This window comes from Panicum virgatum, chromosome 3N, assembly GCF_016808335.1.
Source record: "Panicum virgatum strain AP13 chromosome 3N, P.virgatum_v5, whole genome shotgun sequence".
NCBI lineage: Eukaryota > Viridiplantae > Streptophyta > Magnoliopsida > Poales > Poaceae > Panicum > Panicum virgatum.
Genome location: NC_053147.1, coordinates 22,846,651 through 22,897,716, shown reverse-complemented (window position 1 = coordinate 22,897,716; position 51,066 = coordinate 22,846,651). Strand labels below are relative to the sequence as shown.

Sequence of the window (51,066 nt, the reverse complement as noted above, 5' to 3'; positions counted from 1 at the left end):
GAAAGTGATCATGTGCTAGAAGTGATTAGGGAAAAGTTAGTTTTTTCCACCTCCGAGGCTCTTAATTCATTTGAGAGAACCAGACTTCATATAATCAATCTAGAACCACTTCTCCGTAAAATTTCATATAACTGATCTCCTCCTCGAATCAGCATAGGAGGTGCTCTAGGATCTCAGCCAAAGAGACCCCTACCGACGTTGATGCTCTACAGCTGTGGATTTCACCGCCTTGGCTTCAAACCTGTATTTCAGCTTATCTGTTTTCGACTTTGTCGCGGGCTTTTGAGGGTACCCACAGCCAGGTGGCGGAAAGCTCCCGCCTAATCCCAGAGAGAGAGAGAGTACTCGAGAAGCGCTAAGCGGTTAGGCTGATCTAGTTTGGGAGCAAGAACGCAAGAACACTCGGGTTTAGAGTGGTTCGGGCCGCCGGAGGCCTGGAGCGTAATACCCTACGTCCACTATGAGATGTATTGCACTTAGCAAGAATGAGTCTCTCCTCTGCCCAGCCGGGACTTGAATTGCCCCCTCCTCTAGCGAGCGTCTCCCTTTTATAGACCAAGAGGACACGTATACAGGCGTTCAGACCCCGACAAGTGGGTCTAACGTGGATGTATAGTATACTGCGCAGAAAGCTTCAATAGAGCTACAACGGTTGAGAATCTCTTCTTGGATACGCTTCATCATCCTGTAGACTCTCTGACCGAGGGGAGTCTTTATTTCTCCCATCGGTGAGGCGCCCGTTGGGGCAATGTAGCTTGCGGCGTAGTCTGTCGAGGCTACCATATAGGCGTCATAATGGGCGAAGCCGAGCAGTCGTATCCAACTGGCATAGTAGACTATCATACGCGGCGTGGGCGGCGCTAGCGACTGCACTGTGCGCCTTGGTAACACGCGACCAACAGTACAACCTAGCAAAAACCACCTCGGGCTCTGATGTGGCAGAGCGCACTTCCGCCTACTGCATTGAATGTGGTAGGTAGGCGAGTCTTCTAGTGGAAGCCACGTGGCCCCGCGCGCGTGCCTGCACCTGCGGGCACGTGGCGGCTTCGGACCAGCCCCAGGCGGGGTGTCGGTTCCACCCCAGCTGTTTTGGCTGAGGGCTGCCTCCTCCGGGACACGTGGCGTCACCGGACCTTCCCCAAGCGGGGAGCGGGTCCGAGGCCGTTTGCCGGGAGAGTAGACCTCCGGACCTCAGGGGTCCGGTTGCTCGGCCGTCAGGGCGTAGTTAAAAATAACTACAAGACTCTTATCTAGACACAGCAAGAGAGGCGGTACCCCAGAGTACCGACAGACTTGTTTTAACTTATTCTCTCTCACAAAATACTATTAAACTAGCCAAAAGCAGTCGGTTTTTTTCCGGCACCTTCTCCATCAGCGACGACATGCTGTGACCCTCATCATCATGGGTGTGACCTTTTGGCTTTCGCAATTTGCACCAATCCGAGTGCAATTGACCTAGTTATCTACGCGTCGAACTTGATGGCTCCACTTGAAATAAATTATTTTTTACAGCATCTGCATATATAAATATGTTGGTACGCGAGCACAAAGCAACAAGTAGCTCGTCGATCGCGTGTGATTTGTGAAATGCATGCGCTCAGAAATTCAGCATGCATGGAAGGCAGCTTTGTACATGTCACTTCATCCCTCGTTCTTTCCGTTGCAACCCTGATCATTGCGGTGCTTTGCAATCTCGTCAGGCATCGCAGCCCAAGCAAGTGGCCGGTGATTACCAAGGAGTCCGTTCTCCGCCTCCTGGGCATTCGACTAGGCGACATACCGACGACCGTCATCCTAGACAGCGCCGTCGCGGTGGACGCGCTCGTCCGCCGCGCCGACGCCTTCTCCGACCGCCCCGCCGGCGGCGGCGCCACCACCATCATTTCCAACGGCCGGCTGCAGATCATCACCACCGTGCCGTACGGGCCGCACTGGGTCGCGCTCCGCCGGAACCTCAGCTCCGAGGCGTTCCACCCCGTCCGAGGGCTCGCTCGCGCGGCGCCCCACCGCGCGCGGGCGCTCGCCGCGCTCGTCGATGACATCGCAGCGCGCTCCGCAGACGGCGGCGGCGCCGTGCCCGTCCGGGAGTGCCTGTACGCCGCGCTGTTCGCGCTGAACGCGGCCACGTGCTTCGGCGACGGCGTGGACGGCGAGCTCGTCGAGGCCATGCGCGCCGCGCAACAGGAGTTCCTCCGAATCCTCCCCAGCTTCCGCGTGTTCGCCACGTTCCGGAAGGTCTCTCGTCCAGTCCATGATTGCACGTCCACGTGGCTACATCTTGCCCGTCTAATTCTTCATATGCTTTAGCGCAGGTCGCGAGGCTGCTGTACCGCGATAGATGGAAACAGCTGGTCCACTCTCGCCGGAGGCAGGAAGAGATGTATCTCCCGTTGATCAGAGCACGCCAGGAGAGGCGAGGCACGACGACGACGTTGGCGTACGTGGACACTCTCCTGGACCTCGAGGTCCCCGACGAAGGCGACCCGCGCCGGCGGCGGAAGCTCTCCGACGGCGAGATGGTGGGGCTCGTGTCGGAGTACCTCGGCGCGGCGACGGGGACGGTCCTCGCCCTGCTGGAGTGGACGCTGGCGAACCTCGTGCTGCGGCCGGGCATCCAGAGCCGGCTGCGGCGCGAGGTCGAGGCGGCCGGCGGCGGGGCGTGCGCGTACCTGCGGGCGGTGGTGATGGAGTCGCTGCGGCGGCACCCGCCGGTGCCTTCGGTGCAGCGTCACATGAGCCGCGACGTGGTGGTCGGCGGCACGCCGGTCACGCGGGGCACCCTGGTCAACTTCTCCCTGGAGGAAATCGGCAGAGATGGCAAGGTACGAAAAAAATAGCGCCATCGCATGCAAAACATGCGTAAGCCCCCCAAAGTCAGCTATTTCGTTCCAGTTCGTAAAATGTAGTTTGCTGATGATGGGAGCAACTCTACGAAATCACATTTTAAATTTGTGAACCCCTTCTCTGAATAGGATCGAAGAACACCCTTCTTATTCGAGCATAAAAAATAACTAGGGTTTTAAGTTATTAAGTACATATCCCCACACATGTTTATTGGCAAATGGCAAGGTGGGCAGGTATAGGAATTTAATTACAGGTCAATAGTCCTCACTTAACATTATCATTGTCTGAAAGAACTGGTAACATAATCAAGCACCAGAGAGGCTCAGCCAACTACTACATAGTTTGAATGACTTGACATGGACTTCAGTTCAGAAACTCAATAGTCTGCCGTCTCCAACAAACCAAAGCCAACTGATCTTTAAAAATACTTAAAAACTTAAGTTAAAATTAAGATAAGATTAAAAGGTACTCAACAAAAATTATTTTGTTAGGGGGGGGGGTCCGCCACTGGAGGACAGAAACCAAAACACTTTACTGTATGGGTTTATAATGAGGTTTCATCTAATTAAATAATGAGTTGTAAAAAAATAGATATGGACGTCTCCTGAAGAGTTCATTCCGGACCGGTTCATGCCCGGCGGGGAAGGGGAAAGCGTGCGGCTGACCATCGGCGGGGGCAAGGAGGCAGCGAAGGTGATGATGATGCCGTTTGGGGCCGGCCGGAGGATATGCCCTGGGATGGGGTATGCGATGATCCATATAGAGTACTTCCTCGCCCATCTGATCACGGCCTTCGAATGGCATCCCGTCGATGGGGGAGCGGTCGATCTGATAGCGGACCATGGCTTCTTCACCACCATGCTCCGTCCGCTCCGTGCACGGGTAGTGCCAAGGGTTAAGCAAGCATGATGTCGCTTACTGTATTTTAATTAATTTTGTAATATCTTTGATAAGACTAGAGACAATACGTGTTTCTGTAGCTTTTGAATTGCTCGCGGTGCCATGACACCGCCATTCCGCCAAATACCCTGCAGGTTTATCCAGACAGACACCTCGCTGGTGGGGTGCGATTTGTCATCGCTTGAGGTGATGGTTGGTAACCCCCTCGGGCCGGACGGCGTTTTGGGCCGCATCTACATTACTACTAAATAACAGATGCATGCATGCATGTGAAGACAAATTGATAACATCATTCACATACAAAGATGAGTTCATACTAAAAATTCTATAAATCTTAAACCGTGTATCCAAATTAAATTTCACATTGCATCATCATCTTTCTTATTACAAGATTTGCAAAACAAGATCGCACGTACCTATGTTTGCACGATATTTTTATAAAAATTTTAATACTAAATAATATTTTAGATACTGGAAACAAATATTTTAATAACACAAACAAATGGTTATTTTCTACAAACAAAAAATAAATATGAAGAAATAATAATGTACTATAAACATAAACATCATGAACATTTGATTATATAGGATAAATAATAAGAAATACATATCGCTAACAAATGAGTCAGATCATCGAAACATTTAGTCTACAATGGGACAAATAATTTGGCATTATAAAAAAATTAGTTAATATTTTTAATTTTTCTATAATATTTTATTTTCTTCTAATCTTAAACTTCATTTTTCCCTTATAATTCTCCGTATCCATACACGAATAGACTATGGTTATTATTCCAAAATATAATTTCTAATTCTATCTAAAAAAATTATTATTTGGAATACTTTTCTCAAAATATTTTATTTTGATTTGATTTATTTGGGCGTGAATACATTTTGATCACTCTTATGGAATAATTATGTGTGATTAAAAACTTTTACTCCTGAAGCATATGCTCTACGTGAGTAAGCCGTGATGAAAAGAGTTGACTGATTTGTTTTTTCTTACTGACTCATTTGGTACGTGTATATGCTACATGGTTATGAAAATTGGCTGATATGATGGGGTTATGATGGAGAGAGAGAGAGCAGTTTTTTTTAGAGTTCAAGAGACCCAAAAGGGGCTCCCGTCTTACGTGGAAACGAACACAGAACGTTTACAGCATGGATCAAAGTTAAAGGCTGGGACCAACCTCGCCTGCACAAGTCTCAGGAGTACCTACCCCAAGCTAGAGCCCAACCAACTCCAAGAAAACAAATGGAAACAGGAAGCGAAAACAAGAAAGTTCCAACAAGCTTCAACAACAAAGGAAAGCGTCATGACTCCGCCGGAGAGGAGGTAGACACCCATCACAAACTTTCAGCATTTGAAACTTTCTTCCATCAGAGCCGAATCACCAAGGAGGAACCCTCTCTTGTCGAAACACCTTCGCAGCTCTTCAGTAGACTCTCAGCTCCAATTGTACTGTTGCCATAAGGCCACCAGAGTAGGAGGCATACCTTGTTTCATCCAGAAATTCTCCCAGGTCTTGTCGCGATCATTTTTAGATTGTTCAGCACACCACGCATCTTGTCCTTCTCTCCCCCTGGGCACAGAATTAGCCAATTCTATGCCATGATAGCAATTCTCATGAGGATCACTCTGATATCTCTCCAAGCAGCATTATGAAAACAAAGTTCATTTCGTAACTTCCACATACCCCACAAAGCAGCAGAAGTAATCATATTGTGAACCAAGAAACGTTTATTACTTAGCCACATAGTTCCAATGGAAGTAAAATTATCTCCTATAGCCACATAGTTCCAATGGAAGTAAAATTATCTCCTATAGCCACATAGTTCCAATGGAAGTAAAATTATCTCCTATACTAATATCTAGACATTCTGAGATTATAGCCCAAATCTGCTTAGAAACCACACAGTCAAAGAAAAGGTGATGGACAGATTCATCCTCAGTACAAAAAAGGCAGCTAACATCCTCCAACTTCTTCCTAACACTCAGGTTATCTCTAGTCAGCAGCTTATTCTTAACCAACAGCCACAAGAAGAAATCAACTCGAGGAGGAATTTTTAGAGACCAAACTGCAGAAACATGCATAGGGATAATACCTCTAAAATTGCTGATTCTATAAAGGGACTGAGAGTTGTATTTGCCATTAGAGGCAAAACACCAAATCATCTCATCTTCTTCAAAGGAGAGAGAAATGGCAGACGTCAGCTGGACTACTTCGCCCCAGTCATTCATTAGCTGGTCACTAACTGTTCTTCTAAAAGAGCACTTAAGGGTGAATCCATCCCACACCTCACTAACTGTGTAAGACTTTTCATTAACTATTTCATAAAGCTTCCAAAATTGTATAGCCAAACTTGATGTACCAAGCCAATTGTCTTCCCAAAACTTCACTTTCTGCCCATTACCAATTTTCCACATATAGCCCATTTTAGCCGCATTTGCAGCCCATAGGACTCCTTTTAAAAAATTAGAAGCTCCTCGACTGCTAGTATGAAAGATATTTGGGTCATTAGTGTTATATTTGAAATCTATAAACTGTCTCCACAGCTTCCTACCACCTTCTTGGTATCTTTTTAACCAAGACCCAAGAAGACAAATGTTCAAATCTCTTAGATTAGATATCCCTAAACCTCCAAAATCCTTACACATAGAAACTGTTTCCCAGTTCACTAGATGGAATATATGCTTATTAACACTATCATCCCATAGGCAGTTTGCCATATGAGTATTGATTAACTGAAGGGCCCATTTAGGGAACTTGATGAAGGAAAGTAAATAAATAGGGATACTTGCTAAACAAGTCTTTATAAGTAACACTCTAGCAGCAGAAGAAAGAAGCCTCCCTCTCCAACTAGCTATTTTCTTAAGGATTTTGTCTACCAAAGGCTGAACCTCTTCCCTGCTAAGTTTATCAAAATGGAGAGGAACTCCTAGGTATTTCATTGGGAAGGAACCTATAGGACAGCCAAATAAATGGGAGATCTCATGGGCCTCATCTACATCTAAGTTCATAGGAACTATCTCACTTTTATGAAAATTAATTCTCATACCAGAGATCTTCTCAAACAAACAGAGGCAGCTTTTCAAATTTCTAAGACAAGATTCCTCACAATCAGAGAACAAAATAGTATCATCAGCATATTGTAAAGACATCACCCCATTAGGGAGGAAATTTGTAAGCAGCCCTTTAACCAAGCCATTTTCAGCAGCTTTTTCAAGCATCCTAGACAAGACATCCACCACCAAATTAAAGAGAAGAGGGGAAATGGGATCCCCCTGTCTTAGCCCTTTCCCAGGGCTAAAGAAAGAACTCTCTTCCCCGTTAAGATTTACCCCTATAGAACCACCCTTCCCCAAGAGTTCCATCCAGTTTATCCAAATAGGACTAAACTGCCTAGTTCTTAGAACTTCAAACAGAAAATCCCAACTAACTCTGTCATAATCTTCTCATAATCCAACTTGAGAACCACCCTAGGTTTTTTAGAGGAGTGTAAACTATGGACAAGTTCATGGGCAACCACCACACTCTCTAAAATATATCACCCTTTAATAAAAGCACCCTGATTGGTATCCACCAGTCTAGAGCAAACTTTACTTAACCTTAAGGTGAGGACTTTAGAGAAAATTTTGAAGCTGCAATTAATTAGACTAATGGGCCTAAAATTTTTCATGTTGTTTGCATTCTCTACTTTGGGAATCAGAGTCAGCATGGCGAAATTTTGTCTACGAAGACTTAGTTCTCCCTTATGAAAGTCATGGAACATATTCACAATGTCATCTTTAATCAAGTCCCAAAACTTTTAGTAAAACAGGAAAGGTAACCCATTAGACCCAGGTGCCCCCTCGGCATACCAACTAAAGATAGCTTCCTTGATTTCAGTTTATGAAAAAGGAGCACAAAGGAAGTCATTTTCCTCCACAGAGACTAGATCTCTAGTGGACCAGAAATCACTTCCTAAACCCAGTGCACCTCGCTCCTCTTTAGCAAAAAGATCCTTATAAAAATTTAGCGCGATCTCCATCATGCCATTTTGATCATACACCAGACCCTAAGGACCCATTAGACTATCTACTGTCTTCTTTCTACTCCTATAGTTAGCCACTGCTTGGAAATAAGCAGTGTTCTTATCTCCCTCCAACAGATTTCTATCTCTAGACCTTTGCCTGGCCTTAATTTCTTCCAGCCCCCAAATCTGATCTAACTCTTTAGAAATATCATCCATCCTTTTCCTCTCATCCTCCTCCAGAACTCTTGCCTCAGCCTCTTTGTCTAGAAAGTTATACTCTAAAGCCAGACTCAACTTTTTTTATTCAAGGCTGCCACTTCATTAGCAGCCCACCCTCTCACCATCTTTCTAAACAATCTGACCCTGAACTGCCACCTCTCAATACTTTTTGTTTCACCACAAGGAGTAGACCAGACTTTCTTCACAAACTTAAAGAAAGAATCCTTCTCTAGCCACCATTTTTCAAAACGAAAGCGTTTCTTCCCCAAGGAGACATTATCTCCTGAGTCAAGCACTAGCGGGTTATGATCACTCGGGAGTCTATCTAAAGCTCTGACTCTAGTTAGGGGAAAAACAACCTCCCAACTCGTAGTTACAAAAATTCTATCGAACTTGGCTAAAACTAGATTATTATTCTGATTGTTAGTCCAGGTGTACCTCCTATTTGCTGGGTCCAACTCAACTAGACCCCATTATGAAGGCATCCGCCCAACGGTGGTTAATAACCCCATTATTTTAGTCACTACTAAACCTAACTAAATTAAAGTCTCTAGCAATAAGGGTAGGGTCATTCCACTTGACAGCACCAAATGTAACTCTTCTAGGAAAGCTAGCTTTCCTTCCTCATATGGAGAGCCATAAACCACAACCAACTTCCAGGAGAACCCTGTTTTCTTCTCTAGAAGGAAGATACTGACAAAAAAAAATCTAAGATATCCCCTACAATTAGTTTAAACAGATCTGAATTGGCTCCCACCAAAATCCCACTAGCAGACCCTCTAGCTGGGAGATAGGTCCAATCAAATGGTGTTAAACCAGTTAAAGACTTCAGAAAACCAGGAGTAAAGTTATCTTTCTTTGTCTCCAAAATACCAACTATATCAGCATGAGAATCTTTGATGTGGCTCACCAGAGCTGGAAGCCTACCAAGCTTGCCCAGACCTCTAATATTCCAAAATAAACCTACCATTTAACACCTTGCTTATAATTATTCCTACCAACTACTTGTTTATGCAAACCTGCATTATCCCTTCTACCAAGACTATTAGAGGTAGCCACCTCATTAAAAAAGGTTGAACAGGATCCCTCATCCAAGTTAACATGAGATTTGCCACTCTCAGTTTGGTCATAACTATCATCTAGAACAATGCTCAACTTACAGGTGGCACAATCCTTAGCAAAGGAGGATCCCCTCTCTTTTTCTAAAGATTCTATATGATCAAAGCAAGCATCTACCTCTAAACTACCACTACTAACATCCAGGCCAACATTCTTAGCAACAGAAACGAGATAAGATTTAACAAGAGGTTTGAGAGGATCAGGTTTCATACCTTTAGGCTGATCAGGATTCCACTTCCTCTTGAGCTCTTGTGCTCTATCCAGCATGGGTTTATTGTTATTCATGTTTCTTTTACTCTTTCTCACTGGTACAGTTGGACCCCAGGCTACTTCCTTTTTCTTTTTCCTTCCTTTTGATTGTTTTGGCTGGTCTGTAAGCTCTGGCCTTTCAGAATCCTCCACCACCTGGGCTGCTTTGTCCTCCTCTTGGGCTTGTCCCTCTTCAGTATGTAGATTGTAGAGCCAATCCACTGGTAGTGTGACCCTTTCCTCTTCTCCAATCAGCTCTTCTTGTCCCATCAGAATAGACTCATTATCCATCTTTTCATCCAACTCCATAGCTTGTAGTAGATTGAGGCAATCCACCTGAGACATCTCATGCACGCTGGGGCAATCTTGAGACTGAAAAATTCTTGCTAAGTTTTTGACCAGACTATTTGACTTAGTCTTGGACTTACTTGACTCCTGATCTTGAGTTTTATCTCTCTTGTTCAGATCACCACTAGAACATGTATTCCCTTTAGGAGTTTGTGTACCATCCTTTCCTCCAAAGGTATCATCCCCTAGAAGATCATCCTCATCTAGGCCAGTATCATCTCTGTCATCATCTCCACCCTCATCTCCATCATTACTAGGTTTCTGAATTTGTTCCACTCCTTCAGTTTTGAAGCTTATCAGATAGAGCTTGTCATTCATTTCCATAATTCTCTGTAAGGGAACCCTTTAAGGATCTTTGCACTTCAATTTAACCCTGATCATACTAAAAGAGCTGGCAAATAAGGAGTGCCAATCCACTTCAATCAACTTTCCCAAACAAGAGGAGATTTGTTTAACTGTCAACCAATCCACCAATTTGGTGGAATACCTCTAATCTGCACCCAAACATCGGATAACTTGCTTACTGTTGACACTTCTTAGCGCCCCCGATTTGTATACCGCAAGCGCACGGTTCGTGTAGTTTTTCTCTTAGAGTATTCCCCCAAGGTTTATCAATCCACGGAACCAAAGATACAAGAAACAATCTACTAGCATAGAGATTCCTTTGTATTGAGATGGTGAAAAATGAATCTAATCTACTAAAGATGACAAACACCGAAGGTAGCAAGAGAAAGTTAGAGATAACCAATCTAGATCACCTAGATTATGCATATGTTGTAGTTCCAGCTAGATGTAGTGAAGTAAGATAGATGTGAATCTCAATGAAAAGCATCTTTAAACTCAAAATCTCCAATCCGATCCCTCGATACCCCACCTACTCAGTGGCAACGGCCTGTCACGACGCCGCCCCTTTGGACGAAAGTACCCTGAAGCAAGTCGAACCCCCTTTGGTAGTTCCGCCATGAATCTCTAGCCACCATGACTACAAGATCATGCTAAGCGATCTATCTCGATAATAGATCTAGGATGAAGCAAACCCAAAGAAAAGAATGAAATCGAAAGAGAGAACATGGTCGCTAAACATTCGGAATCACAAATAACTTCACCATGAATGATTGTATATCACAAGATCACAACCGGGGCCCTACCTTGATCTTGATGATCCTAGCTCCAGAACTTCGACGTGGTCTTCCTTGCAAGGTTCCCACATCGGCTAGGGAAGCCCCTAGACAACTAGCACGACCCTCGGCTCTCCGAGAGGTGTCCCTCTATCTTCTCTGCTCCTTGGCGTCGTTTCCTGAATTTATCTCTGCGTGAACCTTGGGGAGGGGTCTTTAAATAGTCTCAGGAAACCCTAGGTCAAAGGGGAGGCCGAACCGCCTCAAAAAGGGGCTGGGCCGGCCGGCCCAATGGACCCAGGCCGGCCGGCCTGGCCCATTTCTTTGCCTCCTCATGTCCTCCTTTCTCCCCAAGTCTCCTGGAATCTTCTAGAGTTTATGCCTTTCACGATTGCACCCCATTAGATGTCGTTATCTTCGAGATTTCTTCGAGAAAAAGGATAGGATGGAAAATCCTTCCTTAAATCTCTCTTTGCTTTGCTTAGCCCCGAAGTATCTTGATCTTATCGTGTGGGCTTTGTCCTTTGGGTTTCATTGGAGGGTGGATATGCACGGACGGGCCTCTAATCATCATGGCCTTCGGTCCTTTGTTCGGGCTTTGGCCTTCGTCTTTCTTCGTGTCATCGCGTGATCGTGGGCCTCATCATTTCGTGCTCCAAAATTGGTCAAAAACCTGCAAAAATAAAGTACCTCCAAAATATATGTGCAAACGCGAAAACGACCAATAATTGGGCCGATGTTAGGATGGTTAGTGATTTTGATATTAAATTCATGCCATTATCAAAGTTAAACAGGGGGATAAAATGGATACTTAAGGAGCGCCAACACTTACAGGCTCCATATCTCCATTCCAAACTTTAAGGGATGCCAGCACTCCCCCTTTGAGGTAGAAGTAGGTGATGTCCATAACATTGCTGTCAACTCTCTTATGTGGTGGGAACTTAACCAAGTAGCAAAATTCCTCTAGTTTGAACACCTGCCAGGGCCAATCCTTATCCACTTGATCTTTCAGATTCTCCACAATTCCTTCCTCAGTCATATCTCCTTCCTCAATGACAAATACTCCATAATTGTCATACCCTTTCCAGTGTCTAAACCTGCCCTCTCTAGCTTCCACGTCTACATGATGAAAACCAAGCCCACTGTTGGCACTTCCTAAGAAATGAGCACATATGATTGGTTTTGTCCACTCTAGGCACTCAGCTGAAACGTGATCTAAACCATGGCAGATAAAACAAATCCTAGGTCTGTTGCACCCTGAGCTAAAATGACCAGATTCACCACAGTTAAAGCAGACCACATGAGGAAACTTCTCAGCACCACTACCTGAACCCGAAGAAATTTCGGAGGCGACTTGATTCTCTTTGTCCTGCTGAAGTTGTTGGGTCTGGTTTTGCCCCTGCTTCATCGGGTGGGGTTCGATCTGAAGCTATTTTAGGGCTGCCTGATTCTGACATTGCCTGTCAGATTGGTTTAGCTGGCATTGATTCTGATTGAAGTTCTGCAGGGGCCTACCCCTTCCCCCAAAATTTTGGCCCCTAGGTCTAGGCCTGTATGAGAGGTGATCGAACTGACCAAATGGGAGGCGGATGCGGATGGCGCAGCTCTGGATAGTAGCCATATGGAGGAGGGGGATGAAATGGGGGATGCGGGTAACCTGGATGCGAAAACCAACCTCCTCCCCAGCCATCCCACTCCACTGCGGGATCCCTTGGTCTACGGCCGCCACGACCTCGCCCCACCATGGACTCCTCCACCACCTGCGCAAAGGACTCTTCTCCCCGTCTCCCCAAATCAGATTCGCAAGACTCAGCTGTAGAAATATGGGGTAGCAAAAACAAAAATTTTCTACCACATAAACCAGGATTACTGCAGTTATAGATCACTGGATTACCACTAGACACGCGGTAGTGGAACTTCTGTAGCACTTCGGTGTACTGCAAATGGAATCCGGCAGTGCAGTTGCGTGAACCACCTCACGAACGACTCGTCCTTGTGTAGCAAGCGCAGCACCTCCACGAAGTCCACACGTACGGGAAGAAGCTTCACACTCTGGATTGCTAGATCCGCGAGAACGAACTAGGGCTTGATGCGTGGGAGGAAGAGCAGGAAGGAGAGGGGGGCGCAGACTGCAGAAGGGGACGGCTAGGGCTGCTGGTTGGGGAGCCCCCTCCCCCCCTCCTCCCCTCCTTTTATAGCCCTGGTGGGCACCCCTAGATGGGCCCTAGTGGGCCCCACCTTGGGCGCCCCCTTTCAGGTGGCTGCTCTAAGCCCCCACCTTAAGTCCAACCCTATGGGCCTCTTAAGGCCCATTAGTGCATCAAAGACCAGTCTAATTTGGATCTCATCCTCATTAAGCTTCTGGCCCTTAAGTGTGTGACCCTATGGGCTCACGCGTGAATATACATGGCCCAGTACTCCTACTGGTCAATAGTTGATAGCGGTGTCTAGTAAGACGTGTCAACTCCTAAGCACGCGCGAATCATATCTATCGAGCCATCACAATCTTATACATGTTGTTCCCTTTGCCTCACGATATTTGGTCTAGCTTGAAACCAACCACTCTTTCTCGATCCTATGATTCGGAATCCTTGGTTAACTCTTAACCCTAGCATGGCCATGCATTTCCTAATCCGAATCACTCGAGGGGCCCTGAGATATCTCTCTCTTGTAGAGAGGGGCAAATCTCATCTTGACCGACTATGTCTCACAACATGCTTCTTGACAGATCCGAAAGCCACCTTTATAACTGCCCTGTTACGGTGCAGCGTTTGATGGCTTCTAAGTAAGTCAGTTCACATCTTGAGTACATACGACGATCTCAGGTCTTAAGACACAGCGTACATATTGTGTAATGAGAAGTCATCATCTCGTGTTGGGTCAATTCTGTCTCATGTCTCACATGAACCCACATTATTAGTTTGACATCCCCATGTCCATGACTTGTGAAATATAGTCAATCAACTAATACATGTGCTAGTCTAAAATTTATGTGTGTCCTCACATGAACTCCGACTAGGAACATTTTAGAATATCCATACAAGTAAAGATTTTCACAAATACTTCACATAAGCATTAATCAATACAAGTTTTCATCTATAGATATTCAAGAAACACTTTATTAATCATGAATACAAGGAAATATGATTGTCTCTAGGGCATATTTCCAACAGTCTCCCACTTGCACTAGAGTCAATCTAGAATGTATCTAATACCCATTGCTCTTGTGTGCCTCTCATGCTTGGACTGTGGAAGGGGTTTTGTCAACGGATCTGAAATGTTCAGATCCATGTGTATTTTGCATATCTTGATCTCACCACGATTGATGAACTCTCGAATGAGATGAAATCGCCGCATAACGTGTTTGCTCTTCTGGTGATTCATTGGCTTCTTGCCTTGCACAATAGCTCAACTGTTGTCACAGTAGAGATCTAGTAGGCTAAAGGCATTAGGGAACACACCAAGCTCAATAAGGAACTTCCTTATCCAAACACCTTCCTTCGCAGCTTCCGAAGCTGCGATGTACTCGGCTTCTGTTGTAGAATCGGCCACCGTTTCCTACTTGAAATTCTTTCAGCTAACTGCACCACCATTTACTTTGAACACGAAACCGGACTGAGACTTTGAATCATTTTTGTCGGTTTGGAAGCTAGCATCTGTGTAATCAGTTACAACGAGCTCCTCCTCACCTCCATAGACTAGAAACACATCCTTAATTCTTCTCAAGTACTTGAGGATATTTTTCACAACTGTCCAGTGACTCTCACCTGGATCTAACTGGTACCTGCTCGTAACACTTAGAGCATAAGAAACATCTGGGCGTGTACTTATCATTGCATACATGATAGATCCAATTGCCGAGGCATATGGAACTTTGTTCATGCGCTCTCGCTCATCAGTCGTCGTAGGACACTGAGTCTTGCTAAGATGTATGACATGTGACATAGGCAAGAACTCTTTCTTTGCCTCTTCCATGTTGAACCACTTCAACACTTTGTCAATGTAAGTATTTTGGCTTAATCCTATAAGCCTCTTTGATCTATCTCTATAGATCTTGATGCCCAGTATGTATGCTGCTTCTCCTAAATTCTTCATTGAAAAACTATTTTTCAGTGAAGTCTTTACGGACTCAAGCATAGAAATATTATTTCTAATCAGTAGTATGTCATCTACATACAGGATTAGAAATGCAACAGAGCTCCCACTTTTCTTCTTGTAAACATAAGCTTCTTCTTCATTTTTAATGAAGCCAAACCCTTTGACTACTTCATCAAAACGAATATTCTAACTCCGAGATGCTTGCTTTAATCCATAAATGGATTTTTGAAGCTTGCATATCTTTCCAGCATTGGTCGGATCGACAAAACTCTCGGGCTGCATCATATACACGTCCTCGGTCAGGTTTCCATTAAGAAAAGTTATTTTGACATCCATCTGCCATGTTTCATAATCGAAATATGCAGCAATAGCTAGAATAATCCGAACTGATTTAAGCATCGCTACGGGCGAGAAAGTCTCGTCGTAGTCAACTCATTGAACTTGTCGAAAACCTTTTGCGACAAGTCGAGCTTTATAGATGTGAACATTTCCATGCATATCTTTCTTCTTCTTATAGATCCATTTGTACTCTATGGTTCTCACACCATCAGACGGGTCTATCAAGTTCCAAACTTGATTTTCCTTCATGGATTCTATTTCGGATTTCATGGTATCTTGCCATGACTCGGAGTCAGGGTCTGTCATCGCCTCTGCATATGTCGCAAGCTCATCATTGTCTAACAATAATAATTCCCGCGCTGCGCGGAGCCTTGCTGATTTTCGTGGTTGCGGAGGTGCTTCTGTTGCCAAAAGCATCTCAATTTGTTCAGCTACATTAGCGTCACTTGTAGAGTCATGTCTTATTGGCCCATCCCAGCGATCGGTCTTCTTCACCGGGAAGCAGTCTCCAACCCCAAAGGACTTCCTCTCCCACAGATCCTTCCTGATCCAGATGAGGTTTTCGAGCACCTCTTCCCCTTTTGGAACCCTGAAACTTGAGATGGGTGGATCTCGCGGAACAAACCAGAGTTGGCCAAAAAATTCCTGAATAGGCCCTTCATCCTCAACCGTGGAATGGAGATCTGAGCGCCACCCCTCGCCTACCTGAGCAGTGGGGCCTGGAACTCCAGAGTTGCGTCTCTGCCTTCGGGCCCCTCCAATGGCGATGCGTGGATGGCACGCCACGAGCCCGCGACAAGTCAGGTTAACCGACTTGGCGAGACGTCTGGGGGGGTCCCCTTCCCCCTGACTAGGCTCGAGGACGGCCAACCACCGAGGGCTGGCGAGCATGGTCGCCGCCATGACGCCGCCTCGACGAGTCGCCGTGTCGCCATCGGCTTGCTGCTTTTAGTTTCAGTGTTCATCACCTCTGCTAGTATCGGCCGTGTATCCATTCGGGGTATCAGATGCGGTTGCAGGAACATGTGGCAACGATCATTCCAGTCTCGAGAAAGCAGATTTTTAAAAGATGATATAGGAGTTTCATCCCCATAATACACATCCCAGATCATTTAAACTTACCTCGAAGACAAATCAATACCATGGTAGCTGTGGTCTTCGGCTCTCTTACTTGCCGCAAACTTCGTACTACACAAGCGAACGGCAGCAATACAAAATGGTAGGGAGACACTGCCGTCACACACATGATTACCAACACGGATTTGGTTCGATCGCGGGAACAACCCAGCACCAACGGCTCGACCGCAGCAAAACGTGAAGAGCTGTTAAAAAAAGGACTGCGACACATGGCAGCAGCTAATACGTTGAAATGGCGGGATGACTCCCGTGCCTCCTTTTTCTTCCAGAATAAGAAGGTAATATATATATTATACATAAATACTAGATCGAAATATATGGCATTCCAATATTTTTGAAGAGTTAAAGTTTTTCAAGTTTGATCAATTTTTTCGAGAGAATCATAAAAATTTATGACACTAAACAGATATATTATAAAAATATATTTAATGGAGAATCTAATGGTACATATTTGATATCATAAATATTATTATTTTATTGTATAAATTGATCAAACTTGAAAATTTTTTACTCTCCAAAAATGTTTAAATATCTTATATTTTAGTACTGAGTAACATCTTACGGAGGAAGAATTCTGCGGCACGGGAATAGCTCTGCCGTAGGAACGAATTGCTACCTGACACATAGGTACCTGTGGCTCTTCTTCTGCTGTGCATCATGTCTATCTCACTACCTGCCTTTTTTCTTCTATACATTGGGCTGCTTTCATTGCGGCCTGTGTCGATTTTGGGCTTCTTCATGGACCGTCGTAGGTGCCTGTCTAATTTTTCGCTTGCTTATTGCTAGCCCAAAATTAATTCTGTCGCAGCTCACCTTTTTTTACCGTCCCTGGCTGACATGCCTCTGCTTCAGTGCTTCTGCTCACGTTTTGCTGTTGTCACAGACCGTACTGGATCACCATGCACACGTGTGCCAGTATCTCGCAACCATTTTGTAGCGTTGTCACTCGCAGGGTGTTTTGGAACAGAGACTTAAATAAGTCTCAGGGACTTTTTAGTATTTCGAAGTATTAAATAAATATTAATTATAAAACTAACTGCAGAATTCTGGGGCTAAACTGCGAGACGGATCTAATGAGGTATCTTAGTCCATGATTAGTGAATGATTACTGTAGCATCACTGTAGCAAATTATGAATTACTTAGGCCCATTAGATTCGTCTCGCGAAAAAACACTCAGCTGTCAAAAAACATTTATAAACAGATTTTATTTAATACTATAAAATAGTAAGATTCCTTTTGATGTTATAGGGACTTCTGAAAAAAATTTGGAACCAAACAGGACCTATGTATCACAAGGCACGCAGTAGGCTAGACAGGCTGGATAGAAAATCTTCTAAGCCGCTATTATGGTTAATTTTTTTTATCTACTAGATATCATGTAATCAGTTTTCTATTGTCCCTATAATGCCTTACAATTATTTCCACCCGGAAAGTCGATGATACGTATTGCCTGCCGTCGTGTTTGCACTATGCATAGAGTTGAACAGCATGAAGATCGACTATTTGACTTTAATTGATGCCATCGACTCCAAAATAGTAGCTTTCAGTTATATGTAACTACAAATATGAGACTAAGGTCCTAGAAAGTACCCTATAAAGGGATCGTCGATATAGGAAAATAATACAAAATATTTTTTGCATGAAATAAATCATGTGTATACTCGATAGCCTTAACTGAATCCATAGCCCCATAGGTATGCTTACAGTCCCACACACATCTCAGGTTAGACCACCCCGTGCCCTTCGTCACTCTACTTGCTAAACAGACCAGCTTAAATCAAATCGCACTTGATACATATTTCACGGGTGCAGCGAAGCGCACAGCTCATCCTAGTATTCATAGCGGGAAAGCGCAACGGAAGCCACGGCATGACCGCCGGACCGCGTGACTGCGTGAGCCGCGAGATTTGGCATCATCCTCGTGACAGAATCAGTCACAGGACGTTCATATGTCAGCACATGTGCGTGAGAACATGAGAACATAGAACACCAAAACAAAAAAGGAAAAAGAAACAGGGGCAGCATGAGTGCGCTCTCGTACCGGCATTTATGATTGCCCGTCCTTCACTTACGGCCTGGCCATGCATGCATCGCCATGATAAATACCACTATACGGAGGTACGGCGGTTCTATTCCCAGCATATACGAGGCGACCTGAACGCAACGTTCACGCGCTCACCCCCACCTCCCTGGACTCTGGCCGTCTCTGTCGCCGTCCTCCACCGCCGCCACCGCTAACCACTCCTGCCGCGGCACCATCTGTCCACCACCGCCCACCGGCCCATCCCCCCCCTCCGCCCTCTTCTCTAGATCCAACGGCCATGGAGCCCGCTCAGAACCCGATTACAAGGTTTTGGGGGCCGGAGCAGAACTAAAAAGAGACCCAACCCAAAACAATACTTTTGAACTAACAATACACTCAAATTTTATAAATATTACCTTCAATTTTTATCTAGCATTTATCGATGTGAAATCATCGATGATGGCATTAATGTTGATCTGATCCAATAATTTCTAGCATTGCCCTAGCAAATCCTACTGAATCCTGATGGACGATGGTTCTAGCTAAAATATGATCTGTGAAGATTGCAAAGAGGCAAATTATCATGCTAGAGATAGAGAGCAGATGCATACAACATATAGATGAATTTTGACTTAGAAGATCAATGAAAGGGGCAAGGTGCTAGTATCAGATCGACTTACGATTTCACAATTCACATCAAGCTCTGGCGTAGTCCTGGCATGACGCATCTGAGATTAGAATCCGATCAGTACGAGTAGTCGAAGAGCTAGGACGATACGAGGACTCGAGGAGTCGGAGTCGCACGTGACGGAGCAACAGTTTGGTATGCGAATCATCAATTGATCTGATTGATCGGTGTGAGATTAGCTTGCTGCTTCTCGCTTATCGTTTGGATATAGTCCAATTGTAACTCTACAATACCTATGTTGTGTACATTCATTTGGAGGCCCCTAAATTTTGGGGGCGTGGGGCGACCGCACGGCTCGACCCCTCCAGAGCCAGGCCTGAGCCCGCCCTACCCCAGCAACCCTGAACACTAAAATCCCACCTCGAACACCACCCGGCCGCCGGCGACCTCGCCGGTGGCCGCTCCGCCAATCTACTGCCCCTCCCCGACCACCCCCTCCCCCTCCCTAGCTCGCCGGCGGCCGCTGCCCCCTCCCCTGGCTCGGGGAAGAAGAGGAACAGGGGCAGGAGGTGTTGTGTGTGATGGGATCTATTCCCCTCACATATGCGAGAGATTTCCCGACTATACAAGTCACGACTCACGACTCTACTACCATGTAGCCCTGTACTGCTCAGACACTGAGACACACCATATTCCTGTTACTATTTCTGCACTGTATGCAGAGACGCAGAACACCAAGACGGAGGTGAGGATGGCGGAGCTACCAGCGGTGTCAGAGAAGCAGTTCGGCAGGTTTGTCGGCCAACCAGACAACAATATTTTTTTCTCACACCAAATTAGCATCAACCACAGCCATCTGTCAGTCAGCGGTACTTTTCTCTCATAACAAATTAACACCAGCCACCAGCCACAACCAGCCGAATAGAGCGTGTTTATTCCCTGTCCGCCCACGGGAGCATAGAGCCGTGAGCTACTAGTATGGTGGTATACGAAGGGGAACGAGCCTGGAGGATTAGCCAACAGCCGAAGAGTTTCCAAGGCGACAGTGGAGTTCCTTTGGATGTGCTCAGGTAGATCCAGACAAAGGCCAGTGCTCCTGGCTATTTTCAAACAGAAAAAAGATCCAGACAGGGACTGCGGGACACTACGTAGAGGAATTAAGCAGTTGCATTTTGCTCCGGAACTCTGACAAGGCTGCATGCTTGTACTGTACCCCGGTCATTCAAAAAGAAGTACTTCAGCGATAGCTCTAATCGTGTTCGCACGCCCTACAAATAGATTCCCCCCGGGGGTGTCTATGCTTAGCGCGCGCGAGTCGGAGTCGCTACATCGCAGATGTACTCCGTGCCAGAGCGCTGCACCTTTTTTAAGGAAATTAGAATAAGTTAATTGTAAAATTCAGAACAATTATGATTGTTCAAAACATTTATAATTATTCTAGCAAGATGTTCCAGGAGATGCTGCTTCAAACATTATGTGATTTTCCAAAAAAAATTATTATGGAACAAATAAAAGTGTTCCAATAAAAATATTGTTCTAAGAACAAAAAAAATCTAAGAACAAAGTAAATTGTTTTGTGTGAAGAAAATGTTCTCAATGAAAAACAATATTCTGAGAACCAATGAAAATGTTCTAAGAAAATAAGAAATATAGTAAATTTAGCAAACTTAAAATAAATTCGTTTCATGCTAATCCTCCATATTAACTGGTTAGCATGAGCCGTTGTTGCACGTGCTGGATGGCTGGCCACAACGTGAAATCAGTGGTGGGGCAAGGACCAACATTGGGTCAAAAAGAAGTACTTCAGCGATAGCTCTAATCGTGCTCGCGCGCGCTACAAATAGATTCCCCCCCCCCCCTCTCGACAAGGGAGAATCGCAAGGTACTGCTGCAAAAATGTAATTAACTGGCGATTTAGGAATCACAGCATCCGGCAACCGACATGCACGCATCACTGCATGGCGCGCTTTACTCTGCCTGCCAGGTGGGCCCGACGCATTTAATCTGGGCCGCCATGGCCCATCCGCGCAGTGCCACTTTTGGATCCGATTACCCTATACGCGTCGCGGTCACGGGAGCGCTCGCGTGTGCCGCCGCCGTGCAGGGGATGAGTGACGGAAGGGGGGACGGATCGCGCAGCGTCTTGTCTCTGCGCCCGGGTAGGCGGGTACAGTACGTACCAATCTTTTGGAAACCGGGAACGATTCACCCACCGGGCGGGTCCTCGATTTTGTCCGAGCGCGGAGGGAACATTTCATGGTGCACGAGATGGGCGCTGTGTGGCACCGGATCGGAGGAGGAAGAATCATGCCGCAACGCCTGCCGCGGCTGGGAGCGGGTGGCAACCTGCAGTCCCCGTGGGCCCCGCGACAGCCATTCCCTTTCGGACGCCGATCCGTACGGCACTAAACGGGCGCCATGTCGATTCACCAGCATCTGTCATGCAAATTGATATCGGTACTCATGCTGGAAACGATGCAAATTTATTGACGAGAGAAGCCTTAAACAAAACACAGGAAAACAAACGCTCAAAACTTCGACACTGTCAATGTGAGTATAGGTCCGGCGCCTACAGGATTCGAGACCGTGGTCTCAGGCGCTTAGAGCATCTCCAAGAGTTTGCCATATTTTACTTGGTATATCTTGTGTTTTGTCAACTTCTAAAAAGATATGACAAGTAAAAAAAGAATTTATTTCCAACAGTTTGGCATACACTTGCCAAATTCAGATCTAACTTACATCAGGAACCCTGAGAGAGAAACAAAATTATATTTATGTCCTTCCACCTCTTGAAAACTTTAAATCAGGAACCCTTCTCTGTTATTTATTTCTTTTTTCACCCTCCCACTTGACTAGAAACCACGATGCCAACCGCGCGCGTATATTTACAAGCTGGAGGCTGGTTTTTCCCAAGTTGCAAAAAATTGCTAAGTCTTTTACCAAACTGTTGGAGGAGTATTTTTAATATTTTTGCCAAAAATCAAAGATGACAATTCGATTTGCCAAGTTACTGGAGATGCTTAGGCTCAGCAGAGCGATCCTTGTCTAGACGCCGGGGATCGGAGCTGTCGCGGTTTCACCGTCCGGACACGGCGTGATCCACGGATCAGCAGCAGCGGCACAGGCCACGGGAGGGCTGACCTAACCACTAGCTACCCACACCACACCACCCTGACTCCCTGACCCGACCGCACCAGGCAAGGCGAGCAGTTGTTTACGGCGTCCGACGCCGCGCTAAAGCGGGGAGCGCACGCACCAGCCACCCCCGCACGCCGCCGCTTACGGACAACCGAGGCCCCAAACCCCGGCAGCGCTCGCTCACGGGCGCCCACCAGGACACTACTCTCCGCTGCCCCGCGCCCCCCGCACCGCGCTCCCTGCCCCCCGCTACGCTACCGCCGGCAGCCGAGCCGTGCACCGGTGTCCTCGGGCGGCCGCCATGGCGGAGGTGGCGGCGCAGCGCGCCGTCACCGCCGGCGTCCCAGCGGGGAGCGGCGAGGAGGCGGACCTGGAGGCGGCGGCGGCAATGCGGGGGCGCGGGGAGGTGGACACGACGTCGCCGTTCCAGTCCGTGCGCCAGGCCGTCGACCTACTGTTCGGCGGCGGGGCCGCCGCCGTCTCCCAGTGGCGGCACCCGCAGGCGCCGCCGCCCGTCCAGCTCCGCCCGGAGGTCAGTCCGCCGGCCCTCGCACCACACGCTGCGCGTCCCACCACCCCGTGCCTTTCCGCTACCGGTTTTAGTTTATGCAAAGCGCCCAAGTGGACTTTGGCTTTACAAAGCGCAGCCGCTGGTGGCGGCGGCGTGCTCGGTTGCTATCGTACTGCTTTCTCCACTAATTTCTTTCTTTTCCCCCCAATCTCCGCTGCCTTTTGTTTTCAAAGCGCTTTCATATTTCCTGATCAATTTCATTTGAGATTGGCCGCGGCTCTGCGCATTTGAAGAGAGCAGCAATTCGTGACGCGAGGGGAGATTCTTTCCAATTTGTTGCGTTCCGAACCTCCGACGTTGTTTCGGCTGCTGACGTTAGGTTTTTGCTTTCAATTTGGGGGGAGGGGCATACGCCATCATCCCTTTCGGCGAAGTTGGTGGGTGTCATGGTGTGTGGGCGATTGTGACGTGACCTCGTGGGGACTTGGGATCAATCTGGAGCCGAAAGGAACCAAGTGCGCCATGGCATTTAGTACTAACTGCTAGTAGTAAGCTGGATGGCCTCTTCGGCCCGGCATGGCGAGGAATAATGGCCCACTGTTGGATCTTGATGCTGTTGGGTTAGTCCGCAGTTTATCAGACTCTCACCTTGCCTGTCCACAACCTGATGCCAAATTGCTTGTATCCTGGAAATGGAACAAATGAGATAGGGTGGAGCAGAAGTGCAGAACAGGATGTAAAGGGTTAACTGACTAGCAAAAGATGAATTACTAGAGATCATTACAGTTGAAATATTTCGGCCAGCGGAAATAACTTGCTAGTGTTTCCTATTGCGATGCTAGTGCTGTCCAAGTGTCCAATATACTCTTGTCAGTGACATTTACCATAGACTTGCCCTCAACACAGGGCTAATTTGCCTGGGGTCATGGTTTGTCAGAACTTGGAAGTTATGATTTTAACGCCCGAGTCGAGGAGAAAACACCAGTAAACTATTGGGCATTATTTCAAGGTCTGTGAATACTACTATTAATGTGTCATCTGATACAGGCACTAGAGTGGAAGTGCTTAAACCAGAGTACAGGAGGTGATGCCGACAACAATTTGGCATTAGCCGAACACATGAGGCATCCCAATTATAATAACTAGCCTATCAACCCGTGCTCCCGCACGGGCTAATTAAAATTGTTTTAAAAATAAATCATATAACTAATAACTATAATTATCTATTCACACACTCCCATCTATTAAATATTCTAACACACACTATAAAATATATATTTATCATAATATAGTTACAATAGATTTTATTTTGCACCGCAGCTCCATGTGCGTTTGATATATATATAATTAAACTACTTATTTATGATTAGTGTTCTTATCTCTTTTATCGTACATGAATACACATTAACACTTATCGTAGTAGTATTTATATAAACAATAAACAGTAACTTAGAATTTTATATTGATATACTTTTATATTTTAGTATAATTATATAATTTATATTCAGATTTAGGGGTTAATTAACTTTTAATAATGATATAATTGAATAATCCATATATAAATTTAGGGGCTATTTTGCATTATTGTTTTAATGGTATAGGTGGATAATTTACATGAAGATTAGGGGGTTGCTTTAGGTTTTTCTATAGTGGCAGAGGTGGGTAATTTAGATACATGTTTAGAGGGTTACTTTAGTCTATTTTTATAATGACAGAGGTGGATAATTTATTAGAAAAGATAACAAATCCAATGACTATTATGATTAGAGTAGTCAGATGGATGGCTAGTTGTTTCTGTTTTTTGTGAGAATTTCTAAGACTTCTCTATTTTTTTAGAGTGTCCACCTAAGATCCTAGGTGGCTTCACGTGGAGACTTCAAATGAGCCTCCAATTAGTAATAGTAAGATCCTATATGGGACATGGGGGGTGGGGGGTGTTGGGGGGGGGGGCTGCTGCATTACTAGCTGGTCTCTGTAGATGTGATTTAAGAATCAGAAGGCGATTGGATTTTTCCTCTTTTAGTGTTATTTCATAGTCTTTCAGTCTGTTATTCAATGCCTTTGAGTTTTTTCCTCCCAAGTATGCTTTCTTACAAACTGCAATCTGAGGACCAAGGAATGATGAATTGACCTATGAAATTTAAGTTGGATTTACTGGTTGTGCTTGTTGCAAGTTTAATATCTTGTCCCTTTGCTGTTTGGTTGGCTATTGACAGCCACATCCTTTGTAATATATAAGGAGATCATATTCTTCAAAGAATGTGTTCACTCTCTCTATGCATTTTTCAGTTCTTCGTAGATAAAATCTGTATTCTTACTCTGTTCACGGACACCATTTCTTTCAGGAAGAAGAACTTATAAAAGTTGAGGAACAAACAGTGAAGCTGGAGATGGAACTTTTTGTTAAAGAAAAGGAAACATATAATGTCTTGAAAGAACTACAGGAAACAAAGCAGATTATTGATGGCTTGAAAGTACAAATAGAGAAGGTAACGTCGGAGAGCACTAATGCCGCAAAAGGTCATGCTGATATGGGGAAGGTACATCCACTTCCTGCTACTGAACATAAATCCAGTAGCCACAAGGAGCCACCAATCCAGAGTGCAAAAGTTACACAGTCTCCACTAACCACATTGATCAAGCTGAATCAGGCAAAAGCATTCCTTAACACGGATACTATCAACATATTAAGGAGCGAGATAGAGAAGGAGAAAGCATCACTTGAGAAAACCCGTGAAAGGTTACAGTCGAACCTAGGGAAGGCTTCATCACTAGAAGCAGATTTGACGAAAACCGTTGCAAAGCTGCAAGCAGTAAAAGCTCCACAACCTGTCCTTGAGCCTTCTGAAATCTGGTTGCAGATGAAGCACTTGAATTCTGAGAAAGCGAAGCACAGGAAGGTGTCAGAGGATTTGAAGAACGAGATTTATGAATCAACAGCTGCAATCGAGCACACAAGGTCTAAGACGAAGACACTGCAGTTCAGGATCGTCATGGCCGAGAAATTGAAGGAAGCCTCACAACGTGGAGAAGCTATTGCTGTGGCAGAGATGAAAAACCTGGGCAACGGGCAGGACCTGAGCACTTCAACTTCCGATGTCACACTCTCCGCTGAGGAGCACTCTATGTTTGTGCTCAAAGCACAAGAAGCGGATGGCGCGGCTAGGAAGAAAATCGACACAGCAATGCAAGAGCTAGATCAGGCAAACCAGTGTAAGCTGGAACTCTTGGAAAGAGTAGAGGAAGCAAGGTCAGCTGTTGAGACGAGCCGGAAGGCTCTGGAGGAGGCTCAGAAGAGGGAAGAATCTGCAAACAAGGCAAAGCTAGCAGCTGAAGAGACGCTCCGGAAACTGCGGTCAGATCAAATAATCCAGAACTGGCGGCCGATCAACAACAACTCCACTAAATTCAAGACCACGGTGGTGACGCCCCGGCGCGCGGGCTCCGGGATATACGACGTGAACGGCCTGAGCCTGGTGACCGCCGGGCAGAAGAGCATGAAGACGGTGTCCATCGGTGAGATCCTGAGCATGAAGCTGGACCGCGAGCTTGAGGCCGCGAAGGCCACGCACGCGAGGAAGAAGGTGTCGCTGGGGCAGATGCTGAGCCAGAAGTACGAGGTGTTCTCCCCGCTGAGGATCGACCACGACGGCGCGTCCCGCAAGCAGTTCCAGCCCAGGCGGAAGAAGATGGGATTCGTCGTGTACGTGCTGCTCCTCGCGAAGAGGCGGCACAAGAAGAGGCAGGCTCCACTCATGGCGGCTTCAGCTAGTTTAAGTTTTGTTCGTCAGTACTCGGTAGCACCCTAGTAGTTTACATACTTTTAAGAGCTCGGAATAATTGTCGCCTGTGTAATTAGCTAGATGTACTCCGGTTCCGGTATGAACAAAGTTGTATTTTTAGGACTTCAAAAAAAAAGTTGGTATTTTTAGCAGCTGCGCCCTGTTCCGGCCGCAACTCCGGTGTAAAATGTTTCATAGTGTGATAGGAGAGTACAGGGAGTACCATTGCATACCGGCGGTGTGTTCTAGAACTGCGAGTAGATTTGCCGCCGTGTCAGCCCAATCACAGCATGTCGGCTGTGGGTGACTTGTGTGTGCTTCCGTGGAGCTTGATCCTCGGCCAGGGATGGGTACGGGGTACCGTATGGGTGGCCGCGGCCCTGCGGGGTCGCTGGCTTGCTGCTGTTGGCTGCGCTGCAACAGCCTACACAGCGAGACAGGGGACCTGATCAGCAGCGACCATGATGGTGTCCCTCGACCGTTGCAGCATTGATGATTGGCTCTCTGCACGGCGCCTTTCTGAATTCTGATTGCCCCGCGCCGTTGAGGAATGCGGGGCTGTTATTCAGTAGAGGGAACCGCAATTAGGCCGCAAGCACTAATGGGCCAAAAACTACCAGCACTAGCCGATGGGCTCGCGCGTCCTTCTTTTTCGTTCTCCCCCACAACAGGCCCCGCATGTCATACCCAAGCCCAAAGAACGGCTTCTACTTTTGTTTGTTTAGCCCACGCGTTATCCAGGGCCCAACGAGTCCACCGCCCGCGTACCGGAGCGCGCGAAAACCACCTCTTCCCGCCACACCGCGCTCAAACTCCCGCCGAAACGCGCCCCCTTCGTCCCCAGCTTTACCCCCAAATCCAAACCCACCCGCCCCGCCGCCGCCACAATTCCCGCGCCCACTCCTCCCCTACTCTCTACCTCTTCCGGCCTCGCGCTCCGTCTCCGAAGCGGCAGCCAGCGATGGACGTCAACGAGGAGGCCATGGCGGCGCACAAGCGCGCCTTCCTCGACTTCCTCGACCAAGACGTAAGCCCCCTCGCCATCCCTAGCGCCGCCGCCGCCGGGTTCTCGGCTGACGTTGTCGCTTTCCTCCGCAGGTGGGGAAGGGGGTGTACATGCAGGCTGTGCGCGACATGGTCCAGAACAAGCGCCACCGCCTCATCATCGGCATGGACGACCTCCGAAATCACAACCTCGACCTGGCCCGCAGGTGCCCGACGCCGCCTCCCCTCTCTTGCCCGCTCGTTCGTTCCCGAATCCCGATCTCCTGTTGGGTTTGCTCCTCGTTGATGCCCTGCGTGTGAATAGGGTGATACGGAGCCCAGGGGAGTACATGCAGCCGGCGTCGGACGCGGTGTCGGAGGTGGCCAGGAATCTGGATCCCAAGTTCTTGAAGGAAGGGGAGCGCGTGATGGTGGGCTTCTCGGGGCCCTTCGGCTTCCACAGGGTCACGCCCAGGGATCTCATGTCCTCTTTCATCGGGACCATGGTCTGCGTCGAGGGCATCGTCACCAAATGTAATGACCCCCTCTCCCTTTCAGGGAAAAAAAAACAACTGCATTTTCGTTGTCACATGGCTCTAGTTCAAATCATACTGCTTGTTGGGTGCATTTGGTTCTCGTGGTACTAAATTGCCGTCAAGACCTCTTGAACAAGTTCCAACTGAGCTCTAGCATTTTGCTGGCCGTGGAGTACCTTTTTGGTAAAGGAAAACTACAAAACAGAATGGGTAGAAATTGCCCTTGTTAGCTCTGTTGCAGTAAGAACTGAACATGAATGGCAATGTCAGAATGGTCTGACGTGCTTGATTTTGTTATTGAACTTTAAGCACTGGATTTATGTTAGTTCCTCACTTATGTACCACATACCAATTTGATGCTATCTACTGTTCTATTAAATTGTTACTCTGTGCCATCAATTTGCTAATGCATAAGCGCAGATAGATACATGAGGGTTCCAGTGAAGAACTTATACACCTTGAGTGCTAATATTATCCCTTTCTCCTTAAAAACAGGCTCTCTGGTAAGGCCAAAAGTTGTTAAGAGTGTTCACTTCTGCCCTGTGACTGGAGAGTTTCTCTCGCGGGAATACAGGGACATCACTTCTTTTGTAGGCTTGCCTACTGGCTCAGTTTATCCAACAAGGGTACGATTTTACTATTTTTACTCTTGCAATTCCATTCAATGAACCCCGATTGTTATTTTGTTGTAATGCTGCTATTTTGGGATCCTTAGGATGACAACGGTAACTTGTTGGTCACCGAGTATGGAATGTGTGAATACAAGGATCACCAGACATTGTCCATGCAAGAGGTGCCAGAAAATTCTGCACCTGGACAGCTCCCAAGAACTGTCGATGTTATTGTGGAAGATGATCTTGTAGATTGTTGCAAACCAGGTGATCGTGTCTCAATTGTTGGTGTATACAAGGCTCTTCCAGGGAAAAGCAAGGGAAGTGTTAGTGGTGTGTTCAGGTAGTTCAGCTACTACCCTCACCAAACCTGGCTTCAATTTACCTATTTCTATTGCTCGATTTTTTTAACCTATTTTTGAAGTATGATGTGGTTTTGTATTACTTTGCCTGTAGAACTGTCCTTATCGCTAATAATGTGTCGCTTCTTAACAAAGAGGCAAATGCACCTGTCTATACTCGAGAAGATCTGAAGCGGATGAAAGAAATATCAAGGAGAAATGACACCTTTGACCTGCTGGGAAACTCACTTGCTCCATCCATATATGGTCACCTTTGGATAAAGAAGGCAGTAGTACTATTGATGCTCGGTGGTGTTGAGAAGAATCTGAAAAATGGAACTCACTTAAGAGGGTTAGTGACATTTCAGATCATTATTGATATATGATTTCACTGAGTGCAATTAGTTTATTTATATCTATGTTTCTTTGGCATGCAGAGATATAAACATGATGATGGTGGGAGATCCTTCTGTTGCGAAGTCCCAGCTCCTAAGAGCTGTCATGAACATTGCCCCTTTGGCTATCTCAACAACTGGTAGGGGTTCATCTGGTGTTGGTTTGACTGCTGCAGTGACTTCTGATCAAGAGACTGGTAAATTGTTCGACTCTACTTATTGTTTTCCTGCTCAGATCCCTCCAAAGGTATGGACTAAATTCCTATTTCAGGGGAGAGAAGGCTTGAGGCTGGTGCCATGGTTCTTGCTGATCGTGGTGTTGTCTGCATTGATGAGTTTGATAAAATGAATGATCAAGATCGAGTTGCTATTCATGAAGTTATGGAGCAGCAAACTGTAACCATTGCAAAGGCAGGAATTCATGCCTCACTGAATGCGAGATGTAGTGTAATTGCTGCAGCAAATCCAATATATGGAACTGTAAGCTCTTAACATTTCTTTGCCTTGTTCCATAAGCATGTTCCACCTGTTTGATTGTTGTTCCTGACAAAGATTTCGGGCTGTATGACAGTACGATCGTTCATTGACGCCAACAAAGAACATTGGGCTTCCAGATTCACTGCTTTCCCGTTTTGATTTGCTTTTTATTGTTCTTGATCAAATGGATCCTGAGATTGATCGGCAAATTTCAGAACATGTTGCACGGATGCATAGATATTGCACTGATGATGGAGGTAACTTTGTTGTACAGTCACAGCAGATTTTTTTCTCAGGTCATCAATTCTTTTCATTTGCTCAATAAAAGAATAAACTTGTAAACTGCAGGAGCAAGGTCTCTTGATAAAGCGGGATATGCTGAAGAGGATGATGGTGATGCTAATGCAGCTATTTTTGTTAAATATGATAGAATGCTCCATGGTCAGGATAGAAGAAGAGGCAAGAAATCGAAGCAGGACAGACTAACTGTCAAATTTCTGAAGAAATATATTCATTATGCGAAGAACCTCATTCAACCGAAGCTCACTGATGAGGTAAAGTTTCCAATCCTGGATACAGAACCATAGATGTGCATTAACATTAGATGTTTTTCTCACCCCATAGTAAGGCTGCTGCATGTGTTGATGGATGTGCATTGAGATCGGGCACCATGAGACCAGACTCTTATGTACAAAATGGATATCAATGCATAACTGCACACATAATGGCACTGCTCATGGTGAAAAAGTGCACGAGTATTAAAGTTTGCATTACAATGTGCCCTTGTTGGGGCTTCTACCTTTTCTTCCTCTTCAATACACTTTCTGCAAGAAAGAGAATATCTTTTCTTACATAATAGAAGCTCTTGCTTCAGATCTATCATTGCCTCATTGTCATTCTTCTACTACTGCAGGCATCTGACCATATTGCTACTTCATATGCTGAGCTCAGGGATGGTAGCGCAAATGCAAAGGTTTGATTCAAGAATGTCTGCCTGCTGTCATGTTAATGATATATATGTTTATAGTTGTCATTTGCTCACCCATGTGTTTTACAGTCTGGTGGTGGTACACTTCCAATCACGGCAAGGACATTGGAAACCATAATTCGTCTGTCTACTGCTCATGCCAAGATGAAGTTGAGACATGAGGTAGTTTGTTTGTACCATGTTATCCAAGTAGCCTACCTACATCAATAACTCTTGATAAACCACAGTTCCTATTTCTTTGCTCACAATTTTCCTAAAACTCATCCATTCTACAGATGGATTGACTTTAGAAGGATAGCTAAGCCATTTGTCCTTGTGGAAATCTGATTGTGACAACCATATCTTGTGTTACAGGTTCTGAAATCTGATGTTGAGGCTGCATTGCAAGTTCTAAATTTTGCAATATACCATAAGGAATTGACTGAGATGGAAGAGCGTGAACAAAGGGAAATGGAGATGAAACAGCAAGCTGATCATGATGCAGGTGCAAATGATGGCACTGCAGATGGGAATGGAAGGTGATTTTACCAACATTATACATAAAGCGTCCATTTGTCTTAGATTCTTTAAGAACTATGTAGCTCCTCATTTATGGGTTTATTTCCCATTTGTGCGTTTGTTCCCCTTTTAGCTTTTATCTTCTCTACGTTCAGGTTCCTATATAAAGCTCAATTTTTGTCTAAAATATCCCTATTCGCAGCTCTGGAAACGATCCAATGGATGTGGATGTAGGGAACACATCAAATGATCAGGATATTCCTGCAGAGAGGTTACTAAATAATCTTCAAATCAGATTCCTCGGCTTTGTTTATTGTTTTATGTTTATGGCTGATCATTTGCTTCCCTTGTTTTTGCATAATCTGCAGAATTGAAGCATTTGAAGCAATTCTAGGTCAGCATGTGTTGGCAAACCATGTAGATCAAATGTCAATTGATGACATCGAGCAGACAGTTAATAGAGAGTCAGCTGCACCTTACACCAGACGTCAAGTAGAATTTATCTTGGAGGTATGAAAAAAAAAACCTATGTTTAAGGCGTGCCATATTATAGCAAGTGTGTTGGGTTGTACTAAAGCTTATTTTCCTTGTGCTTTCAGAGGATGCAAGATGCAAACAGGATAATGATACGAGATGGCATAGTTCGGATCATATAACCAAGATTGTTTAACAGTGAACTCAATGATCAAGCTGTGTCATGGTGACCTAATCGTGTAAAACTTATCCAGATTGTCTGGATCCAGCTGATGCTCTGCATCTGTAACCAGCTATTAGTTGAAGTATTTGTTTCTTAATATTAATCACCAAGGATTGAGATCATTTTTTCTCTTGGTACTTTTACTTCATCTGTCCATGTAATGTATGTACCATTTCTGACCTAGTGATATTTAGTACTTGATCATGATTAGTTGTCTTTGGGGTTAAATTGCAATTTCCAGTCATCTGGACGCAGCTGCTTCTCGTTAGTTGGATGCAGAAAAAAACTACTAGCTCAGATTTTGTACTGGGTTCAAAATGTGAGATTGCAGTGCATTGCCAGCAATCGGTAACTGTTTGGGAATCCTGAAAATCAACAAATAGGTTGGCAAATTCGTGAATCCATTTACAGTAAAAGGCAAATAGGTTGGCAAATTCGTGAATCCACTTGTTCTGCCCCGTGTCGCCCTTGGGGCGACACGGCGCCTCCCTCCTGCCCACCACCGGATCTCGCCTCCTTCACCGTTTGGTCCCCCTCCCTTCCCACCTCTAGCATCACGCCGGAGGTTGGAGGGAGTGGGGATCCATCTCTTTTAATAGTTTTTGATAGATCAAGTTTTAAGTTAGGGTTTCTCCATGCTGCGTTTGTGGTATGGGAGATTTGTTTCCTCCTCTCTGGCAACGGTGAAGAGATGGGGTGGCTTGGGTCTCTCCATGACGGCTCCGATGAAGGAGGTGACAGCATCTACAGTGTCAGCAACTTGCTTGGAGCGACGACATGGAGAATTAGGTTTCCGGATGGCGTCATCGAGGCGGGGATGGTGCCGTCATCGTGGAATAATTTTCTTCGGCCACTTCTCCGTTTTGCCGTGGTTAGATCCAACCACGGTGAAGGGCTTGTGAGAATAAGTCTGTCCTCCAAGCTGATGTCAATCAATTTTGGATCGTATAGATTATGATCAGTCTCTCTTCTTCATCGGTGGCAGAAAGAGGAAGAAGAAAGACGCAAGAAGGAAGAAGAAGATTGTGCTCGTTCCAACCTACAGGGATGTTGGTCGCCGTTCTTTGGGCGCTTGTTCTCAGCCAACTCGCTGAGCGTATGCCTGTGTGGCCTTCCATTTGATTTTTTACACATGTTTGGGATTGAGATTTGGAGCTGCTTAATGCGTGAGTACTTTGAAAGTATTGCGTGTATCTTGATGATGTACTCAGCTTTGATATAATACAATTCTTCCTTTGATCTCAAAAAAAAAAGTATCAACCATGATCTTGCTTGTTCCAGCTGCTGCTGCTTCCACTGAGCTAGCCCATTAGCTGCACGCAATCGTCAGGGCGGCTTGTTGCTAGTTTGCTGTGCTACAAGCATGCACGGGGTAATAAGCAGTGACTGGAGATGCTTATCAGCTGGAGTTGGGATTACCAGTTTAAGAGAGGGAGTCCGGGAGATATAGGACTTCCCAGTCATAGTAAGTTAATAACTGGCCACTTGGAATCTTACAAACGTGAAAAGCATAAACCATAAGCCCTGATTAGTCTTTTTTTTTCTTTCACAGCGATCATATCTGAAAACACCAGACAGCACTTCTTTTCATGCGGCAGGCAGGCTTTACAATGTTAAAGAAAATGGATAAAGAAAAATGGGTAACTGTAGGGCCTGCATTTACATAACAGCGCAAACCTATGAAAGTTTTGTGGTTAATACTTGTCTAAAAAAGCATATTAATTTGTCAAGACACAGTAGCAAACTTGGCTATCGCCCTTTTATATGATCATGGTGGCAATGGTGAGAACGTACTGAGTCTATTCCTGCTGTTGAGGAAATGGTTGCAGTTGCCGCTGCCCTGCATGTCTTTAAGTATACATGACTGCTGCTGATTATCCTGTCATGCCCACACAATATCCTCAAGTGATGGCCTAATGACATCTGTCATCAGCTTCTGGTACTCCAATGTGTCACCATTGGTCTTCTTCAACTCGACTAATACAAAAGAAGGAGCAATCTCGAATATCGCCGCATCGAGCTCAAGAATACCCTTTCTTCCTTCCTTGCTTTTGGCCAATTTCAACACGCCATCGTCCTTCTCTGCAACTTTGAGCTTCAAACACCTGGCCAACTCCTTCAGCTTCTCAAAGATAGCTTCTGCTGACTGGTTGGAAGTAAATCGTGACTCCCTTTGGCTGTAATTTTCATCAAACAGACGGGAGAGATTAAATCCTGTGGATAAGGAAATGATGTCGAATGCATTCAAGTTCACTAGCGTCAATGATCCTTGATTCCTTGCAGAACCAATGCAGTCGGTCAAGCCAGAGGTGGCAGCTTCTGTGCAAGTCTTGTTGACTATTTCAGTTTTCAGCGCTGCCAGCCCAAGGGGTTTCCTGTACCAAGCACTTCTCTTTATTCTTGAGATGGGCATCCTTGTATTAGGATCTGGATTAAGGATTCCATAAAGGAGCTCCTTCAGTTCTGCAGAAAAAGAACGAGGGCATCTGTACTGAGCTTTTGAAATTTTCTTATACATCTCTATGAGATTTCTTTCATGGAATGGGAGATAACTGGCCGCAAGCACAAACAGAATCACACCACAAGACCAGACATCTGCCTGTGCGCCGTTGTAACCTTTCCTGCTGAGCACTTCAGGAGCAACATAAGCTGGAGTACCACATGCAGTGTGGAGCAGGCCATCTTGTCTCTTCGACTCAGCTAAGGCACTTAAACCAAAATCGGATACCTTGAGGGTTTCATTCTCATCCAGTAGCAGGTTCTCAGGCTTCAAGTCACGATGATAAACACCTCGGCTGTGGCAGTAGTCCACAGCACCTATCAACTGTTGAAAATACTTCCTTGCAGCCTCCTCGGTGAGCTTCCCCTTTGCTATTTTGTTGAAAAGCTCACCACCTTTAGCATACTCGAGAACAAAATAGATCTTGTTCTTGGTGGCCATGACCTCAAAAAGCTGCAGAATGTTTGGATGCCTAACCAATCTCATTATCGAGATCTCCCTCTTTATCTGATCCATGAGACCAGTCTTCACAATCTTGTCCTTGTCTATAACTTTTATGGCAACAGTCTGACCAGTAGTAAGATTGCGGGCATAATATACTTTTGCAAAGGTCCCTTGTCCTAACAATCTCCCAATTTCATATCGTCCCATTAAGACGCTCCTCTCTTCCATTATGCAAGCACCTGCACAAAATCCACACCCTCCTACAATTTGCTGGTGACACTGAGAGAAAAACTAACCACCATCACCAAGCTACGGTCAAATATGACATAAGCCCCACGCCCTCATCAAAGCACAACAAGGATGATTCAGACGAAAGAGAAATGATCTGTTGAATCTAGATGGCCCTTTATTGCTACACAACATGATTCTGCATTCCTAGGTGAACCGCCTTCAGCTGGCACGAGCAAAATGATATCTGCAAAATCAGCACATAAGTTCACAACTCATGCATAAGGCAAATAAAAGAAATGCTACAGAACAAGCAGGGAAATAGGTGTCAGCAGCTGACAAAGGTATAAAAGGTATAATTCTTTTCTTTTTCGAAAAGCCGAAGGTATAATTCCACGCGGGGGGGGGGGGGGGGACCAAGTGATATCTTTCCCCCATTTTTTTCGACAATATTGTTTGCACCATGGCATCAAATTAGTATTCGAGGAAGTAGCAAGGAGTGCCATCTATCTATATACACATGTAAAACGACCAAATCCTACAAGAAGCGTGGAAATAACCTGACTCGGGTCACCTATACGATTCAAAACTGGTTTGCCTCGCCAGGAGATGAGACCAACAGCTCCTTCCAAGCCTAAAAAATCCTAATGCGCATGAGGTCCAATCTCAAGGGTGGCAAATCGGGCACAACAAGACAGGCCTGGGAAAAACGCACCTGATGAGGAGTCGCGGCTAAACGAAGAGCAAGGCCGCCGTCCGCATTTCGCCGCGGCGGCAGAGGAGCAAGGTCGGCTTGCTCGCTTCGCGCGTCAGCCTCGTACCCGTCGCCGGACGCCGGCTTGCAGTCCACACGAAGGCGATCTGGGGTCCTGGGGACGGCGCGCGGGTGATCTTTTTACGCGGCGGTTCCTTCCAACTTTAGGGAACTTTTGTAGGGAATCTGCGGGTGGGATTTTTTTCGCGGCTGCTCGGCTCGGTGCCTCGGTGCTCCGTGCTCGTGTGGGGTATTTTTATCAGATCCTCGGGCCCCACTCTGGCCCAACGGGCCATGGTGTCCAGTTTTGAACTGCCAAAGGCGCCTGTGCTTTTCTCTTTTTTTTTCTCTCCTTAAAAAGTTTGTTATTAATAAAGCCACTTGATCCGGAGCTTGTCTTCCAGCAAACATTGCATGTTGCTTCAATCGTTTAGCTCTCCAAAACGCTTTGGGAAGTACAAGCAGGCACATAAAAAAGCCATTTCTTAGGGGTAGTGGACTGCTTAGCCGGGAGTGGTGGGTTTGTTGTTCCGTGTGATCCTACGCATTTCCTTTCTTCACGCCACGATCAGTCAGGAATGCTCGGCAAATTGAGTCTTTATAAATGATGTTGTATTTATAACAATAAAAGACCATAAATATTTTTGGGAGGTCACATTACCTTCAGCTCTTAACTACGTTTTAGCAAATTGATGGCCGAAAGGAACGGCTAGTTGAGGCATGCCAGCTTCTAGAGTCTAGAACTATGCAATTCAATATTCATTCATTTTTTTTGTATTGGTCGATAATATTAATATAATGTAGTTTGAGTGTGCTTGTAATAATTGCGAACCGATGCATCTCCACGGCAGGAGTTTGAAACCAGAACCTTTTCCATCTATCTATTATATTATTAAAAGAGTGTTAAAAGAAGCCACCACGTTCGCCGAGAGGGTTTAGAAATTCCCACATTAATCTAAAAAAGAGAAGAATTTGCACCGTTGGATTTTATAAAGATCTAACGGTTCAAACTAACTCAAGAATTCATATCAAATACGATTAATAAATAGCTAATTTCGGATTTAAAAAATTAAGAAAAATTAAGACATGGCAAAGAGTCCATGTTGAATACTATTAGTAAATAGTTTAATTCGGAATTAAAAAAAATAAGGAAATTAGGGCTTAGTCAAAGAGTCCATGTTGAATACAATTACTAAATAGGAAAATTCTGAATTATCAAATTAAAAAAATAGCATTACCACTAGATAAAAATTAATATTAGCTGAATAGCTAAATTTAAAATGAAAAGTATAAATTCTATTATATTATTAAGTGAGTGTTAAAACAAACCACCATGTTCGTCGAGAGGGTATATAAATTCCTACGTTATTCTATGACTGTCTAACTGTTGTCAGTTGACTAATTTTTTAGTATGTCATATTGTTAGTATCTGTTAAAAGTTTTGCAAACGGATTACGCATTCTGGACGATTGAAGAAGAGGGGGGCATAGGTAATACGTGAGCTTGATGGAAAAACATATGTTTTAGAATTAATCTGGACTGTTAATACCTCTTTGCAAAGAGATAATGTTGACTTGAATTCCTAGCAACTACTGGTAGCTAGCAGCACGGTGGTCGCAGGCAATAGGCTGGCAGAGGGAGCCTCCGACGCGATGTGCCCCCGGTGTCGTGGCACTGCCCCGACGTGAAGAGATGTCGAAGATGGATATGATTAATAAATAGATAAATGCAAGAACTAGAATAAAAAAATTATTGTTGATATGTGTAGTGATTATGAATCATATTAAGAAGAAAAATAGCTAAATAAATAGTATCAAATGCAATAATAAAAATCCAAGTTTGAGTTTCATGGCAAATAAAGTTAATAAATACTCCAAATTAATGAAGATCTAAATAGTATTTGTGTATAGGATTTACACCATTCGATTTAATGAAGATCTAACGATCTAAATTGGACAAAAGAGTCCATGTCCAATTTAATGAGATGCAATATTTTAAACTACCAAAAAGTGTCTGTATCCAATTAAAGTTAAATACAGGGTCCGCATGACATAAAAACTCATGTTACCATCTATGTCTCGCATTAACCTTCCTTAAAGATGCAAAAAAAATGGCAGCAGCATAAGCGTGACAACACGACCATAGTTGTATTGTATTGGTACTATTGAAAGAAATAATTGCTTTGAAAAATCTTTGGAACGCCCTGCACTACGAAGCGACCATAGTCTTTGCCCGAGATTCCGAATCACAACTTTTTGAGTCTCAAGAACGTCATGCAATACATGCAGCTGCATGAAGCACACTGGATTCTACTCAAAATCATTGCCGAACTCAATCAATCCATTTCTTCTGGAGCAACCAAACGTCAAGATAGGGACGAAAAAATAATGATGATGCGCAGAGTTTCACATATTGCAATCTATTGCAAGACCATTGGCACATTATGATTGTAAGTGTGGGCCAATGAATACGCAGACGAATTAATGTGAGAGAAATATCCGCTAAAGAACCAATGCTTTCTCCAAACAAGAATTATCATCATAAATATTGCATATTCTTGAACAACTTTAGTTATACAAACTAATCTGATGGTGGTCAACAAAGAATTATGATTCTATGGGCATATAATAGTTCCATACAAGTAATAATCACTGGGATAAAGGGTAAAGCACCGAAACCTACAAATAAATGTGACTATTATTAGCTCAATCTAAATAGATGCATGGGAAAAATCCGGGAGTTAGTCATGTGAGGAATCAAATAGCATAGAAAATTATTAACATTATTATCCCCGTCTAATTTTCTATAAGTACACACTAGGCATGGAACACAAATGTGATCGATACCTCTAAAGAAGTATAGAGAAAGAGAAGAGAAAAAGATAAAGAAGCACCAAGATTGAACGGGTAAGGAAAGTAGAAAAAGGAGAATAGAAAAAGAAGGCAGGAAAAATGAGAAAATGAGGGCAAAAGAAAAGGACAAAAGTGAATTTATTGATTTAGTCTATAAATAATATCATTAGAATGAGAAAAATATTAAATTATAGCCATGTCCTGTTGGACATTTGACATCTTTCATATATTCATGAAAAAAATAGAAGAAGCGGTTCTACCGAACGGTTTTCAAAGCAGCTCTATATCCATAAAAAAGCTGCTCCATCAAAGAAGCCACAACTGAAATTATTTTAGCCACAGATACAGGCCTGAAGCCCTGCTAATCTATCTCAAAGTCGATTGCCTACGGTACAAAATCAAATGATTCAAATAAATATACGTTGTCGATGCTCCTCTTCGCTCAGAAAAAAAACCCGAGGCACAATACTAAACAGGAAACTTCTCCATTAGATGCATCAGATGCGATACACACTAATCGATTTCAAATATACCGAGGAACAAAATAGAAGGCAGAGAAATCAATAAAAATTGCTAGAGAAAATGAAAAATAAAGAAAAGAGTTAGAAACAACAACAAAGATATATATGGAACTATCTATCACCGAGATGACAAAACTCTAAAGTAGACCAATATATGCAGTCGTATGGACTAAAAACAAATAAATTGTGCAGTAACCAAAGTGGGAAAAATAATAATAGGTTCGGTTAAATAAAAAATTTAAAACATATATGCATTAACATAGCATGCATATATATATATATATATAAGTTTTCCATAACATTTATTTACCAAAACCAGCAGGAGACCTCAACTTATTTTTTAACATAACTTTTTTTTGTCTAATCCATGATCATTTTTATTTTGCTCCGATGATGAGTCAGATCTAGATCTACTAGATGCTACTTAAGTGCTCCAACAACTACACTAGATATATTTTCGCTAAATATTAATCAAAATATTGCAAGATACAAATCAAACTCCAACATCTAAGTTACAGATTGTTGGCAAACATAACTATCAAATACATATAAATATATTTCATAATTATAAAAAACTTTATATGAATATAATTATGTACAATTTGCTCCATATTCAAGGTGATCCAAAATTGAATTCAATCCTCAAATTTAGATTTTGCAGGTTTAAATACTAAAATATGCAACTATAATATAGAATAAAGCAACATAAAAAGTGATGATTGATATGAACTCCTATGCATAGAAAGCTGCAAGTAGTATAATAGTCAACAAGAGCAAATGAGAGGTAAATAAATTACAAAATACATCTCTTCTGTCAATGTAAATATTTTTAAAAAATTAAATAAAAAACTAGCTACCCGCGCTATTTGCGCGGGCCACCTTGCTAGTTATATTATTAAAGGAGTGTTAAAAGAAGCCACCACGTTCGCCGAGAGGGTCTAGAAATTCCCACATTAATCTAAAAAAGAGAAGAATTTGCACCGTTGGATTTTATGAAGATCTAACGGTTCAAAATAACTCAAGAGTTCATATCAAATACGATTAATAAATAGCTAATTTCGGATTTAAAAAATTAAGGAAAATTAAGACATGGCAAAGAGTCCATGCTGAATACTATTAGTAAATAGTTTAATTTGGAATTAAAAAATAAGGAAATTAGGGCTTAATCAAAGAGTCCATGTTGAATACAATTACTAAATAGGAAAAAATCTGAATTATCAAATTAAAAAATAGCATTACCACTAGATAAAATTATATTATTAAAGGAGTGTTAAAAGAAGCCACCACATTCACCGAGAGGGTGTAGAAATTCCCACATTAATTTAAAAAAGAGAAGAATTTGCACCGTTGGATTTTATGAAGATCTAGATCTAACGGTTCAAAATAACTCAAGAGTTCATATCAAATACGATTAATAAATAGCTAATTTTATAAAATTAAAAAAATTAGCATTGGCACACGACAAAAAATTATTATTAGCCAAATAGCTAAATTAAAAATTAAAAGTACAAAAAAATTGGCATCAAATATGATTCATAAATAGATAAATGCAAGAACTAGAATAAAAAAAATTATTATTGATATGTGTAGTGATTATGAATCATATTAAGAAGAAATATAGCTAAATAAATAGTATCAAATGCAATAATACAAATCCAAGTTTGAGTTTCATGGCAAATAAAGTAAATAAATAGATGTATGGGAAAAATCAGGGAGTTAGTCATGTGAGGAATCAAATAGCATAGATAATTATTAACGTTATTATCCCCATCTAATCTTCTATAAGTACACACTAGGCATGGAACACAAATGTGATCGATACCTCTAAAGAAGTATAGAGAAAGAGAAGATAAAAAGATAAAGAAGCACCAAGATTGAACGGGTAAGGAAAGTAGAAAAAGGAGAATAGAAAAAGAAGGCAGAAAAAATGAGAAAACGAGGGCAAAAGAAAAGGACAAAAGTGAATTTATTGGTTTAGTCTATAAATAATATCATTAGAATGAGAAAAATATTAAATTATAGCCATGTCCTGTTGGACATTTGACATCTTTCATATATTCATGAAAAAAATAGAAGAAACGGTTCTACCGAATGGTTTTCAAAACAGCTCTATATCCATAAAAAAGTTGCTCCATCAAAAAAGCCACAACTGAAATTATTTTAGCCACAGATACAGGCCTGAAGCCCTGCTAATCTATCTCAAAGTCGATTGCCTACAGTACAAAATCAAATGATTCAAACAAATGTACGTTGTCGATGCTCCTCTTCGCTCAGAAGAAAAAACTCTAAGGCACAATACTAAACATGAAACTTCTCCATTAGATGCATCGGATGCGATACACACTAATCGATTTCAAATATACCGAGGAACAAAATAGAAGACAGAGAAATCAATAAAAATTGCTAGAGAAAATGAAAAATAAAGAAAAGAGTTAGAAACAACAACAAAGATATATATAGAACTATCTATCACCGAGATGACAAAACTCTAAAGTAGACTAATATATGCAGTCATATGGGCTAAAAACCAATAAATTGTGCAGTAACCAAAGTGGGGAAAATAATAATAAGTTCAGTTAAATAAAAAATTTAAAACATATATGCATTAACATAGCACGCATATATATAAGTTTTGCATAATATTTATTTACCAAAGCCAGCAGGAGGCCTCAACTTATTTTTTAACATAACTTTTTTTTGTCTAATCCATGATCATTTTTATTTCGCTGCGATGATGAGTCAGGTCTAGATCTGCTAGATGCTACTTAATTGCTCTAACAACTACACTAGATATTTTTTTGCTAAATATTAATCAAAATATTGCAAGATACAAATCGAACTCCAACATCTAAGTTACAGATTGTTGGCAAACATAACTATCAAATACATATAAATATATTTCATAATTATAAAAAAACTTTATATGAATACAATTATGTACAATTTGCTCCGTATTCAAGGTGATCCAAAATTGAATTCAATCCTCAAATTTAGATTTTGCAGGTTTAAGTACTAAAATGTGCAACTATAATATAGAATAAAGCAACATAAAAAGTGATGATTGATATGAACTCCTATGCATAAAAAGCTGCAAGTAGTATAATATTCAACAAGAGCAAATGAGAGGTAAATAAATTATAAAATACATCTCTTCTGTCAATGTAAATATTTTTAAAAAATTAAATAAAAAACTAGCTACTCGCGCTATTAGCGCGGGCCACCTTGCTAGTTAGTCAAAAAATAATGAGATGGCACAATTGGGACCTCCTACATATCTCTTGGAAAATACAATTTTCTTTTTCTGAGAAGGGGAACACAATTTATTACTCTTGCGCATCTTATAACCCACTTGAACTTGTTCTTTTTTTTCTTCAGGGGAAGCCCCGCTTGAACTTGTTCTTTTTTCTTCAGGGCAAACCGCTTCAACTTGTTGTTTCAGTTTGCGGCACGGCCCATGATTTGTCGTGATCTTACCAGTTGGGCTCTCGAATACGGTGTGAGCGGCGCGGCGAACTACTTGGGCCGAACGTTATCCGACCTGGGTTTCTCGCGGCTCGTCGATCTCGGCCGCGCAGACATGAATCGGGTGCGAGACACTGTGGAGAGACGGGGTACTGCCGATGCGCGTCGTCTTCCCCGCGGACAACCCCCACCACTGTACTCGTACGTCTGTACCCCATCAGCTGCAGAGAACACACGCACTGTGTCGACCGACGGGCGACGACGCATCAGCAGCCCGCGGCCCGCCTGCGGCCGCGGCGCCGGCTCCTGACGAGACGGGGCCTGAAAACTGCCGCACGCGTTGTACACCTGCAGGTCGTGGCTGTGTGCCAGTGCCATCGCCATGCATGTGGTTGCCGACCGGTAAGATCCACCAGCAAACGCGCCGCGCTCTCAGCTGCGCGCATGCATGCATGCACGGCCGGGCTGCCGCTCGTGTCGCGCGGTACGGGAATCGCCGCCTTTTTCTGCTAGGAATTTCCGTAATGTGAGAATGCGACAGCAACTCGGTCAGTAACAAGAGATCATGGAACCGCGGAGTAGGAGGAAAAAAACAATGATTTTTTTGGACTGGCCAGAAAGGCGTGGACAAAATCATATGAACAGTGCCGCCAGGGGGAGAAAACAGCCGCAGCTTTCTTTACCACGGGCGGGCGGCGCCCCTGCCTCTCTGCCTTGCCTCTGCCTGCCGGCGCGGCGTGCGCGCCTCGTGGTAGGGCCGCGGCGGGCTGCCCGATCCGCAGCGATGCGGCGGGGCATGGCGACGCAAGCGCTACACCTACACGGCAGCGCGGCTCGCAGACACGCGCCGCAGCAGGCCCGCCCCGACGCCCCCTGCCCCGCCGGCTGGCCCGGCCAGCCGCGGTAGGCCACACCACCACGCGCGGCCTCGCCTCGCGCGCCCCGCCGGCGCCGGTCCAAGGTCACGGACGGCCGGCGCTGCGCAGCGCGTACGCCGGCGGCCGGCGCCGCGACCGCCGGGCGGGCAGGAGCCGTGGTTCAGGCTGCTCCTGGACTCCTGCTCGCGCTTGCCTTGTTGGGGCGGTTGTTCACGCGCGCCGGACGGGCTTGTGACGACGGCGAGCCGCGCGCTCAGTCATCACGGCATGTAGAGCTGGTTCCGGCACTTGCAGCGCCACGCCTCCGGGTAGTACTCGGTGGTGACGAGCACCCCCCGCGGCACGGACACGTGCACCGGGTAGCAGGGGCTGCAGCTCCCGCACTTGGACGTGCACCGCGGCGGGTGCGACCCCGGACCACCCGACAGCAGCCGCCGCCGGCCGCCGTAGTGGTAGACCGCCTCCCGCGCCCGCGCCCGCACCTGCACCAACACACGAAGACCACATAAGCTGCGGTTCAATCAAGCTTCAGCCCGAGCATGGTCCCTGCCCTACAAGCTAGTAGTACAAGGGTTCTGATTGCCCCAATACTCAGCAGTGACGCGATGTACGGGCAGCGAGGCATGGCCTGGTCACTACTCGCCCGGCGGCGACCCGCCGCCGCGGAAGGCGTGCCGGGAGGGAACGCACGCACGCCGCCGTGAGGCTGCCGGCGCCGCCGCGGTGGTGCTGCGCTCCAGCTGGTGATCATGACCGGCAGACTGGAGCGAGGCGCCTGTTGCGAGCGGATCACGACCTGTGCATGGGAGATCGATGCGTACGGTGCAGCCGGGCGTGTGATGGTCGTGGTGGCCGGTCTTCGGAGCTCCTTCCACGTACGAAGGCCCGGATGCAGCGGCAGTGCGGTGCCGTGCGTGTTGTGCGTGAACGGAACGGGACGAGGGAGCATCGACGCGTGTACGTACCTCGGTCGCCACCGCCTGATCATCACCGGGATGGGCTCCTGCCGCCGCCGCCGCCGCTTCCTCGGTCTTCCTCCGGAGATCTGTTTCACGGAGGAGGGACTGAAAATGAGTGGTCACCAAGTACAGATTGCGCTAGAAAAGAGAAGCTGCAGCCGGCAGAACATGCATGCTCGCAGCTCGCTACATCCAGTGCTGGTTTTCCTCTCGAGCTATCTCAGCAAACTGAATCTGTACGTAGTCCAGTCCCTGCAGCCAGCTCTCCTAGACGGAATGGAAGAGAGAGAAAGAAAAAAATGCAACAAGAAGACGAGAATCTCTGTAAAGAAAACCGAGAAGATGCAACAGGAAGTCGAGAATCAATGTACTTCGTCTATACTTTGCAGAACTCACGAGAAAGTGTAACTCTTTTTTCACCCCTTCTTCCGAGAAGAACATGCGATGAACAATTTTGCTGTGCGAAAGATGACCAAAGCTAGCTAGCTATCTTTACATACACACACACAAACTCACAAAGAGTTAACAAAGGAGGTAGCTCAGCTTACCCGAAGCGAGCGCGCCGCCGACGAAGCAGAGGGAGACGACGAGCGCCGCGGCCACCGCGAAGGCGCAGGCGACGACGCCGAGGCTCCGCGCGGACTTCCCCCTCCCCCTCCACCACCGCCACCACCCCGGCCTCCCCCTCCCCATGAGCGGCGGCGGCATCATCATCACCCGAACCACCTGGACCTCGACCTCTTGGCTCAACCTCAGCTGACCCGGAAGCGGCCGGGGGCCGGGGCGCGAGCGGGACACGGGGGGCGCGAGGGGATAGATGGTGAATTGGTGATGATGGTGGTGGTGATGAGCGGACGCGAACGCGAACGCGAGGAGCCTGCCTGCCTGCTTGCCCGACCGGTGTCGCCAGCACTGTGGCCGCGTCACATCGGCGTCGCGCTCCAGCTGCCCCCGGGCAGCTGATATAATAGCGGCCGGCAACCAAGCATCCGGCTCCGGCTCCAGCACGCACGCTGGGGATTTTATCATGGGCGCCCACGCAAAGCAGCGTGCAGCGTTCTACTCGCGCGGCGCGGGCGTCCTAGCAGGAGGCTGCCGCAGTGCCGCCCCGCCACCTAAGCCGCTTTCTCTGTGTACGGCCGGCCCGCTTTGCGTGCGCTCCGTGGATCGTGGGCTCGAGCTGTTTTCTTCTTCTAGCTAGCTAGAACGGGACGCGGTGCGGCCCGTACCCGTAATACACCTGTAATCCTTGAGCTCCTGGGGTTCGCGTTGTTAAATATTTCACCTGTAATGCACCTGTTTTTCGGTCGAGGGAGATTTGGGAGTCGAGGCGGCGATCGTTTCGTTTGGGCCCTGCTGCGCACGGGGCGAACAGAGCACGGGGACATCACGCCGGGCCTGGACCACGCGCCCGGTTGCATGTGTGCGCAGAGCTAGGCACTGTGGTACTCACCAGGCTTGCGCCATGCGTGTTAATGGCGGCCTGCCGCAGGTGGTCCAGCGCAAGGAGCTCGACGCGAGGGTGGTGGCAGTCGCAGTCGCCGCCGACCGCGACAAGCCAACGGGGCGGTCGTCGTCGTGGAGTTGGGGGTGGCTGCTGGCAATGGTTCCGCCTGCGCGTAGCTGTTGGAATCGACGACAAAGATCGGCCGGAGGCTGGGGACGTGGAACGGAACGGGATGGCACGGCGGAGGATTTCATCCGGCCACTCCGCATCCGCAGGTGGTTGGGGAGGGGGGGGGGTAATGTCAGGCCCTGATGTGGCGCGCTTCAGGGGGTGTTTAGGAACAGGGACTTCAAAAAAGTCACAGGGACTTTTTAGTATTTAGAAGTATTAAATAAATATTAATTATAAAACTAACTGCAGAACCCTGGGGCTAAACTGAGAGACGAATCTAATGATGTATCTCAATCTATGATTAACGAATGGTTACTGTAGCATCACTGTAGCAAATTATGAATTAATTAGGCTCATTAGATTCGTCTCGCGAAAAAGCACTCAGCTGTCAAAAAACATTTATAAATAGATTTTATTTAATAATATAAAATAGTAAGATTCCTTTTGATGTGATAGGGACTTTTGGAAAAAGTCCTGGAGCCAAACAGGCCCTGAAATCAATACGATCGAGCTCGCTCACGGTGTGCGACGTACGATGGATTCAGGAGTAGCTCCTCCGTCACTTTCCTCTCGCCGTGCTAATGGCGGTCAAGGCGAGCTCGTCCTCGCTAATCATGGTGGATTAGTCCTCTCCTTGTCATACTGACGCAGGGCCCTCCGGCCCTGTATGTTGGGGAAGCCGATGCTACTCCTCGACACATCAGGCCAAGATGCAGAGAGCGATGGATGGGGGCCTCGTGGAATATCTGCTCGCTAAACAGCGGCGACAAGATTCTGATCGGCGATCGTGCCGTGGCCGTGGGTTCGGCTAGCTGACAGCAGCATCATGCATGGGTCTGGGACGGCGCACCCGGTCGATGAACGAGGCTGTTCTTCCCATCTGTGGTTTGGTACTACTACTACTACTACCAGAAGAAACGCGCCGTGAACGGGGAACCAGCCGAATTATATTGAACAGGGAGCGTAAAAGGGCGCCCACGATCGGGACGAGATCCTGGGACGCCCGATCCCTCGGCATCACCTGTGCGCGCGAGTGGCGGCGTGGGTGTAGCTTAGCTTAGGCTACGGCATATACGGCTCATGATTTGAAACAGTTAGTTCCCCATCTCACAGCGCGTCTGTGCGAGAGAGAGGCGTGCACTGTTTACCTTGCAGCTAGCAGCCTAGCACACAGATGCCGAGGGATCGGAGAAAGTTCTCGCCATCCTTTCCTTTCCTTGCAGGCATGCCAGCCAGCGCGCGAGTACCGTGTCAGTGCGCGCGGCTGCGTGCCCGCGTCCACACTGGCGCTGCTTGTACATGCAACTGCTCTTCCGTGTGCTGCAGCTTGATTGTCTTTTTTTTTCTTTTTTGTTCAAGGAAAAAAAATGGGGAGTTGCTCGTCAAGGCTAGCTCCGTCCACAAACGGGTGACCGGTCAACATTCTGCTGACGTTAGAAGCATGCAGGACACGCACGTGATGAGGACCGGAGCTAGTGGTAATTATTCAACCTGTTGTTAAAAAGAAAGAGACACGATTAACGTATGCACAATGTGGGTTAAAGAAACATTATTCATGGCATTGTTTTCGCGATTAATTTGCTACAACCAGTTTCTGGAGTAAAAAACAGAATTTATGGACGTCACGGGCAAACAAAATTTGTACATTATTTACCTATACATTGCAAGCAAATTAATTGCAAAAACAATATCAATAGGAAACTGGATATCTAATATGTAGTATAGAGCTTCTCCAGCAGATTACTCATCTCTCTCCCCAATACCAAAAATATGTGTCCTTTTGGTAATAGGAGATCCTCCAACAGATTACCAATTCAATCATCAATATTTAAATTTTTTTAGTGATCGCCAAAACACACATCCATCTTACTTAAATGTAGGGGTTTCCTTCCTCCATCCTATATTTTGAGTAGTCTACTACAGCACTAGCTACTCCGTACAAAACATGTAAAAACTATTATTGATGATGGAGAGAGAAAATATACAGGTACGAGAGATAAATAATTTGCTGCAGATGCTCTAGCATATGCTGCTCTAGCCATTTCCTATTGTATTCCCCTACTAAGGTCCTGTTCGGCTAACCTGGTTCGTAGTAGATTGGAAGGAACTAATTATTCCCCTTTACATCTGTAGGGGGAATAATTATTCCCCTCAATTTGGAGGATTAACCGAACAAGACCCAGGCATTTGAGGCCCCTGCTATATATAACGACAAACATCATCAAGTCTCTTTGCTAAATGCCGAATGGATGATGTGATGAGGTTCTCTCTTTATAGATGCTTATTGCTCGATCAACTCTCTAGTCAGCCTTTACTTCACTGTTATCCTCTTTTGGTTGAGTGACAGATTTGGACGTGCGGACACTCGCGGCGTGCTCGTGCGCGCGTGAAGTGGCCAGGGTGGTGGACGACAACGACACGCAGCAGATCACCTGAGCAGGAGGGGAACTGTATGTTCATATATGAACTTTGCATTTGCATACCCTTTGTAGCGAGTCAGAGTATAAACTTTGCATTATTCAACCATAATTACAGCCAATTAATTAAGCATTATTGAAGCGCGCTCACACACACACAGGATGACCTGTGCTTAATTTGATCGATGGACGGTGGTTACCGGAAGAAACCTGCAGGAGGATCCATTGGATCCAATCATGTAAAACTGCTGCTTCCGGGAACCGTAATCGCCCCATCCCCATTTCTAGCAGCTGCAAGATTTGACGCCTTGACAGGGGTGTCCCTGGTGGCCCGGAAACCCTTGTGCTCAGCGCGCTAGTGGCCGCCGGCCGTCCGCCCAGTGAAGGAAGAAAGGAAACTACCCATAAGTGTCGTGCGTGGCGTGGGTGACCAGACCAGAGAGGGAAGACCCGGGCCGGGGGATGCGTCGTGCATGGATGGGAGGGGGGGCTACACTACACGCCTACACCTACACGAGGATCGGAGGATGCCTGCAGGCTGCTGGTGGTGCTGCTCGCCCGGTCGGGCACGGCGGTGGGGCAGGGCGCGGAAAGATGAGAGGGACGAGGAGGGCAGGCAGCAGCAGCGGCATCCAGAGCAGGCGGTGCGGACCCAGCCGAGCCGCGCCTCGGCCCGATCGGTCTCGCTGTCTCGTCGCGGGCACATGGGACGCCTCGAACGTGTCGCGGCCCCCGCGCGAGCCCGTCGCCCCGGGGCCGTGCGCCCGCCGCGCCGCCACGCGTCCCCTCCTCCCACCTCCCGTGCGCGTCCAAAGCCGATGAGATGGAAAAGCCTGCGCCGCGCACCAGGGCCGCCGGCCGGGCCAGGGCAGACCTATCCTATCCGCGCCAGGCTTTCCGGGGAAAGCGACCGCGCGGGGCGGCCGGGCGCGCCCCACCCTACACGCCGCGAGCGGAGTGGATGCTGCTGCCCATGGCCAATGGGTTGATGCCCGCCGCTGAGCTCGGCGGCACCACCACCAGCCAGGGCCACCACAGGACATGCTGTCATGCGGCCGGCGCCGAGGGCCGCGCGGGGCCGGTGCTCTGGCGCCTGGCTGCCCCGACATACGCTGCATCTGGACCGGGAGTGGAGGGCAACTCGGATGCATTGCGGGGAAGAAAAGTCGTAAGCGCGGGGCGGGGCGGCCGCGTCGTGTCGTGGCCTCGTGGGTGATGGATAACTGACCCGCGTCGTACGTGCGACGACGAGTGCGCCAGCCAAATGGCCGTGACCCGGGCCCCGGCCGCGGCCGCGGCCGCGGCCGCGCTCGATGATCCATTGGCCGCCCAGCCGCCGCGCGTGCTGCTTCTCTCTCTAGCCCACCTCTCTCTCTCATCACCCATGCATGGCGTACGTGACCGAGAGACTACCGGCAGAGTCAGCCGGACACCTAGCTACAGGGGCTATACGGAGCGCGAGGCACGTTTGATTTGGGCGAATCAGAAACCCCCGCAAACCGTAGGATGCCGGCAAAGCGTGGTGGTGGTGGTTGTAGCACAACCGATCGCATCATGTGACCTGCCATTTCATCGGCTAACCGCCGCTCGCGGCTCGAGCTTTCGGGCCGACCGACCTTCCGGTTCCGGGTCTGACTCTGACCGGCGACCGGCGCCGTCCATGGATGGCAGGTATCGGCATGCAGCCGATGACCAGCACGGCCGTACACTCCAGTGGCCAGCTCCGGGAGGAGGGCCAGCCAGGGCAGCGCCGCACCGCCCGGCATGGGGCGCCAAGCGGAAGCGCCCGGCACACGTTTGCGCAGAACGCTTTGCCTGCTTGGCTGGACGCGTGCCGTCCTGTCCCTTCACCGGCCATGCCCTGCGCTGCCGGCCTCTGCGCGCGCGCGCACTGGCCTTCTTCTTCCAGCTCTCCCACTCCGCCGCCTCGTCTCAACTTTTGAGGAGCGCGCAAGTGTGCAAACAACAACGAACTCCCAGAGAGAAGAAGAAACGCATCATGAGGAAATGAATGCGGTATGCTTCCGCGAGCGACTGCGCCAGTCACGTACGTCGATCCAGTAGGGTTTGCCCTACCCAGTAGCAGGCTAGCAGCCGGCTAGCCAAGCGCCCAAGCCCCATGCACGTACGCAGTACGCTACGTCTTAGGCTAGGAGGGTGGCAGTCAGTGGCGAATCTAGTCTCCATATTTAGAAAGAGCTCATATCAACTATATTCTTTTTCCTTCATTTCTCTTCTTTTTCCTCCCCTCTTCTTCTTCATTGTTTCATGTCAAAATTGAAGAGAAGACTTAGGAGGGTATCTATGAATCTTGAGGAGGTAGGGAGGCTTAATCCCCCTAGCCCCCCTTAGATCCGCCCCTGGTGGCAGCGGGCAGCGCAGCGGCGATAGACTCGTAGTCGTAGTCGCCCTCGCCGCGCCTGTCGGGCATCTTG

The 51,066-nt window shown here is 46.2% G+C and overlaps 5 protein-coding genes across 5 annotated transcripts; 3 read left to right on the top strand and 2 right to left on the bottom strand.

The window, feature by feature from the left end:
* Positions 1-1,604: 1,604 nt before the first annotated feature.
* LOC120667678 (cytochrome P450 89A9-like) lies at positions 1,605-3,996 on the top strand. Its single transcript, XM_039947705.1, has 4 exons — positions 1,605-2,235; positions 2,313-2,822; positions 3,436-3,587; positions 3,879-3,996. The coding sequence occupies exons 1-4, from the start codon at positions 1,615-1,617 to the stop codon at positions 3,994-3,996; spliced, it is 1,401 nt and encodes a 466-aa protein (XP_039803639.1). The 5' UTR covers positions 1,605-1,614.
* Positions 3,997-22,296: 18,300 nt separating this feature from the next.
* LOC120665164 (WEB family protein At2g38370-like) lies at positions 22,297-26,650 on the top strand. Its single transcript, XM_039944623.1, has 2 exons — positions 22,297-22,710; positions 25,035-26,650. The coding sequence occupies exons 1-2, from the start codon at positions 22,480-22,482 to the stop codon at positions 26,496-26,498; spliced, it is 1,695 nt and encodes a 564-aa protein (XP_039800557.1). The 5' UTR covers positions 22,297-22,479; the 3' UTR covers positions 26,499-26,650.
* Positions 26,651-27,329: 679 nt separating this feature from the next.
* LOC120665163 (DNA replication licensing factor MCM3 homolog 2) lies at positions 27,330-32,208 on the top strand. Its single transcript, XM_039944622.1, has 16 exons — positions 27,330-27,498; positions 27,570-27,682; positions 27,781-27,989; positions 28,487-28,617; positions 28,707-28,945; positions 29,059-29,295; positions 29,381-29,535; positions 29,610-29,818; positions 29,910-30,072; positions 30,164-30,369; positions 30,729-30,788; positions 30,873-30,965; positions 31,158-31,321; positions 31,504-31,572; positions 31,670-31,811; positions 31,901-32,208. The coding sequence occupies exons 1-16, from the start codon at positions 27,433-27,435 to the stop codon at positions 31,955-31,957; spliced, it is 2,313 nt and encodes a 770-aa protein (XP_039800556.1). The 5' UTR covers positions 27,330-27,432; the 3' UTR covers positions 31,958-32,208.
* A 1,348-nt stretch (positions 32,209-33,556) lies between these two features.
* LOC120665161 (CBL-interacting protein kinase 28-like) lies at positions 33,557-36,068 on the bottom strand. Its single transcript, XM_039944620.1, has 2 exons — positions 35,886-36,068; positions 33,557-35,417 (listed from the first exon to the last, which is right to left on the bottom strand). Exon 2 carries the CDS (start codon positions 35,168-35,170, stop codon positions 33,881-33,883), a length of 1,290 nt encoding a protein of 429 aa, XP_039800554.1. The 5' UTR covers positions 35,171-35,417; positions 35,886-36,068; the 3' UTR covers positions 33,557-33,880.
* A 7,270-nt stretch (positions 36,069-43,338) lies between these two features.
* LOC120665162 lies at positions 43,339-45,660 on the bottom strand. Its single transcript, XM_039944621.1, has 3 exons — positions 45,145-45,660; positions 44,603-44,682; positions 43,339-44,119 (listed from the first exon to the last, which is right to left on the bottom strand). Exons 1-3 carry the CDS (start codon positions 45,623-45,625, stop codon positions 43,898-43,900), a joined length of 783 nt encoding a protein of 260 aa, XP_039800555.1. The 5' UTR covers positions 45,626-45,660; the 3' UTR covers positions 43,339-43,897.
* Positions 45,661-51,066: the final 5,406 nt, after the last annotated feature.

Excerpts from the sequence above, each read along its gene's own strand:
- LOC120665162 (XM_039944621.1), bottom strand. The coding sequence starts at position 45,625 with ATGATAAAATCCCCAGCGTGCGTGCTGGAGCCGGAGCCGGATGCTTGG. Across the intron at positions 44,683-45,144 it reads CGGCGGCGCGCTCGCTTCGG|ATCTCCGGAGGAAGACCGAG; the intron begins GTAAGCTGAGCT and ends TCCGTGAAACAG. Across the intron at positions 44,120-44,602 it reads ATCAGGCGGTGGCGACCGAG|GTGCGGGCGCGGGCGCGGGA; the intron begins GTACGTACACGC and ends GTGTTGGTGCAG.
- LOC120665164 (XM_039944623.1), top strand. The coding sequence starts at position 22,480 with ATGGCGGAGGTGGCGGCGCAGCGCGCCGTCACCGCCGGCGTCCCAGCG. Across the intron at positions 22,711-25,034 it reads CCGTCCAGCTCCGCCCGGAG|GAAGAAGAACTTATAAAAGT; the intron begins GTCAGTCCGCCG and ends CATTTCTTTCAG.
- LOC120665163 (XM_039944622.1), top strand. The coding sequence starts at position 27,433 with ATGGACGTCAACGAGGAGGCCATGGCGGCGCACAAGCGCGCCTTCCTC. Across the intron at positions 27,990-28,486 it reads CGAGGGCATCGTCACCAAAT|GCTCTCTGGTAAGGCCAAAA; the intron begins GTAATGACCCCC and ends CCTTAAAAACAG. Across the intron at positions 30,789-30,872 it reads ATGGTAGCGCAAATGCAAAG|TCTGGTGGTGGTACACTTCC; the intron begins GTTTGATTCAAG and ends TGTGTTTTACAG.
- LOC120665161 (XM_039944620.1), bottom strand. The coding sequence starts at position 35,170 with ATGGAAGAGAGGAGCGTCTTAATGGGACGATATGAAATTGGGAGATTG.
- LOC120667678 (XM_039947705.1), top strand. The coding sequence starts at position 1,615 with ATGGAAGGCAGCTTTGTACATGTCACTTCATCCCTCGTTCTTTCCGTT. Across the intron at positions 2,236-2,312 it reads TGTTCGCCACGTTCCGGAAG|GTCGCGAGGCTGCTGTACCG; the intron begins GTCTCTCGTCCA and ends GCTTTAGCGCAG. Across the intron at positions 2,823-3,435 it reads AAATCGGCAGAGATGGCAAG|ATATGGACGTCTCCTGAAGA; the intron begins GTACGAAAAAAA and ends GTAAAAAAATAG.